This window comes from Telopea speciosissima, chromosome 1, assembly GCF_018873765.1.
Source record: "Telopea speciosissima isolate NSW1024214 ecotype Mountain lineage chromosome 1, Tspe_v1, whole genome shotgun sequence".
NCBI classification, from domain to species: domain Eukaryota; kingdom Viridiplantae; phylum Streptophyta; class Magnoliopsida; order Proteales; family Proteaceae; genus Telopea; species Telopea speciosissima.
This window is the reverse complement of record NC_057916.1, coordinates 83,655,480-83,716,427: the sequence shown is the minus strand read 5'-3', so window position 1 is coordinate 83,716,427 and position 60,948 is coordinate 83,655,480. Positions and strand designations below refer to the sequence as shown.

General features: G+C 38.8%; 1 protein-coding gene and 2 long non-coding RNA genes across 3 annotated transcripts; all 3 read right to left on the bottom strand.

Moving 5' to 3' along the window:
- Positions 1-2,512: 2,512 nt before the first annotated feature.
- LOC122640362 lies at positions 2,513-15,879 on the bottom strand. Its single transcript, XR_006329651.1, has 4 exons — positions 15,869-15,879; positions 11,599-11,604; positions 2,725-2,789; positions 2,513-2,544 (listed from the first exon to the last, which is right to left on the bottom strand). It is a non-coding gene; the product is annotated as an uncharacterized LOC122640362 (long non-coding RNA).
- Positions 15,880-32,271: 16,392 nt separating this feature from the next.
- LOC122640350 lies at positions 32,272-34,316 on the bottom strand. Its single transcript, XR_006329646.1, has 3 exons — positions 34,208-34,316; positions 32,566-32,648; positions 32,272-32,393 (listed from the first exon to the last, which is right to left on the bottom strand). It is a non-coding gene; the product is annotated as an uncharacterized LOC122640350 (long non-coding RNA).
- A 5,553-nt stretch (positions 34,317-39,869) lies between these two features.
- On the bottom strand, positions 39,870-46,694 carry LOC122655787 (long chain acyl-CoA synthetase 4-like). Its single transcript, XM_043850124.1, has 10 exons — positions 46,552-46,694; positions 46,235-46,278; positions 46,007-46,088; positions 45,650-45,689; positions 45,473-45,567; positions 44,951-45,118; positions 44,720-44,830; positions 44,488-44,575; positions 44,200-44,266; positions 39,870-39,894 (listed from the first exon to the last, which is right to left on the bottom strand). Exons 1-10 carry the CDS (start codon positions 46,564-46,566, stop codon positions 39,870-39,872), a joined length of 735 nt encoding a protein of 244 aa, XP_043706059.1. The 5' UTR covers positions 46,567-46,694.
- Between the last annotated feature and the right edge of the window lie 14,254 nt (positions 46,695-60,948).

The following is a 60,948-nucleotide window of genomic DNA, read 5'->3' as shown; positions in this document are numbered from 1 at the left end:
AAAGTAAAGATGAGAGTAAAATCATAAAAGAAGCCAGTTCATTGTTCATTTATTAGAAAAAAGTAAGCATGAAAGGTGGAATCAACACTCAAAAAATGAGACATAAAATATTAAAATAAAGTTCATTGTTGGGAAAAAAAAAGAGGAAAGCAATGCCAAATACACATCAAATGAGAGATGTAAAACAAAATTCAGAAACTTTGTTAAGGACAAAAACCAAATCCATAACTTGATGGCATATTGTCCAAGTTAGTAAACACTTCACAAACTGTTGGCACAAATCCATAATCCAAGCATCATCCCAAATCTAATCAGATTCTCAAATGAATGCTCCACTTTCAGATCAAGTGATTGAAGAGAATCCCTTTAGTAAACCAATCCAACCCCCCCCCCCCCCCAAAAAAAAAAAAAAACAAATATACAAATATAGGGATCAAGAGCCTCCTTTTTCCATTCAGGTTACGTTGTCCATGACAAGGAAAAACCTATCGCTAGTTCCAATATTTTGGAGGATAAGCTCAATAACGTTTCAACCTTTACACTTTTGCCTTAAATTTTTGATTAAGTTTCCAGTTACAAAAATTTAAAGAATGGAAGAAAAAGAAAAACAAATATGTGCATCTATAAGTGCAGAATGCCTATCAAGCTGTTAAATGTTCAAAGTTTATATCTTTTTCTTCCAATTGCTTGATCTTTGCACTTCCCTTCAATACGAGGAAACTCCATGTTTTATGCCTATCAAGCTGTAAAATGTTCAAAGTTTATATCTTTTTCTTCCAATTGCTTGATCTTTGCACTTCCCTTCAATACGACTATACGAGGAAACTCTATGTTTTCCACCACAACCAATAAGAACAAGAAAAAAGTCCACACAGTCTACCAACAATGGGGGGAAAATGTAATTTAAGATCAGTTTCTCCACTGAATGGATGTTTCACCAAGCAGAAAAATCTCCTGATTTCTCAACAACAGATTGTTAAGAACAAACACAACACTTACATTGAAGTCTTGAAGGGATTAACCAGTTTGTATAATGCAAAGAAAAAGTAGCAAGATATATATAAGTAACTTATTAGAAAACGATGCCAATTACATCCCAAAATCACCTGACTATGAATGAATCTGGTCAAGGTTTTGCATCCTAGAATACGAAGTGTCTTGCTTTGTGGAGTACCAAAGTCAAAGAGTTCAATTACAACAATCAGTAGACTGAGAGCGAAGTATGCCCTATAGAACAAAATGCATACATGAGAAATATATTTGAGATATTGCGAAAGAACTACCACCTATGGTCTAGCAGCAAAAGAATGCAAACAGGCCTACCTTCCGGCTACTAAAATAGACACAGTATCAAGAATTTATGGACAAAATTCCCCAAATAAAGTAGTAAGAACAAAAAGGAAAAAAAAATCTTAAAAACAACTCCATAATTATAAATAAGGGGAATATTTAAACGACAACAAATCCGGGTCAAGCAAATGAAACTGAATTCCCTTCTTGAGTTGTCTTGAGCCAGAAACGGAACTAACAGTAGTTGGAAGTTCTAAGAAAATAGGAAATGAGACTAGTTTCATTAGAACATTAAGTCCTAAATAAACTTATTTTCTTTTTCTTTTTTTAATTAAAAAAAAACTGTATTCCACAACTAAAATTAAAGTAAAAAATAAAGAAAGATAAGAGGGGAAAAGAAAACCATTACACTTACATCTGCTCCTTGCATATGCAAAGCAGTTTATGGTATGCCTCTGTGATAAGACTAATATATTTGATATGCTCAGACCTCAATTCTTTTAAGCACCTTTGTTCAAGATACTTGGCAATCTACAACAAAGAAAAGGAGACCAAAATAACCTCCAAGTAGAAGCCATTGTTACGCAAATAACAAAAGGATGTCAAATTATGTTGAAAGAAAGGACTACCATTGGAATTCGGAGGGGGTTCTTGGCAGCATATTCACACAATTTAACAATTTTCCGTTCATTTGTGTTGTAATATAGGTTCAGGGGTAATATTATCCTTGTACCTATAGTGTCTAGGTTCATTATGCACATGCTAAATGTGTTAGGTGTGTTAGGAGTGGTAGGTGTGGTAGGTAAGGATTGAGTAAATCATTCCATAGTTGTAATATTCTGAAGTTATAAATGAAGGCTTGGCCTCTGTCTCATAGACAAGCCAGATTCACGGATTTCTACAATTTGGATCACCCATCAACAAAATTACACAGCAAGACATCATTATCCTAGATGTTAAAAAGATAAGTAGGACTACTCTGTTTTTATAACACCATGTAACAAGAAGATAGATGCGTCTATCTCAAACAAGGGTACAAGACATCCAACATGACAACCCTACAAACTAGATAGGAAAACACATCTGTATATGTACTTTCTCTCTCTCTCTCTCTTATTTGGAAAGTCAATGTTTCTATCACAAAATCATGTGGTACCTTTCAATTCAGAAGAACTAAGAAGGAACCTTCCTCAGCCACTTACCTGCAAATATTTCAACATTGCCTTAGCTACCTCATCAGTTGGATTAATCATCCTACATCAAAGGAAAAGGAAAGTAAAAAGACAAGAGGAAACAAAGATTCTTTTGTCTTTTGTAAAAGAAAGTCAGAATCACTTTTATGTCTTGTATTAGTTCAGATTCTTGGTCCATTTGGCCAAGCAAACATGATGCCTTACAGAAGGTTCAACTCAGTCACTTGATTCACAATATGACCTGGCTTCAAGCTCTGAAATTTTTACAAGCAATAACTGCTCCCTTTCAGACGCAGCTGTTTCAATCTGTCAATTGAGATAATATAGAACAATTTGCACTTAACTTGCCCTCAAATGAGACATACATAAAGAGAACTATAACACAGAATTAATATTAGAAAGAAAGAATTGAACAGTTCCATCATGCTTCCGAGCTTATAAAGAACATTATAAAATTTCACATGGAGCTGCTATTGAGACCTAATATAATAGGCAGACATAATAATAATATGTTGAAATAGGCTACTTACCTGATTTGGGTAATTAGTCCTAGTCATATTAATAGGCTGCCCAGTCGGGTTCTTCTTTCAAAAGCCCCTATTGAGCTATTACTTGGCTCTTTTTCCTTTATAGTCCCACCTGGATGCGTTTGTTATGCTAGGGATACAAGGTCCCCTGGTAAACTTGACCCACGTAGCCTCCGCTGCATTTTCTTGGGTTATTCTGCTACCCAAAAGGGGTACAAATGTTACTACCCTCCATCCCGCAGGACTTTTGTCAGCATGGATGTTGTCTTTCATGAACATGTTCCATATTATGTGTCCCCACCTCTTCAGGGGGAGAGTGTTAGTGAAGATGTGCTGACTATTGACTCTCCACCTCCACTTCAGTCTGTTTACCATGAGTCTGAACCAGTTCGGCCTACCCCTAGTACTCCCCCTGAGGCAGGGGAAGAGGTTCCTACACAGGGGGAGACCATTTCTATTCAGGGGGAGCAATCTACCCCGGTCCAGACTCCTATCCAAAGGACTATTAGTGAATTTCAGAGGAGGATTGATGCCAGTAATGTGAAGACCTATGCAAGGAAACATAAGCAGGTTCAATCAACTGTTGCTCCAGTACCCATCCAATTGCCGAACCCGGATCCAGAACCTGCCTCTCCACCTGGTAATGATCCTGACTTACCTATTGCTCTTCGCAAAGGTGTCAGAACTTGCACTCAGCATCTCATATCTCATGTTGTTTCTTATGATTCCCTTTCCCCATCCTTTCGTGCCTTTATTTCCTCTCTTTCTTCTGTTCGTATTCCTAACAATTGGCAGGAAGCTTTATCAGACGGAAAGTGGAAGGCAGCTATGATGGAAGAAATGGACGCCTTGAAGAAAAATAACACATGGGAGCTTGTGGTTCTTCCACCTGGGAAGAAAACCGTTGGATGTAAATGGGTGTTTGTAGTGAAACAGAAGGTGGATGGCACTGTGGATAGGTATAAAGCACGACTCGTGGCCAAGGGGTTCACTCAGACATACGGCATTGATTACCAGGAAACTTTTGCACCTGTTGCAAAGTTAAATACTGTTCGTGTGTTATTATCTTGTGCAGTCAACCTTGGATGGGATTTGCAGCAACTAGATGTAAAAAATGCCTTCCTAAATGGAACACTGGATGAGGAGGTGTATATGGACATTCCACCAGGGTTCTCTTGTGACAGAAACCAAGGAAAAATATGCAGACTGAAGCGCGCACTTTATGGGCTGAAGCAGTCACCTCGAGCATGGTTTGGCCGGTTCCACAAGGCCATGATTTCTGTGGGCTATAAGCAGAGTAATGCTGATCACACACTCTTTATAAAGAGGGTTGGTGAAAAACTCACTGTTCTTATAGTCTACGTTGATGATATAGTGGTTACTGGCAATGATGGCGATGAGATCAGACGGTTGAAGACTTTCCTTGGACAAGAATTTGAGATTAAAGATCTAGGAAAACTACGATACTTTCTTGGGATTGAAGTAGCCAGATCTTTTAAAGGCATTTTTCTCTCCCAAAGGAAGTATGTCCTAGACTTTTGGCTGAGACCGGGTTGCTAGGCTGTCATCCTTCAGATACCCCTATGGACCCTACTGTTCGACTCAAGGAGAAAGAGGGTGAGCCTGTTGATAAAGGCCGGTACCAAAGACTTGTAGGGAAGTTGATTTATCTTTCACACACGTGTTGGAATATGTACTCTGGAATAGCGTGGGGGTATTCTGGTCTTTTTGGGGTAATTTTATTCTTCTTATATTATTTTGGTATTCCTAGTTATAATGGGAATTCCTAATAAGAATAGGTAAGGGGGTTAGTCCTATTTTGATTAGGAGTCATTCCTACTTTGATTAAGAGTAAGTTTCATTCCTAATTAGACTAGGAATAAGGTGTAATTCTGTTTACTATAAATAAAGGGGCTGGGTGATCGATTATGACACTCAAGCATTCAAGCATTCCATCTTCTCTGCTCTCTTTTCTCCTCTCTAAAGTTACTGGTTACTGAGTCCTAGGTTTTCTACATGGTATCGAGCAGAACTAAGTACCGGATTCTCTCTCAGAATCGCTGTTTTGAGAGTCGTTTTTATTTCTCGAGTTGAAGAAGAAACCCTAGTTCATAGATGAAGAAGAACTAGGGTTTTGTATTGTTTCGATGACGATTGTGTATGAATATCATACCGCTACTACTCGATCGATTTACGACTTATTCTACTCGCGAGACACCCCGCCGCAACTATTTGATTTATGGGATTCACTCCTCTCTGGTTTTATTTTATCTTTCTTTGCAAACTATTTGATCGAAGACGAAGATATGCAGTTCCACCATATTGATGATTTTATTGCTGTTTTTGTACATGGAACCGTCTTGGCTGCTATTTTAGTTACCGCTTCATGGCTTTTCCCTGGAATATCATGGTTCATGGTGTCGAATCTGTATTCTCCGCTTCGTCCTTCCACTTTGCCGCGCCTTTTCTCTGGTTTCGCCTCAACAATTCCTTTCTCGATCGCCATTGCTTGCACCTTTGGTTGCGTCTCGAGGAAGGAGCTGATGGAATCATCTTGTTACCCTCGTCCACTCTCAACTCCTTACTGCTGAGAATCGTTGATCGTGGTTGAAGTCTTGAAGATGATGGTATTTCCACGATTTTATGCTTTATTTTAGTTCCTGATTTCCATATATGCCCCTGCCTTTATGTCTAATTCAATCAATATCCTCATGAATTCCAATGTTGCGTGACAGAATTTTATCCTTTTTTAAATCCTACTTCCCAGGTTTGCCCCTACAGTTTACTATTACCCAATCTTCCCAATTTAATTACAAGTTTACTCTTGGCCTTGCGTTTGCTTTACTTGGATTTCATCTAAATTACACCCTCTAATTTCCTTTTTAAAATGGGCCGGGCCACCCTCTTATTGGCTTTTTCAAATGGGTCTTTTCTTGTTTTTGGTTGGGCCTGTATTTCAAACCAGCCCATTTTGGGCATCTCTTTCTCTAAAATCTGTCCGGGCTCATCCTCTTTACTCAAGCTCTTGTTGGGAATTTATATTGGTTGGGTGTTTATTTGGATTCTTGCCCATCTATTTTACTCATTGCATCCCATTGCTTTTTGTTTACCAAAAAGTCCTTGCAAAATTCTGATTATTTACGGAACTGCCATTATTTTTTCATACATTCCCCTATTTGACTACCCAATTGACCCTTAAAATTCTGGTTTATTACCAATTTGCCCTTTGGCTTGGATTGTATTTAAAAGTGGATTTCCACCAAACTACAGCTATGCCATTTTTTTTCCAACACCTTTCTCTTTCAATAATTCTAATTCCCTTCATATCCCATACCTTTGGTATTTACCCATAACACCTTTGGAAACTTCTGGTAAATTATAATTTTGCCATTCCTTCCTTTTTACTTACCCATAACACCTTTGGAACATTCTGGAATATTATGTTTTTGCCCCATCTCTTACATCATCTCTATTATATCCACATGTACTACATGTGAGGGGGGGGATTATGTACAATACACCTGCAGACATTGAAGAACGCAGAACTTGCAGGAACATTGGTGCAAAACATAGAAGATCAGTTTTCTCCACCATTGCCATTGGGTATCCTTCGTTATTGGGTTGAGTTTGCCGTAAGGGGAGATTGAAGTATTGAAGAGTATTGAAGATATTTGGTTGTTGCCTATTTGAGGACTTTCGATTGGGTTGATACGATTTTTTCCCGCTCGATTCGGTTTGTTTTTTGCTTGTCGCTTCTTAGTTATTTCACTTCAAGATTCTAAGTCACTATGACAATCTGAGATTCATCACTGGATAGCTATTGAAGATCGTTGAAAGCTACCTTTTTTGGAAGACATTCCAATCCCAGTTTGCTGATCATGTCTTTCCAAGTTTTGAAGATCTATTTTTTCAAGTTCTTGAAGGTTTATTTGGGAGCTGCATTCATATGTCAAGCTGGATTCTGCTGCACCTTAGTTTTTTTCCCATTTTGTTCAAGTTGGGCATTAGTACCTTGTATGCGCCAACTTGAGGGGGAGTGTTAGCATTATTTGGAGTTCTTTTTTCTTTAGTTCAAGCTGGATCTTCTTTGTTTACTTATTTGTATAATCCATCTTGAGGGGGAGTGTTGGAATATGTACTCCGGAATAGCGTGGGGGTATTCTGGTCTTTTTGGGGTAATTTTATTCTTCTTATATTATTTTGGTATTCCTAGTTATAATGGGAATTCCCAATAAGAATAGGTAAGGGATTTTGATTAGGAGTCATTCCTACTTTGATTAAGAGTAAGTTTCATTCCTAATTAGACTAGGAATAAGGTGTAATTACATTTACTATAAATAAAGGGGCTGGGTGATCGATTATGACACTCAAGCATTCAAGCATTACAACTTCCATCTTCTCTTCTCTCTTTTCTCCTCTCTAAAGTTACTAGTTACAGGTCCTAGGTTTTCTACAATGGCAAACCAGCCGACTTTGATGCTAAACATGCTACTCAAAAATCGAAAAACAAAGCTAATCATACTAAGGTTGTCACTCCTGCTCCTCCTACTGACACTGGACTATCCAAGGATGAACTTCAGGCTTTCCGTCGTATGTTACAGGCTTCCGCTGCTTCTACTACATCAACACCTGCCAGTTCTTCCACTCCTCCAGGTTCACATTTAGCCCACTCAGGTATTTCTTTTGCTGGTCATTGTGCATCGGTAGTCTCCTCTCCTTGGATCATAAACTCCGGTGCCACTGATCATATGACTGGTAAAGATAAAGTACGGGTGGCTGATGGCTGTCTCTCTTCTATCTCTAGGAAGGGCACTATCAGTTACACTCCTTCCTTACCTTTATCCTCTGTTTTACATATTCCTAAATTTACCACTAATCTTCTTTCCATCAGTAGTCTTACCCGTGATTTAAATTGCAAAGTAACTTTTTTTCCTTCTCACTGTGTATTTGGATCTGGCAACGGGGCGACGATTGGATGTGGTAAGATGCATGGTGGATTGTACCTGCTTGATAATGGGAGTCCTCCTTCACCACCACCTTTGGCTTCTCCTATACATCAAAGCGCGTTAGTTTCTTCTGAACTTCAACAATGGCATAACAGACTAGGTCACCCCCCTTTAGGAACATTATCCCTTTTATTTCCAGCATTAGCTAAAGAATGTCATAGAAACAAATTTTTTTGTGAAGCCTGTGTTTTGGCTAAACAACATTGTTCTACTTGTTCCATTTCTAATAAAAGAAGTTCTTCTCTTTTTAATCTTATTCATTCTGATGTTTGGGGTCCTAGCCGGAAACCATCTCTCAAAGGCCATCGTTGGTTTGTTTCTTTTATTGATTGTTATTCTAGGAGTACATGGGTCTATTTCATGCACAACAAAAGTGAAGTTTTTTCTTGTTTTCAAAATTTTCATAAGATGATTCAAACCCAATACAATGCCACTCTCAAGATATTGCAAAGTGACAATGGTAAAGAATACATGGATGGTCAGTTCCAACACTACCTTGCTACCCATGGTATAATCCATCAAACTAGTTGTGTCGATACCCCAGCTCAAAATGGTGTGGCTGAAAGGAAAAACCGACACCTCCTTGAGGTGACTCGGGCTCTTATGTTTGCCCATTCTGTCCCTTCCCAATATTAGGGAGATGCTGCCCTGACTGCTGCCTATCTCATCAATAGGCTCCCTACCCGAGTCCTTGACTCTGACACCCCTGCTTCTTTACTGCAGGGTTCTTCCTCCTTTGTCGTCCCACCTAAAGTTTTTGGCTGTGTCTGTTATGTTAGTGATACCCGCTCTCCGAGCAAGCTCAAACCCCGTGGTGATGTAGCCTAGGTGAAATAAATCTCACTTAGGACCAGGTTCTGTTTTAGGGTTGGCCGAATGGGCAGTTTAGGGTAACTAGGGCAAAATTAGGGTTAGGAATGGGAGATTGAGTTAGGGTTTATTGGGTAATGGTCTGCAGAATTTTAGGAGTCTATTAGAATAGGTTTTAATGAGGTTTGAATAAGAAATAGAAATTCAGAAATATTAGGGTTAGGGTTTTGGGTTTTCGATTTAGGATCTAAGCTCAAACTAGGGTTTAGGAGCAGATTTAGGGGCTGGGCTTTAGGTCGAGTTTTCCTAGCGAGGAGGGGTGGTTCGGTGGACTTTGGTGGGGTTTTGATGGCTGGTTAGGTCTAAGCGGATCTTAGGGTTTCTGGGTTTTATGTTGAGGGAGGGATTTAGGGTTTGTAGTGGATAGGTGAGGTCGCAACGAGATCGAGTGGGAGGGTTCTGTGATGGACTGTGGTTAGGTTTTGAGTGTAATCTGATGAGGGAATAGGGCTGTGATGAATGTAGATGAAGCTAGGGTTTGGGGAAGTCGATTAGGTTAGATGGAAATAAGAAGAAGAGATGATAAAGTTGCAGGAAATTGTAACTCTTCTCGGAATTGCAGAATTTCAGCAAGAAGAACCTTGAAGAACTTGAAGGAAGAAGAAGACGAACCTCCCGATCGCAAGATGCAAGGAGTCGCCGGATTACTCCAGCCCTAGCCCTTGATATTACTCACAAGGGGTCTTGATATGACACACAAGACAGAAGCAAAGCAGTCATGGCGGCAGCAGCAAGAAGAAACAAAATTTCAAACATAATAGGTGGGGGAGCCTCCCACGATTCTACTATTTATAATAATAAAGGGGGCCTAACGGCCTTACAAATAATCAATCTAAAGCAATCCTAATCAGATTAGGAGTTGGGATTCCTAATCGAATCCTAATTATAAAACATAGAATAGACTTATACTCTAAATAGGAGTATAAGTGTAAACAACGAAAACAAATAAAATACTAATCCCTCTAAAATCGTGGAGGGGAACTAAGAAGATAAACCATGAAAAGACGGTTTTAACCCTAGGCTAAAAAGAACAAACAAATAAAAAGGCTCCAACGAAAAATCAAAGAACGGCCAAATTAATCATGGTTTCGACACCGCATCAACTCTCCCGACTTAGAAACATTCATCTCCGATGAATGGGTGAAATCCATGCAACGCTCTGGCAACTTGGGGCTGAGCTTGTTGACTTCCTGAATGGGAGTACACGTACCATGCTTGTGTGAAGATACTCGTCCACGAACCTTGTGATGAGGAGGAGGAAGTAACATGTGGGCAGCGCTTCAACACTTCCCTCGCACTCGTTGAAGTTATAACAGTGGGAATATGGTCTTCAAGTCGTGGGGCCTTCTCTTGAAGAACCAAGGGGGCATCACAAAATCAATGTGTTCAACCTCCAAAGGGTCTTCAATATTTATAACCTTCTCATTCAGCCCCACCTCTTCAAGAACAAAGAACTTGCTTGATATTGTCTCCCGTGAAATGTTCCCAATTACCTTGTCACAATCAACCACATCATCCATGAGAACTGGAGCAATTGTATGGACACCTTGAGCACCACCATCTAGATCTTCAAGGTGACGGTCTAAGTCTTCATCACTATCGGGGTAGTGCATATATGCCATGCTCATCGTGCTCTTCGAGAGGTTTCCTCGCCTTGGCAGCCACATTAACAGTCTATGCTTTTGTGGGCAATCTTTGGCATAGTGCCCAAGTTCATTGCAATGGAAACACTTGTGGGGTTCATTGCTGTCCATGGGAGCTTTACCTTTATAATCAGCACGTGGAGGACGGAAGAACTACCAGCGAGTAGCCTGATCGAGTAGGACCAGCGTGAGAATTTCGGTTCGATTGTGACTAGTGGTAGTAGACTTGAATGCTGAAAAAGTTTTGACAGTACCCTCGGTGGAAGAATCAAATCCTCTATTCCCAACCAATAATTCTTCACCTTCAATGCCTTCTCAAAACAATCCTTGACGTCCGAACATCCACAACGCCAATAGCCCCGAGGATGTCGATCTCAATCCCAACCGGAATCGGGACAACATCCGAGTAGCACTTTCTATTGTGTCGGTGCGAGATGAGAGAGAGTCAAACTTTTGCATGTACTCGGATACGATCATGTTCCCTTGACGAAGGGAGTTGAATTGATCTTGCATCCGAGCGGTGTAGTGTCTTGGTAAGTACTTCTCTTTCAAATCATACTTCATATCCTCCCGGTTGGTAGGTGCTTTACCTTCACGTTCCATGTCCCGCTCTGCCTTGCGCCACCATTCTCGAGCGAGAACCAATTAGTTTAGTGCGTGCGCTCATCTTTCGGTCTTGAGCAAATCATACTCAAAGTAGTCATCTAGGGCAGCAAGCCGGTCATAGAATTTTTGTGGATCACCATGCCCATCATACTCTTTCAATTCTAGCTTGACCTTCTGTATCGAACCCCTGGTTAGTAGCTTCATCTCCAAGAAGTAGGACCTCAAATATTCCTCAAAGTTAGGTCTTCGAGGTGCTTGTGGCTCTGTCCCTGTCTTCTCTGTAGTCATCTCTGTCATACCTACGCGATCCCCGTAGTCTCGGTCATGTCTAGACCGATCTCTGTGGTCCCGTGACGTGCTGGGATGACTTCTATGATATTCATCCCTTCCCGAGTTCCATGTACTTCGAATGAACTTGGAATCTGTCTTCCTCTACATATAGAGGGTTGCTTACAAGAGGCACACTTGCCTTTGTTCTATTGTTGTCATTCGATCACCAAGAACTTGCTGGTGCTGTTGAGATCTTCTGCAGCATAGCCATGATTGCAAGAAGGGAATCAGGTTGGGGTGGTCGTGTGGGATCCATAGCAGGGGCTGCCATGTTCAGCCATGTCTCGATACCAATTTGATGTAGCCTAGGTGAAATAAATCTCACTTAGGACCAGGTTCTGTTTTAGGGTTGGCCGAATGGGCGTTTAGGGTAACTAGGGCAAAATTAGGGTTAGGAATGGGAGATTGAGTTAGGGTTTTATTGGGTAATGGTCCGCAGAATTTTAGGAGTCTATTAGAATAGGTTTTAATGAGGTTTGAATAAGAAATAGAAATTCGAAATATTAGGGTTAGGGTTTTGGGTTTTGATTTAGGATCTAAGTTGAAACTAGGGTTTAGGAGCGATTTAGGGGTGGGCTTTAGGTCGAGTTTTCCTAGCGGGGAGGGGTGGTTCGGCTGGACTTTGGTGGGGTTTTGATGGCTGGTTAGGTCTAAGCGATCTTAGGGTTTCTGGGTTTTATGTTGAGGGAGGGATTTAGGGTTTGTAGTGGATAGGTGAGGTCGCAACGAGATCGAGTGGGAGGGTTCTTGTGATGGACTGTGGTTAGGTTTTGAGTGTAATCTGATGAGGGAATAGGGCTGTGATGAATGTAGATGAAGCTAGGGTTTGGGGAAGTCGATTAGGTTAGATGGAAATAAGAAGAAGAGATGATAAAGTTGCGAGAAATTGTAACTCTTACTGGAATTGCAGAATTTCAAGCAGCAACCTTGAAGAACTTGAAGGAAGAAGAAGACGAACCTCCCGATCTGCAAGATGCAAGGAGTCGCGGATTACTCCAGCCCTAGCCCTTGATATTACTCACAAGGGTCTTGATATGACACACAAGACAGAGAGAAGCGGCGATCATGGCGGCAAGAGAAGAAGAAACAAAATTTCAAACATAATAGGTGGGGAGCCTCCCACGATTCTACTATTTATAATAATAAAGGGGGCCTAACGGCCTTACAAATAATCAATCTAAAGCAATCCTAATCAGATTAGGAGTTGGGATTCCTAATCGAATCCTAATTATAAAACATAGAATAGACTTATACTCTAAATAGGAGTATAAGTGTAAACAACGAAAACAAATAAAATACTAATCCCTCTAAAATCGTGGAGGGGAACTAAGAAGATAAACCATGAAAAAGACGGTTTTAACCCTAGGCTAAAAAGAACAAACAAATAAAAAGGCTCCAACGAAAAATCAAAGAACAGCCAAATTAATCATGGTTTCGGCTTCTGCATCACGTGGGGTCCGTTGTATTTTTTTGGGATATTCTCCATCCCAAAAGGGATATAAATGTTAACATCCTCCTACACGTCGTACCTTCACCAGTATGGATGTTGTCTTTCATGAAACTCTCTCCTATTATCAATCCACACCTCTTCAGGGGAACACTTTCAGTAAAGATGTGATGGTTGAGCTTCCCGTACAGACCCAGACCCGGGTCTAACCACCTGTTGATCCCACCCCTCAACCGACTATTGCTTCCACCCCTCTTCCCTCTGCTGGTGCCCAACCGGATTTTCCCCAGGGGGAGCACTTAGACGATGCCTTTGCTGGTCCCCAACAGGATTTTCCCCAGGGGGAGAACTTAGAAGATGCTGAAAATCCTATTGGTGCCAATTCCCTTCAGGGGGAGATGACTCCAATCCAACAAACCATTAGGGAATTTCAAAAGAAAATTAACGACTCTAATCTCAAAACCTATCACAGGGGACATTCCAAATACAAGCAGCTCCCATCCACTGCAACACCAGCACCACCACAGTTGTCGGCCCTGGAACCAAATCAATCTCCAACTAACATATCTTCTCCTTCTTCTCCTGATTTACCTATTGCTCATCGTAAAGGTATTTGGGCTTATACCCAGCATCCCATTTCTCATGTAGTCTCTTGTGACTCCCTTTCTCCATCCTTTCATACATTTGTCTCTTCTCTTTCTTCTGTTCGTATTCCCCAAAATTAGCAGGAAGCTTTTACAAATGGAAAGTGGAAAGCAACAATAATGGAAGAAATGCAAGCCTTAAAAAAGAATGATACATGGGAACTTGTGGTTCTTCCTCCAGGAAAGAAACCAGTTGGATGTAAGTGGGTGTTTGTGGTGAAACAGAAGGTAGATGGCACTGTGGATCGATACAAAGCGCGTTTGGTTGCAAAGGGATTTACTCAGACTTATGGGATCGATTATCAGGAGACTTTTGCACCAGTTGCGAAATTAAACATTGTCAAAGGATGGAGAATAGATGTGAAGAATGTCTTCCTCCATGGAGAACTTGACGAGGAAGTGTATATGGACATTCCACCAGGTTTCTCTTATGATAAAACCAGTGGGAAAGTTTGTAAATTGAAGTGTGCTTTATATGGGCTGAAACAGTCCCCCCCGTGCTTGGTTTGGACGATTCCACAAGGCAATGGTCTCTGCGGGTTATAAGCAGAGCAATGCTGATCATACCTTGTTTATCAAGAAAAATGGTGAAATGGTAACCCTCCTAATAGTTTATGTGGATGATATTGTGGTGACTGGGAATGACAATCATTAAATCACCCAGTTGAAGACTTACCTTGGGCGAGAATTTGAAATAAAGGATCTAGGAAAACTAAAGTACTTTCTAGGGATAGAAGTTGCTCGGTCTTCTAAAGGCATCTTTCTTTCTTAAAGGAAGTACATCCTAGATTTATTGACTGAGACTGGGATGCTAGGGTGTCATCCTTCTGATACACTTATGGATGCTACTACCAGACTTAAAGAAAAGGAGGGAACTCCGGTCGACAAAGGTCGTTATCAAAGATTGGTTGGTAAGCTCATTTATCTGTCTCATACAAGATCAGACATAGCAGTATCTATGAGTATGGTCAGTCAATTCATGCATGATCCGCATTCCTCTCACATGGATGCTGTTATCCAAATCCTTCGGTATTTAAAGTCAGCACTGGGAAAAGGAATTCTTTTGTCTCCGAATGGCCATCTTCGTGTCGAAGCATATACTGATGCAGATTGGGCTGGTTCCTCTGATAGAAAGTCCATTTCTGGCTATTGCTCGTTTGTTGGTGGCAACCTTGTTACGTGGCGTAGTAAAAAGCAGAACATAGTGACAAGGTCTAATGCTGAAGCTGAGTTTTGTGCTAGGGCACAAGGTATTTGTGAGATGTTATAGCTCAAAGGTTTATTACAAGATATTGGTACTCCTGTTCGTCTTCCCATGATGTTATATTGTGACAACAAGGCTACTATTGGCATTGCCCACAACCCTGTTCAGCATGATCGTACCAAGCAAGTGGAGGTTGACAGGCATTTTATTAAAGAAAAGTTGGAAGGAGGGCTAGTGTGTGCTCCTTTTGTGCAATCTGCTAACTAGCTTGCTGATGTGTTCACTAAAGGCTTAAGTGGGAAAGTTTTTCATCCTATTCTGGTCAAGTTGGGCATGGTTGATATTTATGCTCCAACTTGAGGGGGAGTATTTAAATAGGCTACTTTACCCGATAGAAGTAATTTAGTCCTAGTTATATTGTGTTTTATCTTTTTCAGTTTTCTCTCTTTTTCTGTTTTTTCCCCTCAGCCGATCTATGTTTTGGCATTCCTAGTGGGAATAGGAATTCCTAATAGGATTAGGCTGAGGTGGCATTCCTACTTCTACTTTGACTACATTTAATTCTGGTTATTATAAATAAAGGGCCTCAATGATCGATTTTGATCATTCAAGCATTCAATCTCAAGGCTGTTTACAATCTGAAACATATGGAATACTTTAATTGGTAACAATAACAATATATTTTTTTAATTAACATACATTTTATTAAAAGAAAGATAATACGGTATAACAGGCCTCCAAGGAGGTAAGAGCACAGATAAGCAGGTCCAAAGTGGCCTAAGTTGAACATGCTATCTCAGGCAGGACATACCATATACTTCATTTGGTTATTCAAATCAGTTTTCTATTATACACGATTTTCCAGAAACCTAGTTCAGCTTTTTATTATCTACATTAAATGTTCAGCAAACAAAGAAGAAAACCAACACTTTGAATGTGAGAATGCAAGAGCTTAATGAAATTAGAGGGGAGAGGAAATAGAACGACATCTACAGTTTTACGAACTCCAGCAGGTCTCTCTCCGAAAATAGCATCACAGAACATATATGCTGATCTCTCACTCTGCACAAATTGGTGAAATTGTGACTATGAAGCAGTGAAAATTAACATCAATCACAGTTATTATATCCAGGCTCAAAAAAAATTAAAAATAAAACCATCCAAGGTCATAGAAGGAATCAAAAGAATCATGGCAGACAAGCTTGGGGTTGGTTCATGCAAATCATGCCTACCGATGTATGCAAGAAATTTAAAAAATATCTAATTGTTTATTGGTCATCTACAAATCTTTGGAGTCCCATCCCCTAAACCCCAGCACTAGAAATGTTCTCATGTGCCAAAATCCCATTACGTCAAGGTGATTTCCATACAGAAAATGTAGGCTCGGGGACATCAGCCTCGGGACTATCATTCCTACCATCAGAAGCAACAGATGTAGAATTAACCACTTTTGAAGGAAGTATCTATTCTGCTGCCTTGTCGACATTGACAGAACCATTCTCTGATCCAAAGCATTTATGGTTTAGTATGAACAATGAATAAAGGCCACAAAGAAAGCAATCATAAACTATAAATAAAACTCCGAAATATCAAAATATAGAAAACACAATTAACTTGGAAGTGGACGACACCTTTAGTTGAGGCTTGACCATGAGGTACAACCTGCTTTTGTGACTGCTGTTGCTGTTGTTTATATTTTTCTAGTATGGCTTGCCTTCTTTTCCTGCTCTCCTCGTTAATTCTGTCAACATCCTCCCCTTCTTGTTCCGCTAGTTGTAATGAAACCTTAGCTTCATAATCTTCTTCTAACTCTTCATCTCTAAAAGCAGAGAGCAGCATATAAGATAAATTTGAAGTAAGCTAGGATTCATCCAATGATTAAATAACATTGTATACCACGGTGGTTTCTTTTCACGCCTTTCCAGATCATTATCCATGATGCTGAGCACCTTTACTGGAACTTTTTTTCCTTTCCTGTAGTGGTAATCCGGTTCTTCTTTCAAATGCCTGGAATCTTTCGACCTATCTCGACCACCATATGCATCATTATGACCATCATATAGATATCTGTCCACCCAACCACTCTCAGTCTCCCTACCTCTATCTTTATCCCGAACTCTTTCCCTTTCCCTTTCCCTCTCCCCCTCCCCCTCCCTATTCCTGCACCTATCTCTCTCCCTGTCCCAGACCTTCTCCCTGTTCTGTCCCTGTCCCGATCCTTCTCCTTCTCCTTCTCTTCTCTCTCTCCCTCTCTTCTAAAAATAATTATGAAAAACTCAGACTAAGAACTGGACTAAGATTTAAAACCCAAAATCTAAAGCCAAACAAGAAGATTGAGCCCAACATATTAAAATTACATTTTCTGTCACCAAATACAATAACGATAAAAATAAATAAATGAAAACCTTAACTTATCCACCTTCCATATTTTTCTGTAACCTTCTATCCCATGGAGGTTTCATGCTCTGAAGAAACATTTATTTGGGCCTCAAAAGAAATTGATTCATTCTTATTTTTCCTGCACCACACAACCTTTTTAAAACAAAACAATCACCTAGTATGCTTTAAAATAGTATACTAGAGCAAAAAAGTATGTCTTGTAAGGTCAGCTTGTAAAATAATATTCTTAATTCTCTCTCTAAGATTCCTGTGATATTTATGATTACTTCCAAGACAATGGGGTGCCCCCAACACCCCCTCCCCCACCCCCCACCCCAAAAAAAAGAGGAAGAATAATCTAGTCAATAAAGGAATGGGGAAAAATGTTAACCCAATCAACTGCTGAAAACCGTAATCTATACTATATTTCATATTAGCATTCATTGCAGACACAGAGAGATGGAAAAGTGAACAATTCAGTCAAAACAAAGGGGGAAGTTTATCATCCTCACCTCATTCAAACGAAAAGAAGGTTGCACGGCATTTGGATTTGACTTAGAATCTCTTCCAAGGATTTTGATACTTCGATAAGGCAAAGAAGAAGTTGTCCTCCTTTCGTATGCAAGCCTTTAGGTGAATGGCGCAACAGTTATTTTCAAGTAATTCCTTCTCATCCTGCATTTTTAACCAGAGCAAAATACAGGAAATTTTGTGTTTAGAAAATTTAAACATGACTCTTCATCAAATTATCCAAGGGAATATTTAGAAGAATTAAGTCTTTAAAAGGTAGTAATGTCATATTCCAGCAAATGCCGAAAGTGGTTATTCTTTATACTCAATTCAATCACACTATCAATGCCAATAGAAAAGACATACAATGGACACAATATTCAACCTCCCTGAGGTCTAGGAATGAAATAAAAGAACATAAATAACAGTATATGCAAATAGAAATAATAGTTAACAGTTAGACAATGAGGACAACCCATACATAAAAGCATATCAATACATATGGTACAAATGCAGGGGAAAGGACCAATAATTGATTGGCTTCCACCAGCGAAGGATCCTCCTCCAAAAATATGAATATAGCCTCCCCATCCATTATATTCTTAATGATGGCCATAAACCTATACGGCACAATATGTACTCCAAAGAAATCAATTCTATGACAGACATTTGTGTCTGTCATATCTACAAAAATAATTGTGTGATCAATATTACACATTCTATAGGGTCAAATTTTTTGTTCTTTGACAAAATTGCTGGTTGGTTGAAGGGTGAATCTCATCTCTACATGTGCATGGGCACAGCTAGCAGAGCCTCTGCATGTGTCTACCTAGGAATTTTTACACTTCATACTTGGCACATCTTGGTAAAGGAGTTGATAAAGCAACAAAGATTTCCTAAAATCAAAGAGAGGTACCACCTTATACTACTCACAGTTGATACAATAAAGGCCTTCATAATCAGCCCAGTAAATGTTACCATTTGCAAGAACTCAAGTACAATTCCTGATCATTTTTTCTTTAAGTCAGTACACATGGCTTTTCCATAGGTCTAACAGACTATGTCAGGTCAAAGAGGTTTTCATATAGGGCAGCTGAACTAGATACATGGAGTTTACTTTTGATCTACAAAATTACCGTACTATAATACCCAGCTTTTTTTATTTAAGTAAGTTGCAATACCAAGCAACTTTTTAGAAGTTCAGCATAAGTATGCAATTCCCTTTAAAATTAGCATAGTATGTTCATTTGCAATCAAATTTAAGTTTCATCAAGTTTAATTTGTTCAATGTGATAGTGTCGGATTATTTAATGGTTCAGATGTTAATTTGGAATCAAATTTAAGTTTCATCCACTTTAATTTGTTATTCATATTGACTACTAAATCCAGAGTTGCACTGAATTTTTTAACACGATAAAACTCCCAAACTTGGCAACTCCCTAAGAGGTCTTTACCTATTTTCTTTTGCTACTTAATAAAAAATACTATTGCATTATTGATGGATTTTTTGTTCGATCAATACCTTCATGAAGATGTGACCACATTCAACCAACTATAGATAAAGTCCTAGAAGTCTCTAGATATGTTTCACCAGTGAAACCTTTTTCAATATCACAAAGTCACAATAAATAAAAAATTTATAAAAAAAATAGAAGATAACATATAAAAGAAATATTCTGTCAATCGCTGGATTACAATACATCACTATGCAAAGCATCCATGAATGCCAAAACACATTTCTCTAACCGCAATCGCAGGCCATCACTAAAAACCCATAACATACTGCTCATGTGGTGCATGTACAAATTACAAGAAAAAGGAGAGAACATGGGATTATCAGCAGGTCCAAAGTGGCCTCAGTTGAACATGCTATCTCAGGCAGTACAAACCATATACTTCATTTAGTTATTCAAATCAGTTTTCTATTATACACGATTTTACAGAAACCTAGTTCAGCTTTCTATCATCTATATTAAACGTTCAGCAAACAAAGAAGAAAGCCAAGACTTTGAATGTGAGAATGCAAAGACTAATGCAATTAGAGGGGAGAGGAAATAGAACGACATTTACAGTTTTACGAACTCCAGCAGGTCTCTCTCCGAAAATATCATCACAGAACATACATGTTGATCTCTCACTCTGCACAAATTGGTGAAACAGTGACTATAAAGCAGTGGAAATTAACATCTTAAAGTAATCGCAGTTATTATATCCAAGCTAAAAAAATATTAAAAAAAACCATCCAAAGTCACATAAGGAATCAAAAGAACCATGGTAGGCAAGCTTGGGGTTGATTCATGCAAATCATGCTTACCCACGTATGCAAGAAATTTAAAAAATATCTAATTGTTAATTGGTCATCTACAAACCTTTGGAGTCCCATCCCCTAAACCCCAGCACCAGAAGTGCTCTCATGTGCCAAAGTTCCATTACGTGAAGATGATTTCCATACAAAAAATGTAGGCTCGGGGACATCAGCCTCGGGACTATCATTCCTACCCTTAGAAGCAACAGATGTAGAATTAACCGCTTTTGGAGGAAGTATCTGTTCTGCTGCCTTGTCGACATTGAGAGAACCATTCTCTAATCCAAAGCATTTATGGTTTAGTATGAACAATGAATAAAGGTTACAAAGAAAGCAGTCATAAACTAAAAATTAAACTCCGAGACATAAAAATATAGAAAACACAATTAGCTTGGAAGTGGACGACACCTTTAGTTGAGGCTTGACCATGAGGTACAACCTGCTTTTGTGACTACTGTTGCTGTTGTTTATATTTTTCTAGTATGCCTTGCCTTCTTTTCCTGCTCTCCTCCTTAATTCTGTCAACATCCTCCTCTTTTTGTTCCGCTAGTTGTAATGAAACCCTATCTTTATAATCTTCTTCTACCTCTTTATCTCTAAAAGCAGATCAAGATCAAGCCTACAAAAAAAATATTATTTTTTTTTACTATTTAGAAATATAAATTTTTAGAAATATTAAGTAAAATATGCATATTTTGATGGACATCCGTTCGCACAACCAAAAAATTCTTCCGACGGTCTCCAGGAAGATGAAAAAAAAAGGATTTTTAATGTACATCTGTGCAGAGAACAGCATATAAGATAAATTTGAAGTAAGCCAGGATACATCCAATGATATGACATTGTATACCTCAATGGTTTCTTTTCACGCCTTTCTAGATCATCATCCATGATGCTGGGCACCTTTACTGGATCTTTTTTTCCTTTCCTGTAGTGGTAATCCGGTTCATGTTTCAAATGCCTGGAATCTTTCAACCTATCTCGAACACCATATGCATCATTATGATAATCAAATAGATGTCTGCCCACCCAACCACTCTCAGTCTCCCTACCTCTATCTTTATCCCGAACTCTTTCCCTATCCCTTTCCCTCTCCCCCCTCCCCCTCCCTATTCGTGTACCTATCTCTCTCCATATCCCAGACCTTCTCCCTGTCCCTGTCCCGATCCTTCTCCTTCTCTCTCTCCCTCTCTTCTAAAAATAATTATGAAAAACTCAGACTAAGAACAGGACTAAGAATCAAAACCCAAAATCCAAAGCCAAAGAGGAAGAAGGAAATGTGTACAGAGTAGTTTATGATCTTCACTTCAAAATAGCACAAATTAGAATGACTAAAAAATAAGGAAGAGAAAAGAAGAAGAAGTAAGAAGTTCAATTGAGGCGACGATCAAAAAACCTGGTTGTCCCATGAAGTAGCGACGAGGTAATTTCCCTCGGGACTGAAACAAGAACTTGAACTCTGCGCCATAGAAAACAACAGAGTTTATAAAATTGCAAGCAATTAAACATAGAAGAATCCACTGTGATGGCTGCTATTGTAAGGGAGGGATTGGGGGTAGAAGAAGATGCATAGGACAGACCTGTTTTCCTTAATCAATTTCTTCTACGTTTGGTTCTGATGTTTTCAAAATTGATCGGAACTTCTTTCTTCTTTTGTGGTTGGGTTAACTTGGTCTTGGGAACAAGAGGAGGGCTTTCGTTGTTGGATGAGAAGAACCACCTCCTCAGCTTCGAAGGAGGAGTTGAAGAGATATTGATGATGGAAGCACAAAAAGAGTTTGGTCTTCTGTAATTTGGAGGGGAGAGAAAAATGCTGCAAGTATAGAGGGGAGCGAATCGTAACAGAGTTCGTCTCATGACTCTAAGGATTTTTTCCGGTCAGGGTTTTAGCAGTTCAGAATTTATACTGGTGCGGAGTGGTTACCTGTGAGCAAGGATTTAAGTCTCGGACCGTATCGTATAGTCCAATACGTCTCGGTATCGGTCGTGGTGGTTACGATACAGGCCGAGACGTATCTTTTTTTTAAAAAAATGCAAATGTCTCGACTGTATCGAGACGTATCGACCGAGATGTACCGATATGATACAATACGATCGATACGTATCGATACAGCCAAGAGTTTTTAAAAATGTTATTTTATTATATTTAAAAAAACGATACGTATCAAGTCGTCTCGATATGTATCGACCGATACATAATGATACATATCGAGACGACTCGATACGTCTCGATACATATCGTTACTTAAAACCCACATGTCCATTTCATATCTGAAAACCAGAAAGTCGAACTTTGAGCAGCCTGGCGAAAAAAACCTCTTTCCAGCTTTGAGAAACCCTTCAAAAAACACATTTAAACTTGGTTTTTGGGTAAGATTTGTTGAGGGCTTTCAATCCTTTGCCAAAATTGACCCTAAAGCTGGTGAAATCACATCATTTGGTGCATCTAATAGCCCACATTTGAAATCAAAAGCTGTTCTTGAAGGGAAAGGTAAGTTTTTTGAAAAAAACTCGATTCTTTTGCTTAAATCTTTGATTTTTGGTATGTTTTTTGGTATGAATCAAAGGGAATATGTTAAACTAACATAGAAATTGCATTCTTTGTATACATTTACAAAGATTTGACTTCAAATCCATGTTTCTTTGGCATTTTTTACCCAAAACCGAAAATTCCTTCTTTAAAATGATTTTTTTTTTATTTTCTTCTTAAATTTAAAACAAATGCTAATGTATATAGTATATGTAGTACATTATGTATAGATCTATGACATCCCAACAAGAATACAAGAGTATACATTTACCCTAAAATCTGTATTTTTTTTTATTTTTTGGGTATTTTCTGAATTTATAAAATACTTAAAAAAAATGTCAAAAATCATGATTTTTCCATCTATACTCTTTCATTATAGTTTGATAAAATGTACAATTAGCTAAAATAGAAGAGAAGAGTTAGATTCATATATGTAGTACATGATGTCATTTTTTTTTCATTATTTGAAAAATTAAATAATGTGTAACTAGTTGTTGAAAATATAAAAATGTTTAAATATTGTTTAGGGCAACTTTACTAGGTAGTAAATACATGAAAATGATGCAATTTCTATGTTAGTTTAATCTTTTATAACAATTTCAAAGTGCCGCACTTGTCTGGTTATTGATTATTCACAATTCTTAGTATATATGCATGATATATGACACAAATTGCTTGTTTATATTGTTTTTTGTGTCCAAAAGTGTATTTTCATGTGTATTTTGATCATTTTCATGTGTTTCTGCACCGATCGATACGTATCTCCGATACGATACGTCTCTTAAAATTGCCTGACTGATACGATACCCGATACCGATACTTAAATCCTTGCCTGTGAGTGAGGCTGTGAGTGAGCGAAAGACAGAGAGGGAAAATAAAAAGTATTTAGAGTTGATTTGAAAGCGAGGAAACGAAATAACGGTCGAGGAGAGATATTTATAGAGGTGGCGTCAAAGATACGCACCAGCTGTAGAGACATACGTGCAATCGTGTCAATGATATCGATCGAGTCTCTTACCAAAAAAAAGATATCGATCGAGTCAGTTATTAATTGACAGCTACTGATGGGTCCTACTAAATGTAATAATAATATTATAATAAAATATTCTCCTTGCAAATCTGTTCCCAGGTCCCGCCATAACTATCAAAAATCAAAATCATCTGCTAATCAGCCTAATCACCACGCGGATTTTAAACCGGAAATCGGTGTCTTTGAAATATTGAATGGGTCCTTAATTTTACACTAAACACCCCAGGAACAAAAAGCATTTGCGTAATACGCACAATTTTATCGTATTTCTTGCAAGGCGGACCAATGATTTTAAATTCAGAATCATGTATCAAACCTATACTAGAAACCCAAGAATTGACCCCTTAGATCCGAAAACTCAATGATTTGGTCGTAAAACCCTAGAATCAACTGGATCAGTACATCTAAATTAGGATCAATCACAGTCAATACATATCTAAATTGGTCAATACAACCAATCCAATTCCAATTTTTTGAAACAATGTCGGTTGATCTTTGTCAGTTGGGTTTCATGGACGATTGCAACTAGTTTGTGTGGAGCCCAAAATTAGCAGACAAATATAATTCCCAACCGTGTATAAATTTCAACCCAAACAAAGATCCTTTACTCATATGTTAACTGTTAAAAAGTAGAGCTTTGAAAATCTAGAACCTCTGAATAGGGTGTGCTGATTTATAGATGATTGAAAGTTATGAGAGACTAAGTGATAAAGAGTCTGAAATTTACTGTAGGGGAAAAAGGTGGGTGAAACATGTAGCTGACCCAAACAAATATCCTTCTTCTACTTCTTATTACTAATTTTAGTTTCTACTGGGATCCAGGTAGCCGACCCCATTTAGTTAGGAAAAGGCTGAGTTGTGGTTGTAAAAGGTGGGCTTGTGACCATGTACACGCCCCCTCATAAGCTCTTTCTCCTCTTCCTAATAAGGACAGCCTATAAATAAAAGCATATCAATACATATGGTACAAATGCAGGGGAAAGGGCCAATAATTGATTGGCTTCCACCGGCGAACGATCCTCCACCGAAAATATGATTATAGCTTCCCCATCCATTATATTCTTAATGATGGCCATAAACCTATACGGCACAATATGTACTCCAAAGAAATCAATTCTATGACAGACATTTGTGTCTATCATATCTACAAAAGTAATTGTGTGATCAACATTACAATTCTACAGGGTCAAATATGTTGTTCTTTGAAAGAATTGCTGGTTGGTTGAATGGTGAATCTCATATCTGCATGTGCTTGGGCACAGCTGGCACTGGCAGAGCCTCTGCATGTGTCTACCTTGGAGTTTTTACACCTCATACATGGCACATATTGGTAAAAGAGTTGATAAAGCAACAAAGATTTCCTAAAATCAAAGAGAGGTACCACCTTATACTCCTCCCAGTTGATAAAATAAAGGCCTTCGTAATCAGCCCGGTAAATGTTACCATTTGCAAGAACTCAAGTAAAATTCCTGATCATTTTTTCTTTAAGGCTGTACACATGGCTTTTCCATAGGTCCAACAAACTACGTCAGGTCAAAGAGGTTTTCTTATAGGGCAGCTGAACTAAATACATTCTGGTTACTTTTGATCTACAAAATCACCGTACTATAATACCCAGCTTTTTTTATTTAAATAAGTTGCAATACCAAGCAACTTTTTAGAAGTTCAGCATAAGTATGCAATTCCCTTTAAAATTAGCATAGCCTGTTCATTTGCAATCAAATGTAAGTTTCATCAAGTTTAATTTGCTCGATGTGATAGTGTCGGATTGTTTACTGGTTCAGGTGTTTATTTGGAATCAGATTTAAGTTTCATCCACTTTAACTTGTTATTCATTTTAAAGTGCTGGGTTGTCTAAACTGTTGTATTTGACTCCTAAATCCAGAGATGAACTCAATTTTTTAACACGATAAAACTCCCAAACTAGGCAACTCCCTAAGAGGTCTTAACCTATTTTCTTTCGCTAGTTACTAAAAAATACTATTGCTTTATTGATGGATTTTGTGTTCTATCAATATCTTCATGAAGATATGATCACATTCAACCAACTATAGATAAAGTCCTTGAAGTCTATAGATATGGTTCACCAGTGAAACCTTTTTCAATCTCACAAAGTCACAATAAATAACAAATTTATAAGAAAAATAGAGGATAACATATAAAAGAAATATTCTGTCAATCGCTGGATTACAATACATCGCTATGGAAAGCTTCCATGAATGCCAAAACACAATTCTCTAACCGCAATCGCAGTACATCACTAAAAACCCATAACATACTGATCATGAGGTGCATGTACAAATTACAAGAAAAAGGAGAGAACATGGGATTATCAGCAGGTCCAAAGTGGCCTCAGGTGAACATGCTACCTCAGACAGGACAAACCATATACTTCATTTGGTTATTCAAATCAGTTTTCTATTATACACGATTTTACAGAAACCTAGTTCAGCTTTCTAATATCTACATTAATGTTCAGCAAACAAAGAATAAAACCAACACTTTGAATGTGAGACTACAAGAGCATAATGCAATTAGAGGGGAGAGGAAATAGAACGACATCTACAGTTTTACGAACTCCAACAGGTCTCTCTTCGAAAGTATCATCACAAAACATACATGCTGATCTCTCACTCTGCACAAACTGGTGAAATTGTGACTATGAAACAGTGGAAATTAACATCTTAAAGTAATCGCAATAATTATATCCAGACTCAAAAAATTAAAAAATAAACCATCGAAGGTCACAGAAGGAATCAAAAGAACCATGGTAGACAAGCTTGGGTGGTTGATTCATGCAAATCATGCTTACCCACGTATGCAAGAAATTTAAAAAATATCTAATTGTTAATTGGTCATCTACAAACCTTTGGAGTCCCATCCCCTAAACCCCCAGCACCAGAAGTGCTCTCATGTGCCAAAGTTCCATTACGTGAAGGTGATTTCCATACAGAAAAAGTAGGCTCGGGGACATCAGCCTCGGTACTATCATTCCTACCCTCAGAAGCAACAGATGTAGAATTAACCATTTTTGGAGGAAGTATCTGTTCTGCTACCTCGTCGACATTGAGAGAACCATTCTCTGATCCAAAGCATTTATGGTTTAGTATGAACAATGAATAAAGGTTACAAAGAAAGCAGTCATAAACTAAAAATAAAACTCCGAAACATCAAAATATAGAAAACACAATTAGCTTGGAAGTGGACGACACCTTTAGTTAAGGCATGACCATGAGGTACACCTGCTTTTGTGACTGCTGTTGCTGTTGTTTATATTTTTCTAGTATGCCTTGCCTTCTTTTCCTGCTCTCCTCCTTAATTCTGTCAACATCCCCCTCTTCTTGTTCCTCTAGTTGTAATGAAACCCTATCTTCATAATCTTTTTCCACCTCTTCATCTCTAAACGCAGACAACAGCATATAAGATAAATTTGAAGTAAGCCAGGATACATCCAATGATTAAATGACATTGTATACCTCAGTGGTTTCTTTTCACGCCTTTCCAGATCATCATCCATGATGCGGGGCACCTTTACTAGATCTTTTTTTCCTTTCCTGTAGTGGTAATCCGGTTCATCTTTCAAATGCCTGGAATCTTTCCAACTTATCCCACAAATAGAGAGAGAGATCCTTCTTTCCATATCTGCACGACCAATACGAAATCCTATCTGTTTGGCCTGACAGTTTGTCAAACATGTGTCTGGTAGTGAACTAACAATTATCCATAAGAATGAGTTCCAACTTAAGAAACAGCCTTGAACATGCTTCAGAAACACAATCAAGTATCAAGTTTACTTTCTCAGAAGAGATTTTTTATTCTGAGAAGGGTTGAATGAAGGATAGTTATGTCTATTTTCACTTCGTCTTGTAGATTTCGATGTGAAGTGATGGGCATCCAATGTTGGAGTTGTATATTTGTGGGATTTGGGTCTAAAAGTGTCTCAAGATATGGAGGGCTATGGCCTTTGTGAGAAGAGTCCAGTGATGGAAGTATATTCACAAGTAGAGAGACTTGATTATCAGATTCGCATATATAAATGAATGCGCATGCTTTAATCATAACTTGCTAAGGGTTTACAAACTGTTGATCCTATGTAACCACCATTACATGTGTTAGCATTAGACGCAGATAATGTTAGATGGATACATATCAAACTCAATGACCACCTCGAACTAAATGCAGATAATTTATTGGTTGCAAAAGATGCAACCAACTTGGTTCCTCAAAATATCATTAGATCTAAGAGATAATTTGCTTATAAAATATTGTTCATAAGGACTCTTGTATGTAGCAAAATTCTATCCCTTCTTAATTGACCAGGACTGCAAACTACTAGAACAAAATGGTCCAGCTCCTTGTTCAGTTTAAAAAAATATTGTTATCAAAGAGAAATTCATTTTGAGTCAGCAGAAATGAAGCACACCAAATTAAGAAGAAAATAAAAAAGGTGATCAAATTCATACCTGTTGTGAATGCAAGGTCACAGATGCTAAAGAAATTACATGAACCAGAATCAACAATGACCCAACAGTTGCCTTCGCAACAGAACCCATAGATGGAAGCTACTCCAATGTCATTGCCATCAAATCAAACAGTGGTCGAGCATCACAATTCTAGAAGAAACCAACTCTTTTGAGCATCTTTGTTCAAGACACTTGCCAATCTACAGCAAAGAAAAGGAAACCAAAATAACCTCCAAGTAGAAGCCATTGATATGAAAATAACGAAAGAAGGTTAAATTATGTTGAAAGAAGGGAGTACCTTAGGAATTCGGAGGGGGTTCTTGGCAGCATATTCACACAATTTAAAAATTTTCTGTTCTTTGGAGCACCCTTCTATAAAATTACACAGCAAGACATCATTATCCTGGATGTTAAAAAGATAAGTAGGACTACTCTGATTTTATAACAACATGTAACAAGAAGATAGATGCGTCTATCTCAAATAAAGATACAAGACATCCAACATGACAACCATAGTTCAAAATTTCGCGAAATCTCGATCGAGATTTCGGAAATTTCGGATGTTTCGACCTCCTTGAAACGAAATGCCACCTCGAATAAAAAAATTACAAAAATTCTATCGAAATTCTTAAAATTTTGAGATATCTCGAGATTTTTTCAACATATCGCGAGATTTTGAATTTCTCGAGAAATTGCTTTATATAAATGAACATGTTTCGTCAGTCTCGGTCGAACAGCTCTGGTTTTGCACTTTTGCTTGGTTTTTGAAGGATTTTGCTCATTTCTTCTCCATTCTTCCACTTCCCACTTGAATCCTTGCCGCATCTACGCCGGAATCACTTGGAGAACAAACTTCTTAGCACATCTGTGAAGCCTTTCCACTATTCCAGGTAAAACCATATTCTCAAAATTGATTTTTTTTAGGGAAATGCATGATCAACATGTTTTCGTGCCCCATCTTTTCATGTAGACAGCAGTCCATCTCCAGCACAATCAGAGCATGGTTCATCTCATTCACATCCATATGGCGAAGGGCATTCTGGGTAGTACCCTTGGGGGCAGCAGCCTATATCTTCTCCATCCATTCCCAGTTTTGAGTATGACTCCCACTCACAGGGATATAGTGGATCGTCTTTTGTGGATGACTTCTTTTCTTACCCTGGCTACCCAACCCACCAGCTGCAGCCGTACAACCCGTACATGCTCCCAGAGCCGTCATATGACTCATATCATAGTGGATCAGTGGGTAGTACTTCTTCACAGTTTGGTGACCTATATCCTGGGATAAGTTACCTTCAGCATGTTGATGATGCAGTTTACACGGCCACTGTGGATGACTACACTTGCTTCTTCTCCCAGACTATGATGTGGCATGCATTTGTCCTACAGTCGGAGAGCAATACACGACGGCTCCAGCGGACCATGAGTTGATCCTGGACGGCGGAGTAGTTATTATTAGCAAATTTGTAAACATTTGAGATGAATGATGACTAGTTGACTACTTGACTTGTAGCCTTGTAGGGGACAATTGGGGATATTGTGATTTGGAATGTTTGATAGCATCTTCTTAAATCTTAACTCTTAAGTTGTTTTTTGTTAACTTGTTATTGACTTTATGTCTTATGTACTTAATATTATGATTTATGACTTAATTTATGAGTCATTATGTTTCCAACTTAGTTCCAAGTCAATTTACTTGTTTAATGTACAATGTGTATGTGTAAATGTGTAATTAACTCAGTTATACATTAGGGTTCGACCGTACATTGCCAATCAATGGTGCACATCCAAAACACCATTTTGGGTGACTATTTTTGCAATTTGAACATTTAAATGTGTTTATATAGCCTAAAATAGGGTTTCCATGAAGTTTCAGGCCTTAACTTGGCCTAAAACCCACCGAAATGACCTATCGAAACATATCAGAAAAAATACAATATTTCGGTCAGCCCGAAATACCGAAACGAAACGAGTTCTCGAACTATGATGACAACCCTACAAACTAGATAGGGAAACACATCTGTATATGTACTCTCTCTCTCTCTCTCTCTCTCTTATCTGGTAAAGTCAGTGTTTCTATCACAAAATCATGTGGTACCTTTCAATTCAAAAGAGCTCAGAAGGAACCTTCCTCAGCCACTTACCTGCAGATATTTCAACCTTGCCTCAGCTACCTCATCAGTTGATTTAATCATCCCACATCAAAGGAAAAGGAAAGTAAAAATATAAGAGGAAACAGAGATTCCTTTTTCTTTTGTAAAAGGATGTCAAAATCACTTTTATGTCTTGTATTAATTCAGATTCTTGGTCCATTTGGCCAAGCAAACACGAAGTCGTACAGAAGGTTCAACAAAGTTACTTGATTCACAATATGATCTACCTGGCTTCTAGCTCTGAAATTTTCACTAGCAATAACTGCTCCCTTTCAAACGCAGCTGTTTCAACCTGTCAATTGAGAAACTATAAAACAATTTGCACTTAACTTGCTCTCAAATGAGACATACATAAAGAGAACTATAAACCAGAATTAATATTAGAAAGAAAGAATTGAACAATTCCATCATGCTTCAGAGCTTATAGAGAGCATTTGAAAATAAAATTTCATATAGAGCTGCTATTGAGACCTAATATAATAGGCAAACATATGGCATATAATTCTTTTAATAAGAAAAAGAATACTGAGTAAACCAGTGATCGGCTGTTGCTTTAAAGTACTAGTAAGCTTATTAAAGAAGAGGAAACAGACTGATAATAGCAGTTTTTCTGATAGGAATAACGATGAAAACTCGGACCATAACAATAATAATAAAAAAAACAATCCATCCTTGCCTAGGGAGTCCACCGAATCTTTAGTGGAAGTTGGGAAACCCAAGAATGATAAACTTGATGCAGCCGTCTACCCCCCTGGTTTCTCTAAAATGTCACATATAAGGAATCTCTTACCCATGACCTCCAGCCTAAAACATTGTTAGAAGCACCCTAGCTTACCACATTAATAGAATTAAGCTTCTTCATTATTCTAGCTAAATAGATGTTAATCATTGTTATATGGACACAGCTCCAGCCTTATTTTGGTCACAGCAATGAATATGCATAGCACTTACTCCTTTAGCAATTTCCAATAAGCGGTCTTCAATGAAGGTCGGGAGTGAAATGTTCAAGTTTGACAACTGCTGTCCTACCAATTCAACTGTTGACTGAATAGACTTCCTCAAATGCCTGCATAGATCACTGATAATCCCAATTTCAAAGACTACGGCTCGTGCTCTAAGTTGTCGAGCCAAAGCGTTACCAATCTGAACAATATCAGATTTAATTTGGGGATCATGTGCAACATTTTTGAGATCCAAATGTCGAATGACAGCAGCTAGAATAAACCAAAATTAGTAAAAATAAACAAATATATAAGATTCAGATAAGGAAGAAATATTTGGAGGGGGAATAAGTCGGGTACAGAGATGTATACACATGACATGTGAGAATTTCAAATGAGAATAAAGATGTGGTCAAACCTAAAATTCAATGCTTAGAAATTAGAATATAAGACTCATAAGGAACCAGACCAAATAGAACCAGGAAGCCCAATACTCAACCCTACTGTATGATCACCGGGCAACAATAAAGATAAAAATAAATAAATAAATGAGGTAAAAAATATATAAGAAATGAACAGTAGGTAGATAATTATATATTTGGGTAACATTATTTGTAAGTAATTATAACTAATGAATAAAAGAGAAGGTACAGAAGTTTGGATAGGATTGTTAAAACTGTCTCACATGAGCTTCTAAACGGTAACTCAAATAAATGGAATGCCTCGGTGTGGCCAAAAGAAAAAGTTGTGGCATTGATGAGATCCAAAAAATACCTACATAGTTGGTTAATGACTAAAGAAAATTTTTCAATAGCAATTAAAGAGAAGATTCAAGTTACTTTGTCTGCATAGCTTGTCTCTCTTCAAATAAATTTTTTTATTTATAAAAAAAAAAAGAAAAAGGAATGCACGAAAGAGAAATAAAATATGAAATTGAAGGTTAATATGTCAATAAGCAGCTTCCTGCAGATCGTGGAGAGTTTCATACCAGAAGCCTAATTACAAATCATCTGTAAAACTCCTACAACATCCTACTGGCAAAAAAACATCAATATCACACATCAAGTATAAGGAAAAAGAAGTTTTAGCGAGAGAGAGAGAGAATAGAAAAGGCACCAAAATACCTGCAGTGTCCACAAAGTAGCACATATCAGACAGAACAACCATAGCTAAGCTCTGCCCAGGAACCCAGTGCTTCCCATTATCAAAGCAAGCGAAACATTGGATCTAAAACCTGGTGCATTGTCGTACTCTCCTTGGCCAATTCTACTATTTTCTGGACGCAAATTTGAGCCCATATTTTTGGATTTTCAATCTCTTCTCTGTTGTACAAGTAAACCAATGTATTAACCACAGTCCACTACATTATTTTTTTTTAATCTTTAGAGGAATGGAAAGAAATAAGTTCTATCAGAAAAATGCATAATGAATCAAGAATATGATACTGAAGGACCTCATTTTTGGAGTTAAACATGTGGGGTTGCTCATTATTACCGAGTCAATAGAGTGCAATCTTTTTTTTTCCCGTCTTGGCCTAAGGTAGCTCAGGCTGAGATCACTACCAACACCCACACCACCTGATGCAGGACATTTGGGGGCTGCTCCTACTAGCCCTAGCCCAGGCCCAATTGGATACTCCAAGAGATACCATCTCAAGCCCAAGCCCAAGACCTACTAGCCCTACATTTAGTTTATTTTTGTTTTATCTTTTATTTTTAGAGTTATTTGACAGTTATTACTGTAGAAATAGTTATTAGGGGGCAGTTATTGCTGTAGAAGTAGTTGTTAGGGAGTTATTTTCTTCTTCTTTTTTTGATTTTGAGTTTTTAAAAGAATGTATTTTGAGAGGAATGAGAACAGAACTGAATAACCAAAGAATGAATTGAGTTCTGGCTATGTGCATGTGCACCCTCCTTCCCCCCCCCCCCCCCTCCTTCTTCTCTTGTCTCCCTGCAACTCTGATCCCCTCCTCTTCTTCTTCTTCTCTTTTCCCCCCTGTAATGCTGATTTTCCCTCTTCTTCTTCTTCTACTGTTTCTTCTTCTCACGGTTTCTCCTTTTTTCCCCCTGCAATTCTGATTTCCTTCCTATCTTCTCTTTCTTTCTTTCTCTCCCCCATTATTTGGTATCAGAGCCCAAACCTGGGTGAATCTCTCTTTCTCAGATTCTTCTCCCTTTCAGTCTCTCTTCCCCTCCTATCTTTCTTCTCCTATCTAAGTTCTCTTATCTTGTTCCCTTCCCTGTACTGGAAACCCCAAGCCAAAACTCCAAAATACTCATATACACTACCTTATCTTCTTTACCATAACATCCATTGACCCCCTTTAACCACACGATTGCAACAACCAATCGTTCTATTTTATTCCATCTTATCCCAATTTGGAATGAAGAACAACACCGGAGATGCTGCAACAGCAATGACGTAAGACTTCGACATTCCACTCAACAATATCGAGATGACGTGCTGTTTCAAGATTTCATCTCCTCTTCTTGTGAATTACCGGAGCTTTTGAACGGCATGGATGTGCATCACATGGACTGAATTCCTGGGTTTATCCAAACTCGAGGTCAAGTTTTTTTAAAGCAAGGGAGAGTTGATACAGGACATTTGGGGGCTGCTCCTACTAGCCCTAGCCCAGGCCCAATTGGATACTCCAAAAGATACCATCTCAGGCCCAAGCCCAAGACCTAACAGCCTTGCATTTAGTTTATTTTTGTTTTATCTTTTATTTTTAGAGTTATTTGGCAGTTATTGCTGTAGAAATAGTTATTAGGGGGCAGTTCTTGCTGTGGAAGTAGTTGTTAGGGAGTTATTTTCTTCTTCTTTTTTTGATTTCGAGTTTTTAAAAGAATGTACTTTGAGAGGAATGAGAACAGAATTGAACAACCAAAGAATGAATTGAGTTTCTGGCTGTGTGCGTGTGCACCCTCCTTCCCCCTCCTTCTTCTTCTCTTGTCTCCCGCAACTCGATCCCCCTCTTCTTCTTCTTCTTCTTCTTCTTTCCCCCTGCAATTCTGATTTTCCCTTTCTTCTTCTTCTTCTCTTGTTTCTTCTTCTTTACACGTTTCTCCTCTTTTCCCCATACCTGCAATTTCCTTCCTATCTTCTTTTTCTTTCTTTCCCTCCCCATTACCACCTCTTGCTTCACATCTAACTACTTCATCAACCCAATTGTGATCTGGCTCCCCCTTTGCCCATCATCTACAAGATTTATATCTGGTTCGTAGTTATCTAGTGTGGCATGCACAATCTCAACGCAAGTATAAATCCTTGAATCAAAAGAAATTCATGATTAAGGAACCCAATTAAAATTTAGAGCAAATTACATGTACCCCCCTGTAGTTTGAAACAATATCAAAACACCCCCCCTAGTTTCATTATTTACGTGTACCCCCTGGGTCCCTACCGTCAAGTGTAAACCATTAGTTGTAGTTAAACTGTTCAAAAACCCTATTTTACCCTTAAATTTTTTTCATGGACATTTTACCCTTATTCTTGCATCAAACCTTTCTGCTCCTATTACGTTTACAAAAAGAAATTAATTTCATGGGCTGCCATGGCCGCCCAGCCATGGAGGAACAGCGAGTTCATCCGCTGCATCTCTCTCCCTTTTATTTATGGATCAAACCCTTCATTACTACCTACCTGCAAGGCAGTTTGACCATTTAACTCAGGCACGTTGGGCAAAAGGACGTTTTCCTCTTCAGGCATTAAATGTGCAAACCGGGAAGCCCAGATTTCTGCTTTCAGTCAATCCCTTCTCAATTTCCCAGTCTAGCTCAATTATAAGATGTAAAACAAATTTTCTCTCAAATGTCACTAAATCAAGCTGATGGAATACAAACATCTAAGCTATTTAATGGTGAAGTGAAACATTTTGAAAATCTCCTCGTCCAGTTTCTCACTTTAGGAAATTGAAGATGCATCACTAACTGAATGTCCCTCCATGTATAACAGTATTTGAAGTCAAGAATCAATGCTATATTAGCCATTTATGCATAACAAGTTAACAACAGTAACAATGACAACAACGGTGGCAGAAATTAATAAAGCCCATCTTGTGAATTCATCTGTGACATGAGCCATTTTTCCTTTTTCTCAGGAGATTTTCTGTTATTTTGAGGAGGGGATCAACTGCACCCATACCTGAAAACTTCAAATCACAAGAGAAACCCTGCAATTCAGTTTTCTCCACCCAGCCCTTGTCTGCTTTAAATCGGTTCACCCTGGTTTGAAGAATTTGACAGTTCTCAAGCGTAGATTCTCCACCTGCATAGAACCAATTCTAAGAAAAATATCAACAACCCTATACCGAATACTTTCAAGTAAATTTCCAGAACATGCTCCAGCAGAAGTTAGGGGATGAAATGTAGCTGGAAAATCCAGAAAAAAAAAAATTTGGAGGAATTGAGGAGGATTTACCTTTAGAGTAGGGAATGATGTGATCATATTCGAAACAGAAGCTTCTTGGGTCTGGAAGAACATCCTCAAATATAGAAGCTTAGCCTTAGGGGCTGTTACTTCAAAGATTGTCGACGGATTCTCCACTAGTCTTTGGCTGGATCATTGGCACCCCCTAGGCATCCTGCTCCCTCTAGTCAGCACAAAAGACATTTATAGGTTTAATCAGTTGGAAACATCATCTATTCGGGAACTTGGGCCCCTCCTCCATCCAATCAGCTGGCTTTCATCTGGAATTCTCTCCCTCCTATGATTAGAAGGGCTTCAGGCACTGGAGACTTGATTACTTGGAATCCTTCGACCTAAGGTATCTTCAGCTCCAAATCAGTCTGGAATCTCATAAGATACAAAGACCCTAATATTGCTTGGTTTAAGGCCGTTTGGTTCAAAGGTCACATCCCAAGACATATCTTCTGCGTTTGGCACACCTTTACAAATAGTCTCCCAACCCAGTCTTTCCTCATTCATCGGCACCTCAACGTCTCTCCAGCTTGCTGCCTCTGTTGGAATGGATTCGAAACTATTGACATTTGTTCTTTGAATGCTGCTTCTCCTCAACTATTTGGTCTGGAATTCTTATCAAATGCTGGCCTAGAAGAAGAAGGGTTCTGCCTTTTCAAAGAAAGTGGAAATGGATTACCCAATCTTTCGGGGGTAACTCAATTTATGATAGAATTGGATTGCTAGCTTTCGAAGCATCTGTTTCGCATATTTGGATGGAGCGCAACATCAGAAGATGGACGACCAACTCTAGGTCTTTCAAACAGATTTGGGATTCCATCTATTTGGATGTCAATTCCAAATCTTGTTTCCCTTCCCCCTACCCACCATTTGTAAACACTCCAAGGCACAGACACATTACTGCTTCCTGGGGTCTACCCTTATCTCTTCTCACCACTTCCCCCTAGGGGGAAGGTTAGCCCTATGTATTGTAGGATGTTCTCTTCTTCTCCTTTCTCTCCCTGAATTCGGAGGGATTCTTGTTTACTCTCTTTGGTAATGAATTACTGTTCACCCAAAAAAAAAATGATATTTTTCGGGAAAAGGAGATAGCGATTTGTGGCTGAAACTGATTTAGAGGAAATATCGGCCCAGATCTTAGATTCTCTGGACGACAGAATGAGACCCAATCTAGCATAAAGTACTAAAATTCCTTTAGCCAACTTCCAGGTGGAATTAATTTGCCCATACTCGTCCGATTCGCCTTTATAATGATATGTTTTAGGAAAAAGGAGAAAGAGATATGTAGCTGAAACTGATTTAGAGGAAATATCAGTCCAATTCTTGGATTCTCTAAACCGACACAATGAGACTCAATCTAGCTGAATGTACTAAAATTCCTTGAACCAACTTCAAGGTGGAATAAATTTTCCCATACTCATCCGGTTCACAATTATAATGATACGTGTTCGAAAATGGGAGATAGAGATCTTTAGGTGAAACTAATTTAGAGGAAATATCGGCCCAGATCTTGGATTTTCTGGACCAACAGAATGAGACCCAATCTAGCTGAAAGTAATAAAACTCCTTGAGCCAACTTCTGGGCGGAATTAATTTGCCCATACTTGTTGGGTTCGCTATTATAATAATATGTTTACAGAAATGGGAGATAGAGATCTGTAGGTGAAACAAATTTAAGAGGAAATATCGACCAAGTTCTTGAATTCTCTGGACAAACAGAATGAGACCCAATCCAAGAGAAAGTACTAAAATTCTTAGGGCCATTTTCCGGGGGGAATAACTTTTCCCATACTCATTCAGTTAGCCATTAAATATGTGTTTTGAAAATGGGAGATAGAAATCTGTACATGAAACTAATTTAGAGGAATTATCAACCCAGTTCTTAGACTCTCTGGACCGACAGAATGAGACCCAATCCAAAAGAAAGTAAAAAAAATCTTTTAGCCAACTTCCGGGCTGAACGATATTGCCTGTACTTGTCCGGTTCGCAATTATAGTGATATGTATTCGGAAAAGGGAGATACCAACCTGTACGTGAAACTGATTTAGAGGAAATATCAGCACAGTTCTTGGATTCTCTGGACCGATAGAATGAGACCCAATATAGCCGAAATAACTAATAATTATTGACACAACTTCCGAGCGGAATAACTTTTCCCATACTCGTCCGGTACACAATTATAACAGTATGTTTTCGAAAATGGGAGATAGAGCTTTGTAGGTGAAACTTATTTAGAGGTAATATCACCCCAGTTCTTGGATACTCCGAACCGACAGAATGAGACCCAATCCAACAGAAAGTACAAAAATTCTTAGGGCCAACATCCAGGAGGAATAACTTTGCCCATACTCGTCGAGTTAGCCATTTTAATGATATGTTTTCGGAAAAGGGAGATAGAAATCTGTAGCTGTGAGACTCACCTCTTAAAATTGGGCCTAATTTAAATTTTTTATTAAATAATAGGTCCTGCAGGTGTGGTTTTGGGTGCCATGACCGTCTCCGCGTTGTGGGCATTGCCCGTCATTGAGACAAACCCGCACCCTATTGCACCTTGTGCCGAGGAACCATCAAATAAGGCCTTGTTGGAATCCGAGGAACCCTGCGGCCCGTTGCATATATGGTTCACGTGCGAGAGATGTTTGGCGGACCACTTGCAACAATTATCAGTGTCGGATGTCGAACATTAGGTAATAACATCTGTTTTAGAATTAAAATAAATTAATTATTCTATGCTTGTTTCGGCCGGCCCCGAATCAGATACCACCATGATAGGCCATGCCGGCTCGATGCCTTGCCGTACCTCGCGGGTCCAATGCGACCAAATCTTGTAAGACCTCGTGTCGTATTGGTATGACCCGGCATATCGGTAACTTATGATATTAAATTGATTCGGAATCGGCTTCCACTAAGCTTGAATCACTTATTAAATCATGGAGAAACCCATCTATTTCTGCCTTTTACAATCAGGCCCTTGGGGCTAAATATATATAATCTCATTCTTAGCTTTGAGAACTCCTTTCTCAAAGCTTAGAATGCTGAAACGTTGAGCTGCTCATGGAGTGTTCATATGCTGTGATTTTGGCTTGGAAATCTCTCTAAGTGTGCTTGCATGTTGGATCTTCTGCCTTCAAATCCTTCCTAACTCATCATTAGGTAAGCTACTAACCTGTAATTAGTTCAATCTATGTCTAGATCATCTTATTTTAGCTTAGGTGTTGCTGCTATGGATTTCTTAAGCTCAACTCAACAAATTTCATCTTCAATCTTCCCTTTTCAGTTTAGATTGTGTAATGTGTGTATGATCCCTTGATCATACATACAACCAATGAATATTGACTTTAATGGGTGATCTTTCCTCCTCCCTAAGCCTCTTGGCTAGCTGAACCAAGCTTGGTAGTCAATACCCAGCCAAACAAATTACTGTTTTTAACTCTGTTTTCTGGCCTGGCTCTTCAGAGCAGGCTGACCAACCCTTCTGGAGGTAGAAGCTCCGGCCATCTCTGAATGACTTTTTGGGTTTTTTAATGGCTTGGGATGATGCACCAGCCTCTTAGGAAGAGTCTTAACAATTTTATAACTCTGTATTTAGGGGATTGAACCTACATTGAACTCTTTCTCTTGATTTTGGACTCTTGGTTGGATATCTTGTTCAAGACAACCAAGGTGAGTGGGATTTTTGGTGTTTGCTGTGATGTATATCTAATTTATTACATATATGCACAACAGTTCCAGATTTGATTTTCATGTTTTAAGTGTTCATTTTATTATTCATTTATTGTTAGCTAATGATGCTTGATTAGGCTTGTGTATTGTCTAAATGGAACATGTTGTGATGTATTTAACTCTTGTTTGGAACTGCTATGATATATGCTGCTCTCATTATTGGTGTATGGATATGCAAACCTGATTTTGATTGTTGTTTGGAATTAATGTGCATTACCACTTGTGTGACCCTGTGTTCTTGAGTGAACATGTATATGGAACACGGTGCACTCCTGAACATAACATGTCATCATTTAGAAAACATGGTTAGGATGGGAACCCCGAACTACAACCCTTACCAGCAGGGGTTCAGGTGCTGGGTAGTCAGGTTACTGACGCTAGGAGCAAAGGGATTTAACCCAGGGTCAAGGGTACTTGACTATCGGGGTCTGCCCGAAGGCTTGAGGCCAACATACCAAGCGTGGAGGCGGGCTCCCTACTTGTATTGGCTGAGGGAGTGCGGCGGCGATAAAGTGAAGTGACCCAAAGTACTCCTCGAGCCGATACCGTAGTTCAAACCAATGACTTAGTCTACTTGTTAGGTGGTTTAATAAAAATGGAATTGAACATGCATCATATTGTGCGGTTGTTAATTTCTTTTAATGATATGTAATCATGCATCATTTGTATGTTGTGTGCTTTTCCCCTCATTGGGCTCAGTGTGAGCTCACCCTCGTGGAAACCTTTTTTTTTTAGATGAGTGTGTAGGTGACGGACTACCTGATAATGAGTTCGTAGATGATGCCTTTGAGGACTTCACAGGCCCAGAGCCCGAGGAGCATGACGGGTCCTGCGTCTGTGATTTATGTGCCTTCTCATAGGCGGGCCTGATGGAATAGGCCGTACATATATATATTCTTTTTTATGTGTGTGTAACACTAATGTAGATAGTCTTTTTGGAAAAGTTTGTAATTATGGGTTATCTTTTGGGGGTAAAATCTTGTACATACTCTACAGGTTTACCATGTGGTCCCTCGTTGGACTTTATGTAAATATTTTACGTTTATACGTATCTTTCCACTGTTAGTACTCTTTATTTTTATGCCTTTGATAACCGTGCTGCACAGAGTTCCTGGCTAGGTTGGGTGCGAGACCGCATCACTTCATGCTACGCCTGGGCTGTCCAAGGCGGGGTGTGACAGTAGCTGAAACTGATTTAGAGGAAATATCGGCACAGTTCTTCGATTCTCTGGACCTAGCTAAAAGTACCTTCCATGAGCCAACTTCCAGGGGGAATAAATTTGCCCATACTCATCCGGTTCACCATTATAATGATATGTTCTCGAGAAAGGGAGATAGAGATCTATAGTTGAAACTGATTTAGAGGAAATATCAGCCCAGTTCCTAGATTCTCTGGACCAAAAGAATGAGACCCAATCTAGCTGAAGTACTAAAAATCCTTGAACCAACTTCCGGGCAGATTAACTTTGCCCATACTTGTCTAGTTCGCTATTATAATATTATGTTTACGAAATGGGAGATAGAGATTTGTAGGTGAAACCAATTTAGAGAAAAAATCGGCCCAGTTCTTGGATTCTCTGGACCGACAGAATGAGACCCAATCCAATAAAAGTACAAAAATTCTTAAGGCCAACTTCCGGGTGGAATAACTTTGGCCATACTCGTCCAAATAGCCATTATAATATGTGTTTCGAAAATGGGAGATAAGTGAAACTAATTTAGAGGAAATATCAGCCTAGTTCTTACATCCTCTGGACCGACAGAATGAGACCCAATCCAGCAGAAAGTACTAACATTCTTAGGGCCAACATCCGGCCAGAATAACATTGCCCATACTCGTCCGGTTAGCCATTATAATATGTGTATCGAAAATGGGACATAGTAATCTTTAGGAGAAACTAATTTATAAGAAATATCGGCCCAGTTCTTGGATTCTCTGGACCGATTGAATGAGACCCAATCCAGCAGAAAGTACTAAAATTCCATTGGCAAACTTTCGGGTGGACTACTTTGCCCATACTCGTCCGGTTAGCCATTATAATGATATGCTTTCGGAAAAGGGGGACAGAGATCTGTAGCTAAAACTGATTTAGAGGAAATATCAAGCCAGTTCTTGGATTCTATGGACCAAGAGAATGAGACCCAATCTAACTGAAATAATAAATTTCCTTGACCCAACTTCAATGCAGAATTAATTTGCCCATACTCGTCCGGATCGCCATTATAATGATTTATTTTCGAAAAAGAGAGAGAGAGATCTGTAGCTGAAACTGATTTAGAAGAAATATCAGCCCAGTTCTTGGATTCTCTAGACCGACAAAATGAGACCCAATCTAGCTGAAAGTACTAAAATTCCTTGAGCCAACTTCCGGGCAGAATAAATTTTCCCATATTAATCTAGTTCGCAATTATAATGAGTTAATGACACGTGTTCGAAAATGGGAGATAGAGATCTTTAGGTGAAACTGATTTAGAGGAAATATCAGCCCAATTCTTGGATTCTCTGGACCGACAGAATGAGACCCAATCTAGCTGAAAGTAATAAAATTCCTTGAGCCAACTTCCGGACGGAATTAATTTGCCCATACTGTTCCGGTTCGCAATTATAATGATAAGTATTCGAAAAATTCGAGATAAAGATCTTTAGGTTAAACTGATATAGAGGTAATATCGGCCCAGTTCTTGGATTCTCAAGACTGACAAAATGAGACCAAAAAATAGCTGAAAGTACTAAAATTCTTAGGGGCAACTTACAGGTGGAATAACTTTTCCCATACACGTCTGGATCGGAATTACAATAAAATGTTTTTAAAAATTAAAGATAGAGATCAATAGGTGATATTGATTTAGAGGTAATATCGGCCCAATTCTTGGATTCTCTTTACCCTAGCTGAAGGCAATAAAATTCCTTGAGCCAACTCCCAGGCTGATTAACTTCGCCCATACTTGTCGGTTTCGCTATTATAATAATATGTTTACAGAAATGGGAGATAGAGATCTGTAGGTGAAACTAATTTAGAGGAAATATCAGCCCAATTCTTGGATCTCTGGACCGACAATAAAATGCATATGTGAAAACATCCATATCCATAACCCCGAAATATATGGAGTTCAAAATAAAAATAAGGGTAAAGGTTGGGCACGCCGGCACTGTGCCCAGCCTGAGTCTGTGTCTCTCCCACCCCCTAAGGAAATGACTCCCCTGCCCTCCCCATCCCACTCTCTCCATTAGGCACAGCCGCTAGCTCCAGGAAAGCCAGCGCCGTGCCCAACCCTCTCCCTAAAGATAAACTATGATTATAAGGCAAATATTAAGTAGAAAAGAGAATGCACAGGAAGTACGATAAGATATAAAAGAATCTAGAGCAAGTATCAGTGGCGGAACAATGTGGTAACCCATGAGAGTTCCTCTATCACAGTATGCACATGCATCCAAGTTTCCAAATGCAATGATTTGCATTCTTTTCTTTGGATGAATACACCAAGCTTGGATTTCTCCATGACTATTGTAATAAGTACAAGCATTTCCCTAGACAATACAAATTACCAGGTTTCATTGACAATTTTCTTATTATACCTGGCCAAATATTGCTGCCTCTGCTTCAATTCCTCCAACTCCCCATCCAGCAACCCCTAACCCATCAATCATAGTCGTATGGGTATCAGTTCCAGCCACACTATCAAGGTACAGCAGGCCATCAGTATTGAATACAACCCGATCAAGGTATTTCAGGTTAACCTGAGTTTCAATAGTAATTTACTCCGTACATAAATATAAAACATGATAACATTAGTGTGAGTAACACAAGACCATTTGAAGATTTCATATTCTACTTATCAATTGAGAGAAGGAATATTTAGAGACAGAAGAAAGGAAGGAATTATGTAGATCTGAAATCTAAAGGTAGAACCCATGTGATGTAACATTGCTATTTCTGATGATAGTAACTCCCTAACCTGATGCACGATACCAGAGCCTAGAGGAACAACAAGCATGTTGTGAAAAGCAGTAGATCCCCATTTAAGAAAAGCAAATCTCTCCTTGTTCCTCTCGAATTCAAGATCCATATTTGCCTTCACTGCATTTTCTGATCTTGCTACATCCACCTGAACGGAATGATCAACAACAAGATCCACTGGGACCTGCATAAAATATCAATTTTTAGAAGAAAGTTAGGAAACCTTCCCCAAAAGGAAAGAAAATATAGATTAGAAATACAGGAATAACAGGAATACATCATACACTCAAAATATTAAATGCAGCAAAAAGTCATCTAGAAAAAAAAAAGCACATTAAAAGAAAGTGGAATGAGTGACATTATTACAGAATCAAATATATTTCTATGAAGTTCCAAGGCATTCAACAAAGACCACCCAACCAAAAACTGAACTGAACTAAGCCTTATCACAACTACTTCAGGACGGCTATAGAAATCCTGCTCCAATAGAATTGCGCGGGCTTCAATTTGAGAAGTTAAGACTGAACAAAGGCAGAAAAAAGGTAGGATGCATAAACATTGGTCCCTAACCAGAAAATCTGGACATGTGTCAAATATGTTGTTGATAAGGAAATATTAATGAATGGGCAACAATAATCAGCTATCTTTGACCATCTAATCTGCAGACTTTTCTGGAACATATGTGGGTGTTTTCTACTGTAAATGGAAGATTAAAATTGGATGATGGAGACCATCTGATTGATTGCTTCTAGGCCAAGTAGATCTCCTCGGCAGGACCAATTAAATGTTGGTCCGGAAGTGCTTGCCTATCATGTGTCCACTTATTTGCAAGTGTTTGTGCTCAGGAGCAGTCTCAGTATTGAAGACACTGGTTATCCTCTTTGAAAAAGCTTTCTTATGCAGTGGTAAAATTACCGTTTACACACACAGGCAAAAAACTTGGGAGTCAATGGGCAGCCAACTATGTCGTGACATAACAGAGAGTTACAGTATTGAACATTGAAACAATGAGTAGAAACTTACAATGAGTATGCAAAGTTAAACAATTTGCCCTTTAAGAAACCCCCAGAAGATACCTTCTCTGTCAGACCTGTCTAAATTATAGAAAAAGAGCTAAGAATGTGAATATGTATTTATCTCATCTTCTGTAACCAATGGACCACCAGCAAAGAGAAACAGGACCAAGGAATTTGAATTACAATGCCAGCACATAAGAGTTTCTAGCATTCCTCCAGCAAATAATCGGCAGATGATTTCTGTGCATATCTACCAGAAAAGCATAGAAGGCATAATTTTTCTTCCAAATTTCACCTGAATAGATCCTATCCAGTACACGTGGAACAGAGCAGAACAGAGTTGGTTTTAGCTCCCCAAGGTCTTCAATCATTAATTTGACATCCTGAAGATGAAAAACAATCAATTATAAGTAGGAATCTTTCTAGGTAAATGATAAATCTATTTTCTTTTTCCTCAAAAAAAAAAGTTAATCTTTATAGGAAATTGAATTCTGACTAGGTAATATAGTATGCTGTAATCAACTTACCCCACGCCAAAATCCTATTGAACCACCCTTATGAATAAACAGCTCCTCAACTACCCGATCAAAGATATGAGCCAGAGGAAGGTAAGACATAAAAACATCATCTGGAGTCAACTGCAACACTTCCAAAAATGAAAGTTCATGAGAAACTGATAAAGTTGCAAAAGTGTTTCCATTTCTGTTCTCCCACATGACACAAAGGAAAGTAAAAGAATAAATTGATTATGACTTCACCTTTTCATTCACACTCTCTAACATTTGTCCTATACCCGCTAAAAGAGTAGCAATTGCATTCTTGGAGATCAGTACTCCCTTGGGGTCACCAGTTGTTCCACTCGTATACATAATTGTATAAATGTCAGACAGCTTTTTCATTGGAAGATCAAATTCCTTACCATCTCCCTGTTGATAAAACATAGTAAAAATTGAAATCAAAATCAGTTCTATGCATAAGAAATCCGAAAGAGGAAGTGACAACATAGAACTTTTGTATTAAGTCAAGAAACACCACCTAAGCTTAACTCGAAACTACCCGTTTAACTAGCAATTTTAAAACTGACTCTTCCTTGATCCTTTGGATTAAATAAGTTGAAAATTAACAAGAAATTAATGGAGATGAAATAGCTATTACAAAATACTGCTACAAAGAAAGCATTCAAAAAGCATACAAAGAAAGATCTCCTGTGAGGAAATTCACTATGATTACATAATATGATTGCAAATCATAAGATTTATAATTTGAACCAATCAGCAAACCAGTTGCAAAAATTCATCCCATGAATATATTGCTAAACCAAACTTCTCAACCTCTTCTCTTTGTTCAGGTGTAACCTTGCCAAAACTCACAATTGCTACAAAAGAGAAACAAAAATATCAATAGCTTTAACACAAAAAGCATCAAATATGGGATAGAAATGAACGAATTTGACTTACTCTTCAACTTTTCTGTTGTCATCGGAAATGTTTTCAATACCTGAAAAGAGGGAAATATGAATTTACAAATGCAAAGTGCATTGATATCATATGTTATCACTTCTCAAATCTAAAAAAGGTAAATATTTATTACACAAAAAAACCATGGTAAGAATGATACTCCTGTAAATGGTCAATGGATCGTTTTGACTTAAATAGAACCAAATTTCTATAGCCACATAAGCTCTCAATTTGGCTAAAATTTCCAGCTTTTGTAATACATACGAACAAATAGCTATACAAGCAAAAACATTCCCCACAAACCTTTTCAAACCAACTTATTCCATAACTGAAATGCTAAAATAGAATATCATCTACTTCTGGGATTTTCTTTTCTTCTGCAAACACAATTGAAACCTCGGCATGGCATATAATATATTCCATAGCACCAGCACCTAAATCATAAAATAAAATAATCAAATTTTCATCAACTACAGTTTTTAGCAGACCCAAACTTCACAATTTGTACCACAACATAAGCAACTTTATGGGTAAATGGACATGTATAAACAAATCTATAGAAAACGTGCAAAATGAATACTAACGGTATCATATAAAGGAACGCAATAAAGCCCATGAGCATTGCAAGCCCGCAAAAATTTTATACCATTAGAATAAATCTCGACAAAATTTATATAGGATCAATATGGTAAGAGAACAAGAAACTCAACAACAGTGAGATAGAAAAGCTCACTCCATGCAGAAAATCACGGGAAAAACAAGATAAAACCATAATATGATCAAGGAGGAGAAAGAAACGTATTAAGACCAGAACTGCTTAAACTTACAGGCAAAACTATAACTGAGATATCATGTCATTGTCACTAGAAACACATATCAAAAGTACAGAGAGCAAACTGAACCTGCATACTGATCATCCACTCTGGACAATTGACACCATATATACCACATATACCTCCCTGGTAAAAAGAAAATAAATTTACAGATTAAGTTGGACATATTTTTATGCAAAAGGATTACAAATATATACAAGCAACATATGCTATGAGAATAACTACATCCATTCAAACCAAAGAAAAATTGAAAACACGAGAGATGCAATTGTTAAATTTTCTAATTTACATGAAACCCTCAGAAAGAATCCTGGTTACAGAACCCTCAATGAAGGAAAAGGTAAATGTGAATGTTTATTCATCATCGGAGAACCTAAAGTAGTGCAGAGTTTATTTTTCCTCTAACAAACATTATGAGAAACCAAAAGGATAGAAAACTAAGTAATTCACAAATAGCAGAATAAAACGATAAAATTTCCAAGATCAGGCACAATGATTGAACATAAGGCTGCTAAAACCTAAAATACCCTTTTAGTAGAAAGTATAGTTGATGCTTGATTATTTTTCCATGTATTTATACAATTACAGGGTTGATTATCATAAGCTCTATAAAAGGTCGTAATGTTGTCACACTTCCCCAAAACAACTAATGAGGTAGAAGAACAAATCTTTCATTTTTATGTTTCATGCAGGTGTCCTCTTCAAGTTCAGATGAAATTTACCAAAGGACAATAATTTCAGTACAAACAAGCTGTGAAAGGATAGACAATAACAAAACCTCTTACGCAGAATCACACTTTCCCAACCCTACATCTCAGTAAAAGGCCTTCTAAGAGCATTAAAATTTAAATCCAGTAATCCATGATCAACTTCTAAAACCATATGTTCAAAATGGTTTAAAGATTCCTTCTAATTTAAGGTTTGTTCTTAGATATGATTTAAGTATCCATTTCTTGAACTGCAGCATTAGATTTTAGGTATCAGTTGTTGCACAGAAATTAACAAAATATGGGCAGACTGATTAATCCTAACTTCCATTTCGAAGGCATGTGTTTTGAATCACTGAATTTAGAAGGGGGGCAGCGATAATGCCACTTACCGATCCTTGGATCATTCAGAGCAGGTAGGCTATAGTACTTTCCAAACTTGCCACCTCAGGCTTGGGAAGACTGGTTAAGATTTCCCTTCAAAGTATTCTCAGGAGCTGATCCAAATCGTCTTTCTCTAGTAATACGCTGAATTGGATTAGTTAATCCAATAATTTAAGTTGCTCTCTCAATACATAAAAAGCATAAATCAGTGATGAATATTCATAAAAGAACTCTCATCAACCAAGGCACATTTTCAAAACACTATTCAGAAATTAAAGCAATTATCCTCCAGCAAGAACGAAACAGCGTAGCCAAAAGATAAAATTCATCAAATGAATGAAATAATAAACTTGAAAAACCGGTCTGCGTCGAAAGTCGTAGCCATAGTAGCGATCTTGCGCTGAAAGCGTTCAATCACAGGAGCAGCAATCCTGGTCTGAGCCCTAAGACTAGCTGGAGATCTCCAATCTACACCGTGGCTCCAGCGAGGAACCGAGGATCGGATGGAACTGATAGCAGTGGAGAAGCAAAGTGATCGGGCTTTGATGAGAGAAGGAGATGAGGAGCGAGGAAGAGGAGACGTTAGGATTCTAGAGATGGAAGGCAAGAATAAGGATGGTAAGAAACGAACCCTAGAAGCTCTGAGCAGCGCCGCTGACGAAGAAGCGGTTATATACAGGCGCTGAATGCTTACCTGTGAGTGATCGTATGAGAGAAAGCGAAAGAAAGAGGAGGGAAAAGAGAAAAAGGAAAGTTAATTTGAAACAGAGAAGCAAAAACCGTTGAGATAAAATATCTGGAGGTGGTTTTTTTTTGGGAAATTTACGAAACACCCCCTGAAAATGGATCGAAACTTGGATCACCCCCTGAAATTTGAAAATACCCCGATCACCCCCTGAAGAGTGAAGACTAACGGTGTTAGTCTAGTGTTAGTCTAAGTCAAATAAAAAAGTGAAAAGACACATTTACCCTTTTTTTAAAATGGTATACCGGATTTGGATCCGGCGTACACCGTTTTCCTTTTTGTTCATTTTAATGTGAAGACATTGACAGAAACGGTATACCGAATGGTCTGTCTCAGTAAATTTTCATGAAACTTAACCTAACATAAACCGAATAATTTACACAAAACGTATTAGGGAAACGCCTAAACTATGAAATTTCTCCCTAAAATCTTAAATCCTTACGCACTAACACAAAACTTGCAGATTCTCAAGCTTCACACAAGAGCTCCAGATCTACAGTTTCATGGTCTAAGAACCTAAAACTTCATAGGATTTTAGAGAGATTATTGACCGCAAACAATAATCCGGTTTCAGAAACTATAAATTAAACAAACTTCTACAGGAAGACGAACTTTCAATCTGCGAAGATGCAGTCACCGATCCGATAGGGAAAATTGACAGAACAATGAACAAGTTCTGCTTGTGAGATTGAATCGAAACCTCTGTTTCTCCTTCGCTTCTTCTCTGTCCGATTGGAAACGAAATTCAAATGAAGTTCCTTATACGAAGGTTCATTGAACTTCCAGATGGTTCGAAAGAGGTTTAAGGAGAGAAAATGAACAAATTCCTTGTCTTTCTTCAGTCCGGTGAAGTTCACTTTTGGAGTTGCAAGTTTTTTGGGAAGAGAGTGAAGAACGAAGAAGATAACATTAGACTTAGGGGTGTTTTTCTCAGTAAGAGTATTATTGTAACTTTACATTGCACAAGGGTAGTTTAGGGTTTTAAAAATTATTTAAATGGCTGACTTCATCATTTAACGATGGACCACTAACGGTAGGGTTGAATCTGAGTATTGGGCTCTATTCCAGGGGATGATCTGAGTATTTTCAAATTTCAGGGGGTGATCCGAGTTTCGACCCATTTTCAGGGGGTGTTATTAAATTTCCCTTTTTTTTTTTGTTTTGGGTAGAAATATCTAGAGATTGTTGCGTCAAAGACACACAATCTGTAGTACCGGACTCGTGCGAATTCGTGTCAATTAAGGTAAGGAAGTATTTACCAACAAAAAAATTTAGGCGGTGTGTGTGTGTGTGTGTTTTTTTTTTTTTTCGGGGTAATTTATAGAATTCTTGCCGAACCAAAAGGATTTTAAATTGGAAATCGATATTATTGGACGAGTCCTAGTATTTATATTTTTTCCACCCGAAAAAAAATTTCCTAGAAATTCCCAGAATCGATATGCAATAGAATTTTTTTCCTATGCGGTTCCCTGGCCGGTGCGGTTCCCTAGTGCCTCTCACAACAAGAGGGTGGACCCCACCCAGGCAGAGTATTCAGGCAGGTGCCTCGGGTGGGTCCCACCCCCCTCTTGTGAGAGGAACTAGGGAACCGTAGATGATAACGATTCTATGCAATAAACCAATAATTAATAGGGAAATTTTCATTAACACCCTCTCCGATAGCCCGTTAAATTAATGCCACCTTACTAAAGGTCAAAATATCAATTTTTGCTCAAAAACTAACAGGGTTAACTGAGTTGAATGAAAATGACTAAACTACCCTTTACACTAGAAACATAAAAAACCCAGCCTCACTCTATTTTTTACCAAAAAAAAACCCTTTAAACAAAGCTGTAAAACGAATTGTTTGGAGCAGAGGCCGAACCCCTTAGATCGACGCCGTTGCAAGTCTGATAATAGTCTGTTGTAAAACGAATTGTTTGTAGCTTTCGGAAATGGATTCTGGTGTGGGCCTTGGAGGTAATGGATTAGGGTTTCAAACCCAGATGAACAATGGCTTCCAGTGTGAAATTGGATCTGAAGAAGATGATTGAAAAGCTGGATTTGTCTGATGTGGGGCGGGGGAGACTGGAGAGGGTGGTGGCGGGGTTGCAGAGGAGCGAGAGAAGTAACCGGCATTCTTTTGTTGCTTCACTGCTCTCATCTCACCTCTTCTCGGTGTAAGCGGTATCAGGGCCTTCTCTGGCGAGGCCATTGGGCCCGATTCCGAGAAGAAGAGAAAGATTCATGGCCTTTGAATGGGACTAGGGAAGCAAATCAAATGTCTGATCTAGTCGATCTCTACTCAATTGCTTCAAATTGTCGGCAGACGTCTGAGATCTTCATCGTTTCCTCCTTTGTCCTTTTATATCTTTTTTCAAATTTATGGCTTGGATCGCACAAAGGTGTGACACCCTTGTCCCAACTTTGAAAAAGAATGGATAAGAGATTGGGGTTTTTCAAACCTACTCTGTTGCAGGTCTACCCAGTGCCATAACAGCCAAGAAGATAAGAATGTGATGTTAATTAAACTTAAAATTGGAAACTCAGTTTGGATTTTGGCTTATGATGGTGGGTTTTGGTTGGATCTTCGGGATTTAGTTCTTTGCTTTAAAAAATTATGAGAAAATTATACTTCTCTGTTCAGTGTCTTAAAGATAAACCCACATTTTTATGGGAGAGGTTTCAGGGTATGCAAAAGGGAGAAGAAGAAGAAGAAGCAAGGAGAGAATAGGAGAAAAGGGAAAGGGAAAGTGCACCTGTGTATGGGGTTGAATTGCTTAGAGCATGGCGGGGCGGGGGAGACTAGAGAGGGTGGGGGGGTGCAAGGGAGGGAGAGTAAGAGCGAGAGATGGAGGTCTGAGGTGGTGGTGGTGGTGGCACCGGCGACGGCAAAAAACAGCAGAAGGAGAAGAAGGAAAGAAAAAGAAATAAAAACAATGGCAAAATTGTCTTTACAAAATAACGAACATGCTAACATCATTAATTAACATTTAAAAGGCTTTTTCCGCTTGTTTTTGGGCCAAAATTGATATTTTGGCCCTTAGTGGGGTGACATTAATTTAACGGGCTATCAGAGGGGGTGTCAATGAAAATTTCCCTAACTTATAATATTCCCAACTTAACCCCAAACAGAGATGATTAACATAACCACATAAACATACAAATTGACTATTATTGTGTACTCCCCTCTACATTACCATGGGCATTAGGTGTTTGAAAATAAGTTTGGATCCTTTAGAAGCCATAAAGGGCATACTCAGTGCGAGTTACACAGCCTTACCCCTGCTTACATAGAGAGGTTGTTTCCAAATTCGAACCCGTGACCACTTGGCCACAATTGAGCCACCTTACCGTTGCACCAAAGCCCGCCCTCGATCCTTTAGAAGTCATGTTTTCAATAAATATTGGGTAGCAATTACCACACTAGAAGTAGCCCCAATAAGCAAATTTTGACTAGTTGATTTAACAATATCATGGCTAGTTCCCATTATAAGCATGTGATCCACATATAAAATTATAAACACACCTTTGTTGTGATGAAATTTAATATACAAACATTTAACAGAATCATTTACATGAAAACCATTTGAGATTAGGACATTGTCAAATTTCTTATGCCATTGTTTTGGTATTAGTTCAAGTCAAATGAAAAACGCATAAGCTTACAAATCTTATGCTCTTTACCTAGAACAACAGATCCTTTTGGTTGTTTGATATAGATTTTTTCCTCTACGTTTTCATTTAGAAAACAGTCTTTACATCCATTTGATGTATAACAAGCTTATACACTGATTCAATAGCAATCAGTAGCCTAATAGTTACAATTCTAGCAATAAGGACGAACGTATCAAAATAGTCTATATCCTCTATTCTGCTTGAATCCTTTGAGAACTAGTCTAGCTTTGAATTTGTCAAGAGATCCATTAGGTTTAAGTTTCTTCATGAAGATCCACTTTGTGTCAAGAACCTTAGTCCCTGGAAGAAGGTTAACTAACTCCCATGTGTAGTTAACAATGATAGAATCTAATTTTATTTAATTATTTATTTTTTGTCATAAAGGAATTTACTGAATAAAAGAGCCATGTGAATGAATAGCCTATAGCTTCAGACAAAGAACAAAGGTCATGAAGCCACATAATGGAACACGGCCAATCTGTCATACACATGTGTAGGTACCGCGGTCCGAATCCTGGTGGGAATCGGTTTTCACTTGGTCCTTTGGTGATGAAAGAAGTGTCGTATGATATGTGGGTTTGTGGATGGCATCAGATCTTGATGTATCAACATAGGGGTTAGGGTTATGCTTAATAAATAAAATTAAATGGAGTCGCCACCTAGGATTCAGGCCTAGGACCCAATGGGTGTAGCCCCATCCAGGCTGAGCGGAAAGGGTTACGTGATTCCATATGGTCTGGTCAGAAATTTTGGGTAAGTGGTCAGGTTATGAGCGTGGAAAGGTATTAGCACCCCATCTCATCTGGTTAAACCGATCTTTCTACTAGATGCTAAATTAGAAGATTCTCCCATAATAACACGTCTTATACCAACATGCAAAGCTAGATTATGATGCATCAAACTTAAAAAAATCATTTACTATGTACACTTAAGTGAACTACTTTAATGGTTTACATAGTATTAAATGAAGGATGATATGAAAATATACCTTTACTCAAAAAGTGGAAAATGCAAAATTACAGTTGTCTCCCGGCTCAGGTGGAGACGAATGATCGATTTGCCTCTCTCTTGTCGAACAGAGTAATGGCTAGAAAAAAAGAATTTCGCTAGACTTCGGGCAGAGTAACGACTGTATGTAGGATCTTCGTTACTTGGACTCGAATAGAATAACGACTATGAGTGAGACATTTATTATCTGTATGCGGACAGAATAACAGCTGTAATGAAGGCTTCTTCGTTATCTGTATGCAGATAGAGTAACGACTGAAAGGGGGGTTGATAGAGTAGGGGTGTCAATAATGCCCAGCTGGCCCGAACCCTCCCGAACCCGCCCTGAGCCCGGCCCGGACCCGACCCTGATCTACCAGCCCGAAGGGCGGGTCAGGGTTGAATTTTTGGCTGACCTTGGCAGGGTCTGGTCGGGTCCGGGATAAGACCCAGGGCTTAGCCCGGCCCGGCCCAGACCCGACCCTGTATAAGTTATACCCATTTATAGGGATCCCACGATTCTCATCAACTAACACCTGATGAGAAGCATAGGGTTGCAGAGGCTCTCTATCTCACACATTCACACCTCTTTCTCATCTTTTCCTAATTCATCAAAATATTCTCTGCTTGCTTGCGATTGCAGCAAACCCTACCCTATTATTATTTTTTTTGTTCCCCAAGATTTACCGCTCCTGGCGATCCGATAAACTCCCCAGACCAGAGAGAGAGGTGAGGCAGCCATGGCGGAATCCCACAACGGAGGTAGTTTCCACAGGCGCTCAACAAGTCCAAAGCTGAAAGTGTCTCCTCTATCTCAATCTGAGCTCTACAACCAGAGATGAGACCTGCGAATCTTAAAATTTGCCTTTCACTGGATGGATCTATCTCTAAAATCTTAAATCTATCAAATCTCATCAGTTTATTGATTGCCCTGTGTCAGTTTATTCTTCTACATTGTTGGTCTTTCGTTGTGGATTTTTATTCCATCTTGTCTTTATCGATGAGCCATTGATGGATTATCTGATAAGCTTCTTTTGTAGATACAGAATTTTATTTTTTCAGTTTCAGGGATAGAGAGATTCACACTCCTAATAAACCAAACCCCTTTCTCCTTGCTTAATTCTATTTTAAGATTATTTTCTCAACCTCCTGGAGGCAACATTAGGGTCTGGTCAGGGTCGGGTCAGGTCAGGGAAAACCCTGGCAGGGCCGGGTCAGGGTCAGGGTTTAGGTTAAGGCCTCTAGGGTCAGGGTCAAGGTCAGGGTTTAGGCAGGCCCGACCCAACCCGACCCATTGACACCCCTATGATAGAGACCACTCTTTAGGCGGGGGAATCGACAGATCTACCCATCGCTATCGCCGAGATGGCTTGCACACTAGAAAAAGGGCCAAAATGGGAGAAGGGCTATCAAAAGGCTCAGAAATCGGGGTTGGGGGGTCTCTCCTCCCGCTTTTCTTCCTCATTTGAGGGTGGGGGACCTCCTATTTATAGGGGTACCCCATGACGGTGGCGTCGTGGAGCAAAATCACATGGTGCAGTCGATGACATCATCTACATGATGTGAGTCTACAGATTCATCCTTTTCCACGGCGCTACCGTGGTTGGGGAAAGTGAGCAGTACCTCGTTCAGTATTTAGTAAAAGGGTCTTACAAATCATTTCTAGGGTTGTGAGGGTGATATGGCTTGGGTGTAGGGGTAAGAGTCTTTCTTGAGAGAGATACTGATATCTGTCCTTGTCCTGTTGTCATCATCGTCGGGGGGTAATAAAATTCAGTGTCTACAACATGATAGACAGGGCCTTTCGAGCCAAGGCATCTGCTACAACATTCAGAGCCCGTGGAATACACTGAAACGAAATCGAAACAAAAGAAGTACAGAGGCACTTCACATCATCAATAATAGCTACTACATTTAGCAGTAGGATCCGGTGTGGTTCAAGAATGTAGGAGACGACCTCCTTGCTATCCAATTCAACTTGAAGTCGGTTGTACCAGGACTTGAGGGCCTGAAATAACGCAAATGAATAGCTAAGGCCTCTCCTTGAGCAACCGAGCTAAGGCAATAGGGAACTGAAATGGCCTTCTGTTTCCACTCCCTATATATAATCCCAAAAGATATATCCAATACCACCTTTTGAACCTCCACGCAACATGGCTGCATCACAATTAACCTTTGTGTAACCCAAAGGAGGTGGACTCCACTTCTCGATACCGAAATCTTGATCAGATATGATGAAAGAATTGGTCCTCGGAGGGGTAGACATTGGCGAAGGATACTCAGAATATGCTTTCTCAACGATAAATATAACTTCATCGGGAGTCCATGACTTGGTATTGAATACAAGGTCATTCCTTGCCCACCAAATACAAAACCATATGAAAGAGGCACAAGCAAGAGAATCCCGCGTTAACCTCTTATCACAGTGAAATAAAGAGGTCCAGCTATCCAACCAAACTGATTTTTTTTTGGGTTCAGATCAGATGGTGGAGAGTACGATAACGCACTTCCAAACCAAACGACCCTGGCAAAAGGGCAATCATGCTAATTCACTCTTTATTTTTTGTTTGCAAAAAACGAAATCTGGAGAAGTGATGGTTTGTTGGTATGTCACAGGATCATTGCCAATTAAATATGTGAACATACCACCACCCATATTGGGTTTTGTTCTTGCCTCTTACTCCTCTTTGGTTCAATTTCACCACTAGGTGCTCCATGTTTTGATCTCGTATTTTTATCTTTCACTTTTTCAACTGAGATAGATTCATTTGGCACAGATGTATAATTACTAGGTGGATCTTTTTGCAATGAAAATAAATTTTCAAAGAAAATTGCATCTCTAGATTCAATTATAGTATTAGCACAATTAATACCATCCAAGGATTTAATTACAAAAAAACCTATATGCTACACTATAGTGTGCATATCCAATGAAAACACAATCACGAGTCTTTGGTCCAAGTTCCATTTTCTTAGGTTTCGGAATTTCCACTTTAGCCAAATAGTCTCATACCTTTAAATATTTAAAGTTAGGCTTCCGACCATGTCATTGTTCAAATGGTATAAAACCAGTCTTTCTATGTGGTATTCTGTTTAGGACAAAGCATGCAGGCAGAATTACTTCACTCCACAAGTTCATGGGTAAACCTAAACTAATGAACATGAAGTTCATTGTCTCTTTTAGAAAACAATTCTTCCTTTCAGCAACTACATTAGATTAAGGTTGATAAGGGGCAGTAGTTTCATATATTGTTCCATTTTCTTCACAATATTGAGATATATCATATTCTGTCCTTCCATCAGTTCTTAGTCTTTTGATTTTCTTTCCCAACTAATTTTCAACCTCAGTCTTATAAGATATAAATGCATTATTTGCTTCATCTTTAGTCTGAAGAAGATATGCCTTATTATATCTAGAAATGTCATCAATAAAGGTAACAAAGTACATTTTTACTTCCTCTTGATTCACGTGACTTAAAGTCACCCAAGTCATTATGGACTAATTCCAGGAGTTTATTTTTCCTTTCTACGGACATGTGAGGTTTTTTAGTAAATTTAACCTCCGCACAAGTAAAACATTTAGCCAATGAAGAATCTATATCACCTTCAATCAAACCATGCTTACAAAGAATATTTTTAATGTAAGAAGCATTACAATGTGCTAATCTACCATACCATATATCTTAAGACTCAACCAGGTTAGAATAACTACTAGGAATTTCATTAATTACAGAATCCACATTCAGTACAAAGAGACCATTTGAATTATATCACTTCCCAACAAATACATTGTTCTTGGTGATGATTGCCTTGTATGTTCAAATGACACCCCAAATCCTGCTTTATTGAGGAGATCATTAGAAATGAGATTTCACCTTATGTCCGGCACATCCGGTCCATCTTTGAGGATTAGGACCTTTTCTGAAGTTAACTTCAATCAATTGGACTTGTCCCTTTCTTCGGACTTGAGATGTTTGGACATTACTAATAAAAACCTATTCTCTTGTACCAACTGTTGAATAGTTGATAAAAGCATTTCGATCACAACTGACGTGCTTGGTAGCACCACTATCGATGATCCATTATTTTGGTTTTTCAACCAAAAGTACCTTAGTCACCACAACTTCAAGAGAAGTCTGCTTCCGTTAAGTTGACGTTAGCTTTGTTGAAATCTTTCTTCTTTCTATTTCCGCAATTTCTCTTTATGTGCTTCATATTAATTTTGAACTTACCCCATGATGATGATGGTAACTTCTCTATTAACGAGTCAATGATAAAATCATCAAGTAAAACCATTCCTACCTTGGCTAGTTTCGCCACTAGGATTTGGTATTCATCTATTTAACAGATATACTCTTGTCATCCTTTATTGCAAATTCAAGGAAATTTGCCACAATGTACTTCTTCTTGCTTGCATCCTCTAATGGATATTTTTTGTCTAATGCATTCCAAATAGTTGAGGCATAATCATAGAAAGCATAGACTCGATAGAGTTCATTAGAGAGGGAATTGAGAATTCAGTTCTTACATTGATAATCTGTAAATTACGCGTCATCCCCGGGTTTTCAAATGAAACTCAAATCATCCCCTGGTTTTTGAAAATACTCAAATCACCTCCTGTATTAGACCCCAATATGACAAATTAGTCCCTACCGTTAGTTGTATGTTGTTAAGTGATGATGTCAGCCAGTTAAATAAATTTAAATCCCTAAACTACCCTTGACATCCAAACATAGATTTTGAAGGGTAGTATTGTAAATTTAATTCTAATGTTTTAGTACAAAGGTAAAATAGTCCTTTCACACCAATAACTAACAGCAGACTAACAGCGTTACTGTAGAGGGGGACGGATGAGTATTTTCAAAAACTAGGGGGTAATTTGAGTTTCGTTTGAAAACCAGAGGTGACATATAATTTACTCTTCTTTGTCATCCACTTCTAATGTGGGACTAAACATTTTACAATAAAAGTGCATTCCCAAGAAACAAAACACAAGAAAATAAAAAGTTCAAATTATGTGGGAGGGAAAGAACATTTTCAAAAGAAAAATATGGTTGAAACTTATTAAATAAAACCCTTTAAAGATTAAAGTACAGCTTCCTCTATTTATCTTCTACTTTCCCAGCTCCGTTAATTCTTACTTTTTTATTTTCTTCAAATAGATGAAAGATTAAAGTACAGCTGAGAGGAACTACTGTAGTTGCAGTTCTCGCCTCCATCTTGTCCTTCCCCTATCCGAAGGGATGTTGTGCTATCATAGACAATGACAGAGTTATAACCTATCAAGTCTGGGTTCTACAATCTGTATCAACAATTCAAAAACTGACTCAAGATTGCAGAAAGCTTTTCTTCAATCAAGATAAAGAAAAAGAATAGTAATAGTAGGAAGTCTCTCATCCCATTCTGAAGGATCTCATCTCATAATTATCTATAACTGTTTATGTCTCTAGCATGAACACTTAATGAAATGCGAAGGGAGGTGGGGTAAATGGTTGATACTACAGGAAGGATTACTCTTTGGCTGATACGTACTGTAACTGGTATTCCTGTGATCGGTTTTATAGGTATTTTCATACCAGGGAAGATACTTTTTTTATCATCTAGTGTCAACCAAAAGGACTAGTATTTATTGGTCACTACATGCAGTGATTGGTAGTCATCAATGGAGATATGCTGCCTTGCATCTATTTGTCTACTTTGGTATCCGGGCCCACAAGATTAGCCTTGTGTGAGATTTCTCATGACCACTGACCCTTGATTTTTGGATTCAATTCTTCGGAGGCAGGGTTTGTTGGGCTCAGATGCAATTGTTCTTACTAAAATCCCTTCTAGTATGAAATTTCCCTGGAGTTCTTGATGATTTCCACTGGCAGACCTTGCTTTAAAGTTCTCAAGCTGCTGACCTGGTTGGACCTTGAGGTGGGAGAGCCCTAAGTAAGAGATCAAAGCCTTAGCAATCATCTTCAAGCTTCAACATCAGGTTAAAGTTCCAACATGTATCACCAGTAATCGTTGCAGGAGCAGAAACCATCCTTGATATGATGGAAGCGGTTTGAGTCCCTCACCACTATTTCTCGCCCTGTAGCTTCTGAAATGAACTTCATTGCAATATGACAGTCCCCGCAGACACGTAAGTTCTTGAATATCCGAATGGGTCTTGATTTGTGATAGAACTTGATAATATTTCATTGACCTTAATTCTCTCTACAATAATAGTAGAAATTATATACAAGAGACTACACTTGATCTTATGAGAGCCTAGAGAATAATATACAAAAGGAAACTAGGGATTACATAAGATATTGCGACATGTGATAATGCTGAGAATGGTAAGTCTTCATATTCAAGGAATTGCACATGTGATAATGGAGAGAATGGTAACTACATGGTAGGTGGAGAGAAAATAGGGAGAGAGATGATCTCTCGGTTGATACACCCCCTCAAGGTGGGGATTTGATTGGCCGAATCCGCTGCTTGTCACGGAGAAAATTGAATTGAGTGGTGCTAAGTGCTTTAGTGAATACATCGGCGATCTGATCGTTGGTTGAGATGAATTGGACCTGTAGCTCATGGGCAGTGACTTTGTCAAGAACGAAGTGAAAGTCAATCTCCGCGTGCTTTGTGCGAGCATGGAAGACAAGATTCACTGATAAGTAGTTGGCCCCAATGTTGTCGCACCAGAGGATGGGAGCCGATGTAATAGGGATTCCAAGTTCACCAAATAAGGAACGTAGCCAGGTCAGCTCGGCACACGCATCAGCCATGGCATTGTACTCAGATTTGGTTGAGGACTGGGCCACGGTCTTCTATTTCTTCGAGGTCCAAGAGATCAAATTGGGACCCATATAAATAGCATAACTGCCCGTTGATTTCCTATTAGAGCTGTCACTGGCCCAGTCAGCATCAGAGAACGCCTGTAGTTGGATACTGCTAGATTTAGTAAAAAAAAGGCCATGATCATGATTGCCCTTGAGATACCGTAAGATACGTTTCACCATAGTCCATTGGTCCTCAGAAGGAGCGTGCATATATTGGCAAACCCGATTCACAGAGAAAGAGACATCAGGGTGCGTGAGTGTGATATACTGCAAAGCGCCAACGATCGAATGATACAAGGAGGGGTCGGTCATGAGAGCACCCCTTGAAGCAGATGCCGAGGGTGTGGTGGCCATGGGAGTGGATATGGGTTTGCAATCTGTCATGCCAACACGCTATAATAGATCAGATATATACTGGGATTGTGATAGCAAGACTCCACCCGGTTGATATATAGTCTCGATACCAAGGAAGAAGCTAAGAGGGCCGAGATCCTTAATTGAGAATTCTGTGGCCAGCTTAGAGAGAAGATCCGTTACATGTGTGCCCTGGTTACCTATAACTAAAATGTCATCAACATAAACCAGGACATAAGTGGTAGTGGCCCCGTGCATATAAATAAATAGGGAGGGGTCGGTTTGGGAAGACCGAAAACCAGAGGAGACAAGGAACTCTGATAGCCTATGGAACCAAGCCCATGGGGACTGTTTAAGCCCATAAAGTGATTTGTGAAGGCGACACACATGATTGGGGAGGTCGCATCAGTGAAACCCTATGGTTGAGACATGTAAACCACTTCATCAAGCACACCATGTAAAAAAGCATTCTGAACATCCAACTGTCGGACCGACTATTCATTTAATCGAGCCATCAGCCTTGCATTTGACCCTATAGACCCATTTACAACCAACTAAATTCATAGATGCCTGATAGGGCACAATTGACCAAGTACCATTTCGTAATAAAGCATTAAACTCATCAGCCATTGCTTGACGCCAGTGAGGAAATTTATTTGCCTGTGAAAAGCAGGTGGGCTCAATGGTGAGATCAACGGTGGTAGGTGTGGTGTGGAGGGCGTTGGGTTGAGGTAAGGAGGTGAGGTCAGCATAGAGCCCAAGAAGGGATCGGGTTTTTATAGGAGGGCTTGGGGGGGATTCCAAGGGAGCTGTG

Bases quoted from the DNA above. Each gene is read 5' to 3' on its own strand.
- LOC122655787 (XM_043850124.1), bottom strand. The intron at 44,576-44,719 runs GTAAGTTGATTA...TTTCATCTTCAG, and splicing joins CAATAGGATTTTGGCGTGGG to GATGTCAAATTAATGATTGA. The intron at 39,895-44,199 runs GTAAGTTTCTAC...TGAGGGGAAAAG, and splicing joins TTTAACTTTGCATACTCATT to CACACAACATACAAATGATG.